A 72,089-nucleotide genomic window follows, 5' to 3' on the forward strand; every position below is an offset into this window, starting at 1 on the left:
GTGAATTGTTTAAGATTTTAAAAATTATTTGGTTAAATATAATATTAGAAAAATAAATATTGAAGTTATAAATATATTTTTTAATTTTAAATAAAATAAAATATATTAAATTATTTATACACCCATGACATTTTAATATTTTAATTGAAAAAATAAACGGCTTGTTTAGTTCGGTGGAATAGTTAATCTTTGAAATAAAATGTAATATAATTTAAATATTAAAAGTTTAGAGAATAATTATTTCTTTTATGTTTCTAATTATTTTATTCAACATGTAATAAGAGAGGAAAAGACATTCCCATGATAGAATTTGGGAATAAATATTCCTTATCAATTTCTTGTTATGGATTCATAAAATGTCTATATTATTATTTACTTTATAGTAATAACATAATTTCCTACATATTTAATTGTGACTAAGCTATAAAACTGTCCTATTCTTGGAAGTAGACATTCTACAAACCAAACACTGCCTAAAGATATTTTTATGAAGGATGAGTGAATTTAAAAAATAATTAAAAATTATTTAAATTCATTTTCTTAATACTAGAGACCAATTTGTAGATTTCTTTAAAAAGATATGATAAATAATATAAATACTTAGATCTTATTTGGAACTTTAAAAATATTATAAGAAAATTTAAAATTTTACTTTTTAATGTTTGATTATTGAAAAAAATAAAAAAAATATTAAATCAACAAAAAAATTATTTTTAAATGTCATTATTAATTTTTATTTTTTAATTATATTAAAATTGTTATTTATTTAAAATGATATTTAATTTTTAAAATATAAATGAAAAATAATTTATGTGTTATAAAATAATACAGGAATAAATAAACGTGGATAATCAGAAAGTAATGAAAACAAGCAAAATAAAAATAAATAAAAATAAATAAATAGTAAATAAAAGTGAGATCCGATTTACATGGTTCGGTTTATACCTACTCCACGAGCGGATAGGATCTGAAATCCACTATTTTAAGAGGAATTACAAAATATACCTGACTTTTGTACAAATATCTCACCTTCTTACCTTACAAAATATCTCACTTTCTCTTTTCTCTCCTACTTCTTTTTTCTCTATTTTCTGCATGCTCAATATTCTGCACTCTGTATTTTGCACTCTGCACTCTTCGTTTTTCTCACCTTATCTCAATCAAGTGATTCCCTTTATATAGTCGTGGGATGAGCAAGTTGGTTTGTCTGATAATAATAATAGATTCACATGCATGGGAAACATGAGGGGGATGGGGCAGGTGTGTTGAAAACATGGATGGTAACATCCACCATTCATTTCACAACACTCTCCCTTGGATGTCACCCATATATTAACTTATCTAGTTAAGATCTTTAAGATGTCTCATTTCGATAAGATGAACCAGTCTCTTGAATGTTGTAGTTGGTAAAGCCTTAGTGAATAAATTTGTTAGATTATCACTTGATTGATCTGTTGTACATCTATATCACTTTTCTTTTGGAGTTCATGCGTATAGAAAAAATTTTGGAGAGATATGCTTTGTCCTGTCACCCTTTATGTATCCTCCTCTCAATTGAGCTATACATGTTGTCTTAATACAAAACTGTTGGAATATCCTTGATTGACTAAAGGCTACAATTTTCTTGGATATGAGAAATCATTGATCTAAGCCACACGCATTCTCTACTAGCTTCATGAATAGCTAGTATTTCAGAATGATTGGAGGATGTTGCTGTAATCGTCTGCTTCATTGATTTCCAAGATATAGCAGTTTTTCCATAAATAAATACATATCCAGTTTGAGATTTAGCATTATGAGGATCGAATAGATATTCAGCATCTGCACATCCTACTAATTGAGATTTGGAATTAAACGAGTAAAATAGACCCAAATCAGATGTACCTCTCAAATAACGTAGAATGTATTTAATTCCATTCCAGTATCGCCGAGTAGGAGCAGAGCTATATCTTGCTAGTAGATTCACAACAAATGCAATGTCAAGTCTAGTACAATTTTTCAGATACATCAAAGAACCGATAGCACTTAAATATGGTACTTCAGGACCAAGTAATTCCTCCCCCTCATCACAAGGTCGAAATGGATCTTTCTTAACATCAAGTGATCGCACCATCATTGGAGATCCCAAAGGATGAACTTTATCCATATATAATTGTTTCAATACCCTTTCAATATATTTAGATTGATGAACAAAAATTCCACCATTTAAATGTTCAATCTGTAGGCCAAGACAATATTTTGTCTTTCCTAGATCTTTCATCTCAAATTCTACCATTAAAATAATTAGCAGCTTTAGTGAGCTCTTTAGGAGTTCTAAATAAATTCACATCATCAACATAAATAACAATTATAGCAAATCCGGATTCTAATCTTTTAATAAAAATGCATGGACAAATTAGATTGTTTATGAATCCTTCTTTCACTAGGTACTCAATTGATTGTACCACATGCGCCCAGATTGCTTTAATTCATATAAGGAACGTTGGAATTTGACTGAATATAAATTACTAGGTTGTGCTTTAGGCAACTCAAAACCTTCAGGGATTTTCATATAAATTTCACTATCCAACGATCCACATAGATATGTTGTTACTACGTCCATAAGACACATGCTCAGTCGTTCAGCGACTGCTAGCCCAATTAGGAATCTAAAAGTGATTCCATCCATTACAAGAAAATATTCCTCTTCATAATCAATTCTATGTTTCTGCGAGAAATCTTGTGCCACAAGCCTTACTTTATATTGAATAATTTCATTATTTTCATTTCGCTTGCATACAAATACCCATTTGTATCCAAGGGGTTGGACATCTTTTGGTGTCTGGACTATAGGTCCAAAAACTTTTTTTTTAAAAAAGAGAGTTTATTTCTGATATGATAGCCTCTTTCCATTTTGGCCAATCACTTCTATATCGACATTCATCCACAGATTTTGGTTTAGGATCCTCATTACTTATGATAATGTTAGTAGCAACTGCAAATACAAATGTATTATTGATAACAACTTTATTTCTATCCCAAATTTCTCCTGTGTAATGTATTGAGATCTCATTATTATTTCTAGGTACCTGTCCCTTTTCAAGGGATGTCTCTTCCGGAGTTTTCTCTTTAGGAGATTCCTCTTCAGGAGGAGATTTCTCTTCAGGAGATTCTATAATAGGGATTTCATTTTCAGAAGAAATGAGTTTGTGAATGTCGATTGGATTACTTACCTCTGTAACCTCTTCTAGAGTGTTTACAGATTTCAATTTTCTCCTTCTAAGAGTCTTATCTTTTGCACCAACAGGCCTTCCACGTTTAACTTGCGGCTTAGATTTATTAGTCGGCTGTTGTCCTTCAGGGACATCAATACGTGCTGGAGTATTTGTAGCAGGTATATGGGATTTTAGTATTGCCTTGGTATCTGCAAAAGAATCAGGTATTTGATTTGCAATCCCTTGCAAATATATAATCTTTTGAACTTCAAGTTCACATTGATTTGTACAAGAATCTAAATGAGATAAACTCATGGCATTCCATGTGATTTCATGTTATGTTTCAGACACTAATTTTGCTCTCCCTAATGTAGGGAATACCATTTCATCAAAATGACAATCTTGAAACTGTGCTTTAAACAAATCACCCGTTAAAGGTTCAAGATATCTAATAATAGAAGGAGAATCAAAACCAACATAGATAACAAGTTTACGTTGAGGACCCATTTTAGTTCTTTGAGGAGGGACAATAGGAACATATACTGTACAACCAAAAGTTCTTTGTGATGACCCAAAAATATATATATGATTAAAGCACAATAATAATAAAATAATAAAAATGGTCATTGATTTAATATCAATACAGAAGTGTTTTTTTGTAGGATCCTTGATTCCATGTTTGATGCCTAAGAAATACCTTGTCTAAGTGAAACAAGATAGACACTGTTTGTACACGAAAATAAGTATATATACATAAAATAGTGTTTTGACAGACATAATTTGTAGAAATACATAATAAGATGATAATAATATAGGTATCATATGTGGGCCCCACAAGACTATGTGGGGTCCACATGAGTCTCGGAGCCACAAGACACTGTTTATATACGTAAATAAATATATAAAATAATGTTTTGACTGATATAATTTGTAGAAATATATGATAAAATAATAATAATATAAGCATCTTATGCGGGGCCCACATGAGTCCCGAAGCCATGTAGAGGTTTACACGAGTTTCAAAGTTATGTAGGACGCATAAAATCGTATAAGGGTTATTTGAGTTACGTAGGATCCATGGGGCCCACATGAGTTTTCAAAATTCAAATTTAATTCTTATTCAAAAATAAATAATAAAATAAATAAATACTAAAAATAGTTTAAAAGTAAAAACAATGATAATAATAATGATAATAATGATTAAGAAAAATAATAAAATAATAAAATAATTAATTGACTAATTAATTAGGTAAATGATTAATTAAAAATTTATTTAATGGGAATGGTGGCAAGCACTCCCACATGGCCTCCATCCCCATCCCATACTCAACCCATACCTTGCCCATCCCTTGCCCATTCTTTAATTTTTAAAAATTATAATTTCACCCATCTCTCCATACTTTTATAAATTTCATTTCTTCTCCAAAATTTTCCTATAAATAGGGAGCTCTCAACCTTCATTTTTCACAACAATTTTCCAAAGAAGAGAAGGATTAGTGAGTGAAAGAATTTGTGGTGGATAGAGAATTTTTGAATAAGTTTTCAATCACCCACTCTTTCCAATCTCATTTCTTAGAGATAGTTACAGTGTTCGTAAGGAAGTAGGTAAGTAAATTTTGATTAAGTTAATTTTTTTTATTTAAAATTTATACCCAAGTTTATTTTATAAGTAAATTTCAATTATGTTAATTAGTTCCACAAAATTTCCATGAGTTTATTTTTACGCATATTTAATTATACCAGTTCTATCTTTAATATACTTGTACCTATTTTTTGGTTAAAAAATGTTCTAATCCCCTCAGGTAAATTTTCAGCATTTCTTTCTATTCAAAAATAAAATTATATATATTTTTAACACAAAAATTGTGTGGCATGAGTTTATTTCTACGATGCATTTTTTTTTTAAATATGAGTAAAGATGAGATTTTTATGATATTATTTTAAATTACATAAATTATAATAAGATGATTTTAAAACCTCTTATGGCAACGAAAGTTCAAAGTTACAGATGTTCGGTACCGCAACTTAAAGTTTATACGGATCAGAGTGCACCCACACTATTTATAGAGTGGTTATTTATATTAGTGGATTTCTCTTGAGTGCACACCTAATTTCGGACCAGGACTTAATAAGGAAAATCTCATTTAAAGTTTACGTACGTTGATTTAGTTTGGTCGACCAGCCAGCTAAGTCCAGTCTTCGGACCGCACAACCCAGTCATGGGGGTAAACATGACTTATGGCAAACAGGCCTAAAGGTGGTTTTTATAATATATGTTTATACATATTTAATTACGTGTATAAAGTTACTGATGATTTAAAGGAAAAGTGTAAGTTTACGTGAAAATGATCATTTTGGTGCTTAAATGACGATCTAAGAAAAATGTATAAGGAAAAGTATATGTATGTTTATCATTAAATGTTTATACAGTTTTAAAGTTAAAAGTTTAATTTAACAGTTATAGTATATAATTATAAAATTTTACTGTTGTAATTGATGACAAAAGTTTTATGCAGAAATTTTTAAATTTATATTCATTCTAAAAGAAAATTTGAAGTTATAGTATTAAATATTGTTTTACGAAATTTTTAAAAAGCTCATTTTGGTCACACACTAATAATAATCTTGTTTACTTACTGAGCGTCGTCTCACCCCAATCATATTTTATTTTAGATAACTTTGAAGGACATGTCGGAAATCAGGCTTAGCAAGCATGCGGGTGGGGATTAGAAAAATAAAGATTGATTAGAAATATTAGTATGGTTTCAGATATTTATGTTTGTGTAATTTTTCTTCTTTTAAAATAAATGATTGTAATATGGATAATTAGTACTCTGGTTTAATAATAATTGAGTTTATTTGCTTCCACTGTAAATCAATAGTAAAAAGTTAATATCCCAGACCCCTCGGGGTTGAGGTGTTACATTCTTAAATAAGAAATATTAGGTTGTTGTCTAGAGACTAATTGTATGGGTGAAAGATTATTGTAAGCAGTTGATCTTATACGAACTAAGCATGTAGCATGAAGAATAGCATGTCCCCAAACAGATATGGACAATTTGGTTATCATGATCATAGGCCTAGCAATAAGTTGAAGTCTCTTAATAAAAGATTCAGCTAAACCATTTTGTATATGGGTATGAGCAACAGGATGTTCAACATCTATTCCAAGTAACATGCAATAGTTATCAAAAGTTTGGGATGTAAACTCACCAGCATTATCCATACAAATTGATTTAATTGGATAATCAGGAAAATGAGCTCGTAATCTAATTAGTTGAGAAAGAAGTCTAGCAAAAGCAACATTTCGAGTACAAAGCAGAGAAACATGTGACCATATAGTAGATGCATCAATTAGAACCATAAAATATCTAAATGGTCCAGAATGTGGATGTATTGGTCCGCATATAGGTGACTCAAAATTTACTTTTGAAATAGATGGTTTGACAATTAATTTCCCTTGAGAGCAGACAGTACACATGAAATCTCTAGACAAAATAATCTTCTGGTTCTTTTATGGATGACAATATGAGTTTTCAATGATTCTTCACATCATTACATCTCCAGGATGTCCAAGACGATCATGCCAAAGTGTAAATAACTTTGGGTCATTGCACTTCTGATGCAAGACATTATATGATTCAACTGCTTAATCTTTGTATAATATAGTCCAGAAGATAAGGTTGACAACTTTTCTAAAATTTGTTTTTTCTCAAAAATAATGGAAGTAATGTAAAGAAATTCTTTACTGCCTTCATTTGTGGTTTCAATATGATACCCATTGAGTCTTAAATCTTTAAACTTTAACAGATTTCTTCTAGATCTATTAGAGTATAAAGTTTCATCGATTTGTAATAAAGTACCATTAAGTAACTTTATATTAGCTCTTCTAGAGCCTTCAATCAAATTTATAGACCCAGATATTGTATTAACGTTTGCTAATGATATTTTCAAATAATGGAAATATTTTCTATCTTGAAGAATTGTGTGTTGTAGCATTGTCAGCTAAACAAACTTCTTCCATAGACATCTTAGGCTCGTTCAAATTTTCACTACAACAAATATTTTAAAAACTCATTACTATAGTAATAGCAACAATTTATCAAAATACAATATTACTTACTATATATATGTCCTAAAATATTACATCATCCTTTTCATATGGATTTACAAGGAAATCAGCAACATCAAGATACACAGAGTTGGACTGTTCACTATCAAGGTCCATTGGAACAATATTATCGACAAAATTTGTTTCAATTTCTTTACTCTTTTCCTTTTCTTTTATGGATGCTTGGTATGAATCTACCAAGTGTTTGAGTGTATGCCAAGTACGAGACCAATGACCTTTTCCTCCTCATTTGAAACATTTAGTTTCATAGTGTTTGGGTCGCTGATTCTGATCATTTGCCCTCTTTTGGGGGTCATCCCTCTTATGGGGGTTTGTTACCTCACGTCGATGCTAGTAATTATTTTGACCACGACTGCAACCATACCCACGACCATTCCTGCAGCCTCGCCCTCGACCACTAGATGTGTTTACATTCACTTCAGGGAATGGGGTCGAACCAATTGGATGGGTTTGGTGATTTCTCATCAAAAGCTTGTTATTTTGTTCAGTGACAAGAAAACATGATATAAGTTTGGAAATTTTAGTAACTTTCCTTTCTCTATATTGTTGCTGCAGGAGCACATTAGTGGGATGGAAAGTAGTAAAAGTTTTTTCTAACATGTCTTCATCAGTAATATTTTCTCCGCATAACTTTAGCTTCGAGCTAATTTTATGTAGAGTTAAGTTATATTCGCTGATAGTTTTAAAATCTTACAACCTTAGGTGCAACCATTCATATCGAGCTTTTGGTAAAATCACTGTTTTTTATGGTCAAACTTATCCTTTAAATTTCTCCATAGGACGAGTGGTCTTTAACAGTGAGGTAATCCAGTTTTAATTCTTCTTCTAAATGATGTCGGATAAAGATCATGGCTTTAGCGCGATCTTGCTGAGATGCGGTATTTTCATCTAATATCGTATTTCTTAAGTTCATTGCATTCAAATGGATTTTTACATCAAGAATCCATGAGAGATAGTTGTTGCCTTTGATGTTAAGGGGAATAAACTCAACTTTGCTTAGCCTCGACATTTGAATAAATTAACAATAATAAAGCGATTTAGAAAAGTGAAACATACTAACTGAAATAAAAAAGAAATGGTAATATAATATTTTTTTTTTCAGGAGATTAAAAGTATACCGTCTTTAAGAGGTAAACAATTACTATCTCTTATGGAGATTAAATATATTGTCTCTTCAGGAGACTTATCTCTTCGGGAGATTAAATATATAACCTTTTCAGGAGGACTATTTTACCATCTCTTCTGGAGATTGGTAATATATATATATATATATAGACAATATAAAAATAAAATCAGTCATTGAGGCAGTATTAATAAATAAAAATAAAATCGTCCACTAAGGCGGTATATATATAAATATATTAGTTGGGTAGAGCTTCGTACTAATAAGGTGTTATAAAATAATACAAGAAAAAATAAACGTGGATAATCAGAATGTAATGAAGATAAAAAAAATAAAAAAATAAAAAATAATAATAAATAAAATGAGACCGGATTTACGTGGTTCGGTTTATACCTACTCCACGGGCGGATAGGATGTAAAATCCACAATTTTAAGAGAAATTACAAAATATACCTGACTTTTGTACAAATATTTCACCTTCTTACCTTACAAAATATCTCACTTTATCTTTTTTTTCCTACTTCTTTTTTCTCTATTTTCTACACACTCAATATTCTGCATTCTATATTTTGCACTTTGCACTCTTCGTTTTTCTCACCTTATTTCAATCAGGTGATTCCTTTTATATAATCGTGAGAGAAACACATGAGGTTGTTTGATAATAATAATGGATTGGGAAATATGAGGGAAATAGGGCAGGTATATGAAAGACATGAATGGTGACTTCGACCCTTCATTTCCCAACATTGTATATTTTTTTCTATGACAAAATTCTTTTTTTTTTCAATTACATAGGAACTCTAGCCACCTATGAACCCTTCGGACCCCCTAATGTTGTACCAAACCTACAGATCAGCGTCCTCCTCCTCCAAGTCTTGCTGATCAGGATAAAGTCCGAATACGAACACGACTTTTGTGTACGGTCTCCACTGACTCAGAGGAAACTCTCACCATCTACGGTCTCTGCTAACTCACAAATCGAATTCTCGGCATCCACAAAATTCTTGATCAAACAGGTTGTTGAAAAACCATATCTATTTCAGTTTTGCCTGAGAAGCATGTATCAAAAGCTCTGCACAACTGGGCCCCACCCTGAAACATGAAGATGAGCCAACGGCTTGACTCTGGGAGACTCCATCGCATGTAATCCCTTCCCTGAGAAGTCTCTCGCTTGCTCTCTCTGCCCCCTACTTCCAGCTTAAATTCGTTGGAATGTCTCACATCCTGCAACTCTCCTTCCCTATATTTGCTTATGAATTCTCAAGAAAGTCCACCAGAGCGAGTGTTCGCCTTCTTCAAATCCCATTCTCGTCCACGCAATCTGGTTCCCAGGAAGCAGAAGGAGACGAGGGGCCTGACAATGGGAAGTACGCTCTTTTCCCTTTCACATGTTGTTTGGTTTCTGAGAAAACTGAGGAAAAGAAGGAAATTTAAGCTGGAACCTTATGTTTGACGTTCGGTTAACTGAAGCGGTATATTTTGTTTCTGTGTTGTTTGTTGCAGTGGCCGGGGCCAAGAGCATGTGATTTTGGTGGAGAGATATAGCAACGGCGCTACAAAGAGGTCTTTCGCTTTTTTTTTTTTGCGGGTTGAATATTGAACGCTGTAAGTAGGCTTTGAGTTGTTTCTCTGGAATTATGGTTGTGCAAACAGGTACTTTTTAGAAGATGACTTGCAATTAGGTACTTTCCTCGAGGAAAAGGAATCTATAAATAATGGGTTCCAGGGCTTGCGTTTCTGTGACTCAGAATTGTCCTGGCTTCCTGATATCGTCAAAAATTTTCTTTTACCTGCGGGCTTCCCAGGTGATGGACATCAGTTTCTTCATTTTATTTTTATTTCTTGCATTCCTTCATTCAGAGCTTCTTATTTTTATCGTTGTTATTTTATATACTGATTCTATTGGTTGTCTGTTTTGTGACATAAAGGAAAATGCTTATCTTATAGTTGCTACTAAATGTATTTATGTCATGCATATAATGGATTGACTAGTGCAGGTGCATTTTAATATTAAAAATATATTTATTGGTGAATATATTTTGGGAAGTGAAATGAATCTTCAATTTATTAATTCATTGATACATGAATTTCATTGATTTATGAATTTTAAATATTAATTTCTTAATAATATGAACATACATCTCTCTCTCTCTCTCTCTCTCTCTCTCTGTTAGCCTTGGTATATTCCCAAGAGGGGGTGAATTGGGTATTTAAAATTTCTTCCTAGGTATGTTCAAATTAGCAGTAGTAATACTTAACATAGGATCTGTCTATATATTCATAAATCCAAATGCGCAGATAAATGTAAGGAGCGGAAATGAAATCATGCGCAACATTCACACTATAACATATACGTGCAGAAATATAAATTGTAGAAATATAAACAATTCACACATGATATGTTATTGGGGTTCGGTCAATACTGCCTACGTCCCTGCCTTGGCTCACTAGCATAAGGATTCCACTAATACTCACTTAATGGGTAGAGCAACACCGGTTACAATCAGGTCAATTTACGGGACTGACCTCAACCTACAATCGCACCTTACTAGGATGGTGCACCTAACTTTCCTAATTGGGTTTAAACCAATCCGGGACTATTCAACAAGGCTAGTCTCTCTCTTCAAGCCCAAGCCTAGAATACAACAAATATATGAAAATTTACGTGCAACCAAATGCTTCTTATACAAGCTGATATTTATCACTAAGCACAAGCACTAATCAATGCACCTCAAATAGATAGGAACTATAAGTTCAGTGCAATACATGTGCAATAACACTCAATCTAATATCAATGTTCAATCAAGCACAAGAGTGTATTAACAAACTAATCTTTGAAACTAAGTAAAGATAAATCTCAATCAAGGTTTAGGGTTTCAAAGATTCAAGCCAATGGAAATTTAGAATATCTCAAAAATAGTTTTTCTCAATATCAAAGTACAAAGAGATATTTAAATATGATTTTGTTAAAATATATTTGCACACATAAAATACAAGCCCTAATGAGTCTTGCAATGATAATGCAAAGACCCACTTAGCTCTAAGAATTTTCCCAACCAAAGATTTATCAAATAAATCCAAGGGGAAAACTCTTTTGCTTAATCCTCAAATAAAAATAATTATGCAATACACAAACGAGTGTTTTTAGCACAATAAAACGATGAAATAAACACTCACAAGGCTTTGATTTCTCAAAAGAAGGATAGTATATGAGTGTATGGGGTTTGTATGAAGGAATAGGGCCCTCAAAAATTCAGAGGAAATTTTACTAATTAAAATCCCTAATCACATACTAATTATTGCAAATGAGGGTATATATATAGCCTCTACCAAAAATATGACCGTTGGGACATAGAGGGGATAATAAATTTGTTTCAAACCATTTTACCCTTAATTAACCCGAGCTACTGTGGTTAAAAATTAAGCAATTCGAGAGTTTTGGGCGCCCGAACAGACACAACAGAAAAAGTCATTTTTGAATGTTCGGGTGCTTGAATAAGGGTTCGGTCTGCTGAACCGAAGGCGATTTCAAAAACCGCGGTTCAGTTGCCTGGTCCTGACTTCGGTTTGCCGAACTCATGTGTTTGGTAGCCCGAGGCAAATTTGAATGTGAAGTTCGGGTTGCCGAGTTGGTGGGAAAAGTCAGAATAGAGGTTCTGTTGCCCGAGGACGCTACAATCAAATTGGTTCGGTCGCCCGAAACCAAGTCAACCTTTTGACTTGTCAAGGGTTCGGTCGCCCGAGGTGTTTTGAACACCAGGGGTTCGGTCGCCCGAAACCTCACAATTTTACCCTCTAAGTCCTATTTTACTTCAATTAATTGCCTTGATAATATATATGATATTGGGGACCATTTTACGTGTAAGTGCAAGGACCTAGGGTCTTTTCTAAAATTTTAGGCATTTTAACTTAGCCTAAAAAACCCGGCATCGGTCGACCGAAGGGTGCTCCCTAAGGTCATTCTAAGGTCTTGAGCTTATAGTCCTATATGCATGATATGCAGATTATTACAAACCCATTTGAAATGAAATTATTATAGACCCGATAATATTACAACAAATAATAAATGTGTCAGAGTCTTCATATTTCTTCAAGTTGGTGCATGCTATGAATGTAATCCAACTTAATATGATTCTGCACACGAACTTGAAAGTCATCAAATACCAAGAGTATTTATCATTATCAAAATCTTGTATGACCTATAAGGTCAACTCTCTCTCTCTCTCTCTCTCTCTCTCTCTCTTCCAAGTATATTCCATATTAATTTTGCTCATGTATGGAAAAGTGTGTAGCCCATAAATAAATCCTTTAATAAAAAATCTCACTTGAAAACTTAAAGTTTTCTATATAATCTCAGTCCTAGATGGCTTGGCCATCAAGAAATGGTGTTTCTAGGGTCATAGGGTGGAGCTCGAACTTTTCCATTTGCGCAGAATTGGTGAGTCATCTGATTCTATTGAACCATTGTATTTTGGGAGAGTCAAGTTAAGAAGTGATCTATTGCATTGGTTTGTGGGCAAAGCTTATGCTGTAGAGCACTTGAGTATCCTTAAAGCGATCGAGATTTTTGTGTTGCAACCTACTTGGATTTATGCTTCTAGTTTAATATTTTTGTTATTTGTTTTTATTTATTGGCACATTTCCCAACAATTTTAAGGAGATCCATAGATGGACTCTATACTTGAAAGACCCAATGGAAATGTTGGAGAACTCAATGAGTTCTTTTGTTTTTAGGGAGTGCATTTTAAGAGGTGAAAATGGAAGGTACATTTTTACCTCAACACATAAATGTAGATGAATTTTCAAGCACTAACCCTATGTTTGGAGAGGGGTTGGATTTGGATTTGGATTTGTATTGGATTTGAATGAGATGTAATATAAAATATTATTGAAAATTTTCCAAATCCACCCAAATCCAAATCTAAGGGCCGAAATCCTTGCTCCCAAATGCAATGTAAGAAAAATTTGAACAACATGAAAATGATGAGTATTTTGTTGGTATTATCTTTTAAATTGCCTTGTGGATTGTTTTTATTATTATGATATGATTTTCTCTATAAAGGAAATTTAGAAAGGTTTGCAGAATAAGTATAATATTAAAGAGAGAGGCTGACTTGGGACAGAAACAGAAATCAGAAATAGTAAGAGAAAGAGAGAGAATTATGGGAGAGAATTAGAAAGAAGAAGAGAAGAAGAGGAGGAGAAGAAGAACAGAGAAGAATAGAGAATAAAAGTGGCTGACAGGTGAGAATTGAACAGCGCAGAGAAAGACTAAAGAGGGTTAGAGACTGAACAAAGAAGAAAAGAAGGGTTAGAAACTTTAGGACTAGCATAATCCTTGGGTTATGGCTTGGAGATATGCCGATATGTATAAGGAATTGGACATGATGAGGGTTGAAGGAATATGAGTGAGGTTCAAAGGAACATGTGAAGTCGATCCCCCAATCTAAACTTGTGGAAGAGGTGTGGCGGATGTTGGAGGTATTAGTCCCCTTGAAAGGTGTCTGAGAGACCATGAGATCAAGGTAGGGGGGTCTCTTTGGGTTGACAACATGTTGTTATCATGCCCCTTAGAACTAGGAGGTAAATTGGTAGGAGGGTTCAAGGTAGCCCCTTGTGGTTGTGAAACCAAGGTGGATACTTGAATGATTGTAGCTAGTAGCTGCTGCGTGATCAAGTAGCTGTTCTTCTAAAGAACACCAAACACCTTCTCTTGGGAGGATGGATCTGCTTCATTTGAGTCATGTAGGTAGCAAAATTCAGGGATTCTTTGTGCTTGGCAAGATAATCGCTGAACTCTACTTGATTCTTAATATCTTGAGTGGGCTGAGTAAGTGAGTATTGGAAACTTTTGGTTAAATGCCTATCTTCTTTTAGTCATAATCTTGCACAATCAAACTCCCTAGTAGAGTCGCCAAAATGTAGAGGGGTTCTTGAGTGGGAAGGAGAGCATTTGTTGCATACAGGTAACAAATGTTCCAAAGAGGACTTAGAGGAGAACTAGGCAAATTCCAAGAAGCTTAATCATGTATGGTGGCAAGTGGGTTAAAGAATTCCCTAAATTAGTGGGAATCTAAAGCAAAGGGGTCGAGAGGAGAGCTCAATTGCTTCATTGTCATAAAATCCCCATTGAAGAATGATTGGGGGTATTAATAGGGGAAGGGGAAAAGGGTGTGAGATGTCATCCTCCAATAAGAGAATGCCATGTCGCATCTCAAGTAATGAAGAGTTGACAAATAATTGGACAAATCAGGTCATTACACGTAGTTAGGGTAAGAGAAAATAAAAGGATGCACGTGTCACGAATGAGATGTGGCGGGGGCTTGATTAGCTCAGAAAAAGGCTAAAGGTTCAGTACCCCCTTTAGTGAACCCTAATTCAAGATCCATAAGCCTCTTGAAAATCCCATGATCTTCCATGTGTCTCTACGTTCAATCTTGACACACACTGCCAATTTTGACCCATAAGAATGCAAAAATAATATAATTAATAATTAATTTAAAATTGTGCAATGCATAAATTCCACAATTCTTCTATGTCAATTTGGTTGTTAATGATGCTTTTGTTTTTGGGGGGGTGGGGGGGAGGGGGGGAGCACAGGGTGGGGAACCTTTCTTTGTTTCTTTCTTTATTGGGTTTTTTTTAGTATTCCTACAGGAGGGATGTCAGGATTTGGAATTTAATGCCACCAATATGTCACAAACCAGAAGGCTTCTTAGGGTTTTGTCTCCTCATGTGTGCGATGTGTTGTCTTAGACACATGCTCACTTATTTCTCCTTTGTTATATGACTTGATTTTTGTGGAGCAAACTTTTTTGTTTGTCTGGAGAGTGTTGGTTGTCTCTGGGCATGTTGGAGGATTTTATGGCAATGTACAGTTTTTGCTCTCTTATGGGGGATTTGGCTGGATAAGAATGCTTTTGTTCTCCAGGATCAGTCTTCATCTTTCAATTTGATTTGGGATCTTATATTAATTTTAGCTTCACTTTGTATATTTTTTGCCACAATGATTTAGGAGTGTGGTTTCTTGAATATTCTGCAAGATTGGTTGGCTTTGCTAGTTTGATTTGGGCATTTTTGTTTCTCTGATTTTATCTTCATTTTTTTTTCCCTAGTTGTTTCAGTTTGGAGGATTTCTTATGCTCCTTGTACTTCCTTTCTTTTCTTAATATAGTTTCTTTTTCTATTAAAAAAAAAAAAAAGAATCTCCTGGGTAGTATGTTACTGCCATGAAATTATGTATGCTATTCAGTAAACATTTTATGGCTTATAGAGTGCCAAAAAAAGTTTATTTGTTACCTTCTAAAGGAATCACATGTATTGGGATTTTCTCTTGGTTGATATATTTGGACTGGAGGTAAGAATGTGAACATCAATTGTTGGGTGTTGCATTGAAACTCGAAGGTCAGAAGTTCGAATCATGGAATGAGTCTCACCAATAGCCTGGGGGTATGACTGCATATATTGTGCCCTTCCCAGACCCTCAATTGCGTGGGTGCCTTCTGCAATAGGTGTTATATTTATTATGAGATTATGTGCCATTACCAAATGGTAAAAGTGTTGCAATCAAACTAGAAGGTCACAGGTTCAAGTAGGGGTGAGCATAAATCGGCCAAAACCGAATTAACTCATTTAACCAAATAAATTCAGTTGGTTCGGTTCAGTTCAGTTAAAAATTTATTTGGTTCATTTCAGTTTTCATTTTCACTTAATTTTGGTTTTTGGTTTGGTTTAGGGCTTAATATGTTCGGTTATCCGAATTAACCAATTAGTATATATATATGTATATTATATATTAAAATTTTAACTTTCCCAAATCAGTTCTGAATCTTCTGACCCTGGAGCTTTCTACTCTTCCATCTCTTTGAGCCTTTGACAGTCGCCCACTCACCCTCATCCCTCCGCCTTCCCTTTGCTCTGGAAATCTCGTGGCGCTACCAACTCAGCAGCTTCTGTCACGGTGTCGCCCCTTTTTCTCTTCCCTTCAGTCTTTCCTTACTTTCGGTAGCTCATGTCACAGCTTGGATAGTTGGACTGCTTGTGAGCTTAGAGTTTTGGCATCATTAAAACTCTATGTTTTGACAGGTTAGGGTTCTGCTCCCATCACTGCTTATGATGTAAATGGGCTGATTGTTACTGATGAAATTGAGTACTGACAGTGGGTTGGGCTGGTGACTGATATGTAGATGCCTAAATGGGCTAGGCTCTATCAGATGAATAAAAGCTAAGAAGAATGCATTTTAAAAACCAGTTAATTGATTTAACTGAATTTCAGTTTGGTCAGTTTTGGGGTTCGGTTAATATAAATTTTGGTTCAGTTTAGTTAACAAGATTCTTTAATTATAATTTTTTGGTTAATTCAGTTAATTAACTGAATTAACTGTATTGACTGAATGTTCACCTCGTTCAAGTCACAAAAGCTACCTCTCCTATTGTGGAGGTATGGTTGCATATATCATGTTTTCACCAGACCCCTAATATGGCCTGGGAGCTTTGTGCACTGGATTTTGCGTTTTTGATCTATTTGAAGTTTTGAACTGCCCAATAAGTGGACTATGGATGGTTATTATTTTATCATTTACACCTCTTTTTTCTTATGAGATGAGCTAATGGATGAACTATGCAGTCATAAAATATTTTTTTCATTGATCTTCTACATCCTGTCGTTAATGATTCTGTTTTAGATAATGTTTATCTGATTACCTCTGTCATGTCTCATGCAGGATCTGTTTCAGATGATTACTTGGAATACATGCTGCTACAGTTCCCCACCAATGTTACTGCCTGGATCTGTCACACATTGGTGACATCAAGTCTCCTAAAGGCATGTTAATCTTACTCTTTCCTATATTTTTGTTGGGCTATTTGAAAACGGAACTAATAAACATAAACCTTCAATTGTTGATAATTGTGGCAATCATTTCGAGAATTATGTTATATATGAAAAATTCTTTCGCTGAAATTCATTAAATTAAGTTCGTTGATTATGCTGTGTGGATTTTTGTTTGGTGTATTTTGTATACAGTTTTTGAGGTAGTAGATAAGTCCAACACTACAATTTTTAGTGAAATTCCATCTACTTTGCTACTTGCTTTGTGTATTTGACATTTTCAACTAAGTTTTATTCCAGTTTTTGCTGGACTTTATTCATAATTGTGATACATATGCTCAATATTGCGGAGAAAACTGAAAAAGGGATGATAAATTTTTTAAATTGTGTGTTTTTTTTTTAATGTTTGGCTGTCATCGAAAGATTGAAATTTAAAAGCTTTCATCATCTGAATAAAATAATCATTTGAGCCTTGGTGGGTGAATTCTTAGTTTTGTTGGGTCCCAAATGATGGATATGGCAGCTCAGTTGGAGCATTATGGTAAAAGTCTATCACCTGTTTTTCTTCCCTTTTTTTTTGGCCTACTGATTGAATTTCATATTCATTATTGATATAAGTTATCACTCTCCTTGGCACAATGGTAAGGGTGCTACAAACCAGACCAGGTCAGAGTTTAAAATCATAAACACAGCCTCTCAATTAGAGGTAAAGCTGTATGCATCATGCCCCATTCTAGACCCTTGATGTGTCCTAGGGAACCTTGTGCACTTTGTGATATGTATGTGTGTGTGTGTGTGTGTGTGTGTGTGTGTGTTTGTGTGTATTTATTTATTCATTTTGTTTTTAAGAACTACTGATCATAGTGCCTTCTTAAACAAAAACAGAAGAAAACAAAAGTACCAGTGGAGTTTCGCTGCAAATTCCATGCACTTTTAGCAGTGCAAGTTTATCTATCTTGTTGGATGATTTTCTTTGGCATGTTGATGTTCTGAGTGTCATACGTGGGGTCTGACATTAAAATTATCTCTTGATGCTCTGTTTACTTCCGGCAGATGCTCCACTAATCTAAACCCACTAACAGCACAGGCTGTTGGTGTTGGCTCTTTCTCAGGATCTACTGCCGCTGCTTCAGCTGCTGCGATTAGGTGAGCTTTATTTTGATTTGTATATGAATTCCTTTTTTGTTTCCTTTTTTTATGGAAGTTTCATGTTCAGAAATTATCAAGATAGCTTTTCCCTGTTTAAGTTCCCTGACATATGGACAGAAAGGCAGCTATACATACAGATATGATGAGATATAGTGAGCGAGAGAGATGGCGAGTGTGTGTGTGTGTATTGCACTGAAGCATCAGTTTTAAAAAAAAGATTTAACTGTTTTTGCAGATGGGTGTTAAAGGATGGCATTGGAGCTGTTGGGCGCTTATTGATTGGTCTGGCAATCAACAAGAAAGTTGAAGGAAGGAAAGGCTTGTGTGCTGAAATTTATAGTAACTGCTGCTTTTTTCCCCCTTTTTCTCTCCAGGTGGGCGGTTTGGAAGCCTTTTTGATGATGATCCAAAACAATGGCGCATGTATGCAGACTTCATTGGCAGTGCAGGAAGGTCTCTGGAACAATAATTTTGTTTGAAATGAGTGCATTCACATTGAATTGGATCAATAAATCCATTCTATATGATACTCTATAATGCAGCATATTTGATCTCAGTACACAATTGTTTCCTACCTATTTTCTGCCGCTGGCATCTGTTGGAAATTTCGCCCAGGTATTCTAGTGATCTAGTCAAGTACATTTTCTTATACCTCCCATTTCCTAAGCTCCAGTATTTTTCTGTAAAATTATGCTTATTCTGTTGCAACACAGACACAGCAAGAAGAGTGTCTGTGAGACTCAAATGTTTGCGAGTATTTGACCATTCGTGCTTGTGATTGATACTTAACAGGCCGTAGCAAGAGGACTGAAAGATCCATCCTTCCGTGTGATTCAAAGCCATTTTGCAATTTCAGGAAATCTGGGAGAAGTGGCAGCAAAGGTATGATTTGTAATTCTTCATGGTTATAATTTTAATTAATATGCACTTTTCTTTTTCATTTTCTCCTTGATCAGTGAGAGCCTTTTCATTCTTTTCATAACAGTGTCGCAGGAGAATCTGCTGTTTGCAATTTTAGTCTGGCTAATACGGCATAGATTCCTGGTTGCTGGGTATAATTTAATTCTTGGAAGTGTTGGTCTCAACTTTGCCACTCCAAAAATAAAGGGCCTGCTCAGAAAATAAGGCTAATTTTCTAGAAAATTTTTCCATGTAAAATGGAAAAAGCATAGTTTATGTTCAAATGCATTATTTTCGCAAATGTGAAACTGAAAAAATCACATTTTTTAATTTTTTCTTACTTGTATTGAATGCTGAAAAAAAAAAAATATTCGATGTTTTCCAAGATTTTCTTTTATAATTGAGGTGCTGTTTTCCTTGCGTTTCCTATTTGTAAAACATGGATTCTAATGAGGCAGAACAATGCATCATGGCAATGAGCAGGGGCTTCTCTTGGTACTCTGTTTGATCTCTATCACCCTGGATCTCTTGCAGTCAATTTTGTCTCTTCAGTGACTTGCTCACTCTTCAACCTCTCTTCATTGCCTACCTTGTGCAATTTTCCTGGTTTGAACTTTTAACTTGATGTGATTTTGCTGCTGTTCCCCTGCTTTTTTTCTTTCTTCTTTTTTCTTATTTATTTATTATTTATTTTTTTCTGAGTTTCTTCGCTGTAATTTCACTGCAGTCATCCTGATATTTTTTCTATTTGTTCCTGTTCTTTTTGTTTTCTGAAAATTTTCTGGTTTCTTATTGAAATTTTGCTGCAATGATGCAATCATTCTCTGGTCTTTTTCTAATTTTATGCTGCTTTTTTATGCAGATTTTCTAGTTTTTTGCTGAAGCTTTTGTTGCAATTTTCTGGTCTTTTTTTTTTTTGCTGAAAGTTTCCTGATTTTTGCTGCAATTATTCTGGTCTTTTTTTTTGTCTGCTACTGTCTTGCTGCAATTTCCTGGTCCTTTTCTTGTCTTTTTATTGCATTTTTGCTGAAAATATTTGGGGTCTATTAGTTGTAAAATACTTTCGTTTTCCATTTTCAGATTTCTAAATAATTAAAAATGCTACCTTGTTTTTCAGTTTTCCAATATTTATTTAGGAAATCTAGAAAACAATAAAAAGTTGTTTCTCAACTTTTCTCATACAAATTTGGAAACTCGGAAAACATGGTGGCTTTTTTTGTAATTATTTGAAAATTTAAAGATGGAAAATAAAACTATTTGCCACAATTGGACATTTGTACATGGCCTCAGTTTTTCTATGTCATGGTTTTGATCTTTTTTCAATTTTTTATGCTGCATTTTTCAAAATTTTAAATATGGTGCTGAATTCTTTTTATGCAAGTAGAGCACCATTACTATTTGACTGCATTTTCCAATTGTCAAACACAAAAGGCTAGTTTTTTACATTTATGACAAATGAACAAGTTTTCCAATTTTTTCATTGAAAATGAAAAAAGGGATTGAGATATTCAACTTTTCATCCAACTTAAATCATGGAGATGAAAGTTGGAAGACAATAGGAAAAATATTCTGTAGCTGAACTTGCAATTTTTCATGGCCTCGCTTTGAATAGTGAGGTATAGAACAAATTAATGCATTGCACAATCGTTGTATATTATTTATACAGAATGATAAAGGGGTCCTGTTTTGAATGATGAGGAACATAACCTCAATTTATTACCAGCCGTTTGGGGCAGGAAATCATTACCCTTGTCTGGGTATGAATAATGATATGTCATTGTGTCAATACTTTTCTGTGGCACCTCATAAGTTGCTACATATGGGAATGGGCAATGCATGTGTAAACAGCCTTTTATACATGTGGTCAAGCTTTTCATAATAGTCTGTGCACTTTGTATGGAATATGGAGGGTATCTAATCTGTTTCTTGAAAAGGCATGGTCTCCTCACATTTATTTGAATTAACATTTCAGGAAGAAGTTTGGGAAGTAGCTGCTCAGCTGCTTGGCCTTGCTTTGGGTATACTGGTTTTGGTATGTGTAGTTTTTGGAGATGGTCTTTGTATGTTCTAATAACATCAAGCTGCAGGCAGCCAACCTAATTTTTATCTTATGTATGCAATTACTGCAGGCTACTCCTGGCCTTGTAACGTCATACCCAGTGTTGGCATTAACGTGGATAAGCATACGGCTTTTGCACCTTTGGTTACGTTATCAATCTCTTTCAGTCTTACAATTTAACACAGTAAGAATGTTGAACATATGTTTCCTTTTTCTTTAAAAGGGTAAAAGACACTGACCTCTCCTAGGTTTGGCAGGACCTCAGGACCTCCCTTGAGGTTTCGAAAGTGCCAGGATCCTTTCCTAAGATTTCAAAAATTCCACAAACCCCCCTTGGGGTTGCTAGAAAGATACAGACCTCCCCATATATTTGAAAAAATTAATAATATTTTTAGGGGTATAAGCGTCTCAAAAATCAATGTCAGAAGAGGTATGTGGAATTTTTAAAATCTCAGGGGAGGTCTATGGGATTTTTGAAACCTCAAGGGAACCTCAGGTGATGTTAGTGTCTTTTGCCCTTCTTTGAAAATATGAAATTTCATTTAAGTTGGAGTAGATCCTCATTGTGGGATGAGCTGGAGTTGTGCTTGTTAGGAATATACGAACAAATTCCCGAAACCTGTGAGAAACAAATAGAGAAAGAATAACGCCAAAGAAAAATTCAATCACACGTACAAGACAATATTTACGTGGTTCGGCAATTTTGCCTACGTCCACGGAGTTGCAGGGATTTCAATATTATCAGGAAGAAAGCACAGAGAGTGTGGCGATACAATTCTCTCGCTCTCGTTCTCTCTCGCGGATACAACCACTAAAACCCTAATCACCCGAAAGCACCCTTTTATATGTTGCGCCTCACGGCCCAAGCCTTCGCTCCATGGACTAAGCCTTAGGATAGAAATCTCTAATTAAATAGAGGTTGGGTCGTCATCCAAATCAAAACATAACTAGGTTCCACAAAAGCCCAACAGTGCTGCTGTTACATTTTCCCAGGAACGAAACTTAGTGAGGTGGGAAATCTGAGGGGAGCAGCAAATGACATTGGATTTTGGATTTTGGATTTCTTATGTGTAGGCTGACTTTTTATCCCTCAATTGACACGCAGATAAATCTCAAGCGTGCTCGCATACTAGTAAAATCACATGTAGTATACTCCACTGTTCCTGGTATACCTTACTCTTCTTGGTTCTTGGATCAGGTTAGTTTATGCTATGACCCTATTGATTTAAAAATGCTTGATTCAGGATGTGTTGATTGCAATAGGATAGAAGATATTTTGTCATGGGAAAATTTCATGAAGCCACGAATTGTGTTGGGCGTGTCTTTGGAGGAGATGGTTTTCAGTGACAAATCGCTTACTGCGGTATTTCCTTTGCCTTCTAGTTTTACAGCATTGTCATTCTTCAGAATATAAAGCATCCATCTAAGCTCTCAAGTATTTAGAGTTGGAGAAGTCGTATAAATGGAATAATTATAATCACATTTCGTATGGGATAAAAAGCACTCTTTGTAATGTCTTTTTGAGAATCTCCCTATATTATTTTCTTGAAATAGGTGAAGACACTTCTCAGATTATATGCAGAGGAGAAATATATTCTCATGGTGAATCAACAGAAAAGAGAATTTGAAGTCTTTGTTTCTTTCAAGGTATGCACTTAAAATGCTATATCTAAGTAGAACTTATTGGTGATTGATATGACTTGGTCAAAGTTGAAAGACGTCTTATTACAGGCAGGAGCTACAAGTCTATCGGTCTTGCGAAGTGTATGGCAAACCTATTGGCTACATGAGAATTGGGGTGGGCTAGATAATATCTTCAATCAACTTGAGCAAAGCCTACTGGCATTGGAAGATAGGTTTCGGAATTTTCTTCAACAGTTGGAGGGAGTTGGATGGGATACCAATCAAATTAATCTGAGGGTGCCCAAGGAAATTTCCATTGAGGAACAAAGTCACCTCTAATATTCTGTTTTCTGCACAAGGTGAAATGTTTTGCTTGCGGTTTTGATCCTGAACATTCCTTGTGCTCCAGAAACTATGTCTATCGAGCCAAGAAACTGGCATTGCCTGGACTGGTGGACAGTGCAGCACACTTGAAGGCTCCAGACCATTGTTTGAGAGAGGGGTCATTTTCCATGTGCCATTTTTATTTGAAAATGAATCAAAGCTTGGCGGGCGCCTCGACTGTTGAGAACATTTTTTAGAGTGAAATGTCGTCGTCTTGGGTTGGAATAAGGAGGGATTCCGGCAAGGATTGGCTTAACCTCATTCTATAAACCAAGCCCAATGGACGTTGCAGTGAACTGGAAGATATCTATTTAGATACTTCTCTCATGCTGATAGGGTTGGAGACCAGTGACCCTTTGTTTCTGGACACACACACGTTTATTAATAAAATAAATGCTTTTATTTTAAAAGTATTCCTTTGTGCTTTCCGAACATTTCACTTAGGTTATGTTTAATTCATTGGAATATTTATTCTGCTAGGAATATTTATTCTGCTAGAGAATAAGGTGAAAGTGTCATAAAACACTAGACTTAGATTAATAATTTATAAAAAAAAATAAAAATTACTCCTACTAAAGCTAATGTTTTTCCATCACTGAGGAATATTCTTCGTCTATTATATGATACTGACTTACATTAATTTTAAAATTGTCATTTTCTTCACAATGACAATACATTTTAAAATTTATTAAAATACTTGTACAATGATCTTTCTAATTTTAAGAATAAAATTTCTTTAAATATAACCTTAGTTATGATGTGCAAGATGTTATTGAGGAATTTGTTAACATTTATCAGTAGGATTGTTATGAGACGAGAAATTTTTCTTGTGACATGCTTAATGTCTTAATATTTTTTTGTTTTCAGACAGTCAGTTTCAGGTTGAGGGTAAAGGAGAGTTGTATTATGTAGCTAATAGCTAACGTAAAATTTGTCAAATTATTATGATATAAATCTTTATTGATTATTTGTTGGGGTGTTCCCTATGAATGATGTGTTGCAATTAGACCAACTAGGTGTAGCGAAAGGTGAGCGAGGGTGGGTTGGGTTGGGTTGTGACCTCTAGGGATAATAAAGGTTATAAGAGAATACATGAACGATATGGACATGGAGACAAAAATTACTCTAGCGAGATAGTTTTAGACTTTACCATGTCATGTGATTTTATTATAATGAATAATTATTTTAAGAAAATAGAAGAAAAGTAGACACAATAAAATTTTATTTTTTTCTTTAGTAGGAGGGTATAATTTATCTAAAAGCTTAACCGCACAATATAGAGTTTTAGTGTTAGATATATGTATTAAAAAATGGAAGATAAATGATAAAATAAATTAATGCAAGAGAAGTATGTGATAGAATTTAAAGGGCGAAAATATAATAAAATTCAAAAGTAAAATGATCAAATTATTTTACATTATAATATTTTTTTAATTTTTATTCTTTTGAATTAATTACAGCTATTTACTCCCCATCTTTTTATGTCAAAACTCCTCTCCTCACGCGGCAAAATTAAATTGAAACAAATCCCAACGGTGTAGAAATTCAAGTAGCGAAGTAGATACAGAGCCTTCCCCATTTCTATTACCATAAACCCTAACAATGCTCTCTCTGCATTTCCTGGTGCCGCCAACCATCTGCAATCTCTCTCCTCGCCTCAGCATCGCTTCTCCGAACCAACAGTTTCGATGCCCCACCTGCAGCGTCGATCGGCGAGTGCCGTCCCCTTCCGTACAGCTTCCCAAACGGCCTCGCCTCGAACCCACCTCTGAAGACTTGCTGGACAAACGAAGTGTCGCCAGCGCCGGAAATACGGCGGAGGAACAGATCCTTCCAGCTGGGCTCCGGCGGGAGTTGCTGCCGAAGCACGTAGCGGTGATCATGGACGGGAACAGGAGGTGGGCGAGGCTGAGAGGCTTGCCGGGCGCTTCGGGTCACGAGGCGGGCCTGAAGTCCCTGAGGTTGCTTGTGGAGCTCTGCTGCAAATGGGGGATTAGTATTCTTACTGTTTTCGCGTTCTCTAGTGACAATTGGACTCGACCGAAGGTCAATTTGGCTCTTGCTTTATTCCTCTTTCTTGCGCTGTCATTCTGTCAGTAGTATTGACACTGATATGCTTTTCATGCTGTGATCGATTTGGTTTGCGGCACAGTTGGAGGTTGACTTTTTGATGCGTTTGTTTGAAAGAGGATTGAAGAAGAATCTGGAGAGCTTTTTGAGGTATGCGTCTTGACGCTTGAGGGCATTTCATTTTGGATGCTGAATTTTCAAAATGAATTTTGTGGCTAGATGTTCAAAATTCTAGTTTTAAATGTTTTTTTTTTTAATGTTGCTAGGCATTCTATCTTTATGATTTATGGAAATGTTATATATGATTATCATAATCAATTCCATGAAAATGAAATAATTTTAGCATCGAAGATTTGTGTATTTCTCTCAATCCACAAGGCCCAAAGATTTGCATGAACAGTGCACTCCCATAAGGTCTCTCCCTTTTTCTTTTCTTCCTTTTTATAGAACCCTAATACTGCACCAAAAAGAATTCATCCACACTTGGGAGGCTACCCAAGTTTCACCAAGAATAGAGAACATAGTAGACCAAAGCTGTCAGACCACCCAGCAATGTAAAAAGAGATACACTGGTTCATTAGATTCCAAACACATCATACAGATAACTGGGCTTATAGCCTTGTAGGTTCTCCTTACCTGCAACATGTTATTTTTATTATTCCTATCAAGAATCAAAGTCCAAAATGAATATGTTGATTCATTGGGAGACTTTATCAAATGAGACCAAGAAAACAAAAATGAATCCCAATCCTTTTAGTTTCTTAAAATGAGGCTTGCAATTTGATAGAATATTTTTCTCATTATGTCATGCTCATAAAAGAGGTGCCATCTTTGGAAGGACCGCTTGAATAGATTTTTAAACTCTTTTATAGCCCAAAATATCACTAGACCTTTTTAAAGCGCACAAGTAATTCCCTTCTTCTTCTTTTTGCATGAAGGCAAAACAAGAATAAAATGAAGTATGGAAACTTGTATTAAAATTATACCAAATGATGTCATCTCATGTTTCTTTCTCTCACATGTGTGACCCATCACATAGATGTTGGGGTTACTCCTTGTTAATATAATTGATGTTGGATGCATGAATAACAAATGAGTTAAATGGTCACCATTGCCACGCTGAATGTCAAAAGTAAATACCCCCTTGACCAAAATCCTTACGACAATATACTGTGCAATCAAATAAGCCCTCCTTTAAAGTTTTTTGCATTTTCACTATACATGGTTTGAGATTTCCAAGAGCTTTGGATGGCTTTACCAGAGCATAGCAAGTATTTGATGTGGTGGTATATGAGCTAAAGTCATTCCTTTGTTGCGCTATGTTTTTTTTTTTTTCTCTTTTGAAGAATAGTGGCAACTGGCAAGAGGGATTCCTAAACACATCATTCGAAGGTTCATTATTATGTGACATGTATTTATATACACGTTTTGAGATTCATCAATCTTTCTTTTTCTCCAAATTTCAAAAGGAGAATTCATGAGGCGAGATCCCTTAGTCCTCTTTGGTCCATATGAATACTGGTGCCATGATACTTGCTCCCCTTTTTCACAATCAATAGTCACATAATGTTCTCTTTAGATTTTTTTTTAATAGCTTTTGAATATCCTTTCATCAAAGCTACACCTTGACATGATCAAGGTGCTCATCCCAATTTTCATGCTCAATAATGCCCCCTAACCATTCAATGATGACATAAGAAGCCAAAGTTCTTTTTTTTTCTAAAGAAAAACATGGAAGTTCCCAACAGAAAAAAAAGGATTCAGGTATCTATAGAATCAAGAAAACTTTAAATATTCTTAGAAAATTAGAAAAACTATCAAAACATTAAGGGGTGTTTGGTTCGCGGAATCTTTCACATTCTCGAGAATGTGATGCCCATAGCATCTCATTTCCACATTTGTTTGGGGCCATTGAGCACCGAAATCCTATGTGACAAGCATCTTAACATTCATAAGAATGAAAGATTCCTACAAAACATAGGCATCCCATTCCCACCCTCTCCAAGGGTAAGTTTCATGGGAAGCCCATTTCCATGGGAAGCCCCATTCCTGAAGACAAAGAGATTGAGAGCCACAGCCTTGTTGGGTATTTGCTTCTCAAGTAAATAATTATTATTGATTTTCATGAGGATAGCAGTCCAAGAAGCTTTGTCTTTCTAGATTAGAGAATAAGGGCAAAGGGGCTAACACTAGGCTCATGGATAAAATGAGAAAAGAAAGATATGCCCGGATATATTATATTTTAGTTCACTAGGAATGGGTAGTTTATGTAAGAATCATAACAATCAGTTATACTCTTAAAATTGGGAAAGTCTATGCACTCAAAATATCATTAAACCATTTCAAAACCCACACATGATTCTCTTCTTTTTTTGTATGAAGGCGAAACAAAAATAAAATGAAGTATTGAAAGTTGACACTCCAATTATATGAAGCAATGACATCGTGTGTTTGGTTATCTTAAATGTGCAATCTGTTAGAAAGACATCGGGGTAATTCCTTGTTAATATAATTGAATATGGATGTGCAAGGAACAAATAAGTCAAATGGCCATCATTGTCATTCTCAATGTCAAAAGTAAACTTCCCTTGACATAACTCCTTAAAGCAATGAATCATTGTTTGACCAAATAAGCCCTTCTTTATAAGTTCAGCTATTGCATGCTCTTGAGATTGCCAAGAGCTTTGGCTTGGTTTGCCAGGATGAAGCAAGCATTTGACTTGTTGGTATACCAGGCAAAGTCATTTCTTTGATGCAACCAGCATCTTTTACTTTGCAAAATGGCAGCAACAGGGATGTCCAAACATATCATTCAAAAGTTCATGATTATGTGATATGCTTTTTATATCCACCTTCCAAGATTCATCGATCTTTTTTTCCCTCCAAGTTTCAAAAGGATGATTCATGAGGCAAGATGCTGCATTCCTCTTTTTTCCATTGGAATACTTATGCCATGCTACTTGCCCCTTTTATGACAGCCAATAATCACAATGATCTCTTTTAGATTTTTTAATGGTTATTGCATACACTTGCTTCAATGCCATGCCTTGTACATGATCAAGGTGCCATTCTTGATTTAAGAAATCAAATTATCATGCTCAATAGTGTCCCGTACACTGCCAATGATGACGTAAGAAATCAAACTTCTTTTTCTAGTATAACCAAAGGGTGACTAGTAGAAAACAAAATAACAATTTTGAATGGAATAAAAAAAGAGACATTGAATATTTTTAGAAAATTATAAAAAATCATCAAATCACTAAAGCTAGCTAGTATTTTGAAAACCTTTCCAAACCAAAGTTTCTATGTTCATTTCAATTCACTTGGAATGGGGCAAGCATGTGAGATACAAAGTAATTAATTATACTCTTGACATTGGGCAAGTCTATTCACTAGGAATGGGACTTTTTAGATATTTAAGACAAATTTTGTTAACAATGATATGCTTTGATTGATTCACATTAATAAAGCACTATAACATATGAGCCACTCATAATTTCTCATTAGGTTCTTAACTTAGGTGGCTCTATGCAAGTGGTTGTTGGTCCCCTAGGAAACCCAAAAGGGGGGGTGAATTGGGTCTTTTTTTCTAATTTTTATGACCCTTACTCCTTTTATCAAACACTTGGTGAGTAATAGTCTAGTATGTATATTCTAGTGAATGCGTTGTGGAAGCTTATATAAGAATAAGTTTATGTTCGCTCACAACTCATCCAGTATGCTTCAATAAGCCAAGATAATGTATGAAATATGCACAAACACAATTGAGCAATTAATTTGATCAAATAATAAGTAATGTAAGAGAGGAAGGGGAGAAATGCTCAAACTCTTTTATAGTGGTTCGGTCTCCTTCACGAGCACCTATGTCCACTCTCTCAACCGAACCGAAGTCAAGGTTCCACTAGCAAACTTCTTGCCTTTCAATTGGGGCAAAAGCACAATTACAAGGCCTAGCCTTTCACCGGGACTAGAATACAAAACAAGCCTTTCACCGAGGCTCAAACAACACTTACAATGATGAGAAATTACAAATGATATGTGACTCAGTATCGCTAAGTAGATTGATGCCACAACTCAAGCTTACAATTCAAACTCTTTCAAAGAAATGAGACTTGGAACTTGAAGAGAGTTAAAACTAATGAAAATAACTTTTACAAGAAAGTGCTCTCCTAAGCAAGAACAAAACACTCTATCACTTAGAAATATGGAGGATGAGAGACCACTTTTGTAGCAATTTCTCTTATGCTTCTTCCTTGAAATTGGACTTCTTTTATAGCTAAAATTGTCCACTATATGTTGGAGAGGTTTTAGCTCCATGTGATTAAAGTTTGAGCTAAACAAGCAATGATATGACAAGAAATCTAATTTTTAGGTGAGATGATATATTTTATAAAATCACAAACAGTCAGTAAATACCAAATACAATTCTATAAAAATTTGTATTGACTTATCAACAAGTCTAGTCTCCAAAGAAAAAAGAATCACGCCAATCGGAGTAGCCGTTGAAGAGGTAAAATTCAAACACTATAGATATGTTGAGCTTCTTTTATGATTGAGGTTAGAATATGTTGGTTGATTTGTATAATTCATAACAAATCAAAGATTTATTAAAATTAAGTGTGCCATATCGTTCTGGAATCCCCATAACGTCTACTTTCTAATGAAAAACAATCACGCCAATTGGAGTAGCTATTGAAGAGAAAAAATTCAAACACTACAGATATGTTGAGTTGCTTTCATGATAGGGGATAGAATTTGTTGGCTGATTTGTACAATTCATAACAAATCGAATATTTATTCAAATTAAGTGTGCAATATTGTTATGGAATTTCCATAACGTCTACTTTCATATAAAAAAAGAAAGAAATATTTTCCAAGATTCTATAGTAAGATATGTCTAATTTATTGCAGAATACTCATTTCTGGTTCTGACTTTATGGTAGTGCAGAATGATCATATTGTATTAATTATTAATCCTACATTATAGTTTCAAAACGCCTGTATAAAATTTTTCTGGAGAGAATGATGAATCTAGTTTTATATGAAATAATATTATAATTTTTGGACTCATGTAGAATAAAATAGAATTAGATTCACAAATAGTATAGAATTATAGTCTGATTTTTCCTTAAGATATAGGGTGCACTTTTACAAAAACACCCATTTTAGCTCTAGATATATAAGAGTCAAATTAAATATTCTTGAAAAGATTTTTAAATATATAGGGCCTTGACAGCTTTCAAGAAAAATAGTCATTTTACTATATGATACTCAAGTTGGTACATATGCTTTTTGGTTAGATATTAACATACTTAGTCCTAAATACCAAAAATGATTTTCATATATGAACATAAAAGAAAATAACTATCACATAATGATTCATGGAGTACAAATTCATATAACATATGCACAAAATAACTATCACATAATAATTCATGGAGCACAAATTCATATAACACATGCACTAATTTTTATTTGTTTTGTCATCATCAAAATCAATATAAATCCTAATGGGCTAACAATCTCTCCCTTTTTAGTAATGACAAAACAATGATGCTTTATATTTTTTCTCTTTTTCTTGACATTATTAAAAAGAAGATAAAATAAGGAATTTAGAGAAAATTTGACATAATATCCCCTTAAAATTGCATTTCTAATGTACATGAGAGAAATATTATATATATAGTGAGAAGATTTGCATTTTGAACCTCCCCCCTCAAAATATGCAAATATATAAGCTCTCTCTAAATATAAGCTCCCCCTTAATGTAATTTCCCCCTTAATGTAATCTCCCCTTTATATATAAAGAATCATGATATGCAAAGAAGGAATTATGAATTTTAATTTGGGCAAATCTACCGAGAACTTAACTGTAAAATTGCTAAGTTATAAGTCCATAAGTCCAACCTCTTTTCTAATGAAGTTAAAATTCTCTTCATTGAGAGATTTAGTGAAACTATAAGCTAACTGATCTTTGGTCCTAATAAATTATAATATAATATCACCTTTTTGAAGATGATCTCGCAAGAAATGATGACGAATGTCAATATGTTTAGTTCTTGTGTATTGAATGGGATTCTTGGGAAGATTGATGGCACTAGTATTGTCACACTTAATTGGAACCTTTTTAAACTTAAGACCACTGTCCGCCAAAGCGTGTTTCATCCATAATACTTGAGCACAACAACTACTGATTGCTACATACTCCGCTTCGGCCATTGACAAGGCAACCGAATTTTGCTTCTTGCTAGCCTGTGAAACAAGAGATTTTCCAAGAAGGTGACATAACTAGCACTCTTTCTATCCAATTTGCAAAGACTCAAATTCATGATTTTCAAATTCTTTACCATGGTTACTTCTAATTTTCAAAATCATATAGCCTCTTTCATTTTGAGCTCTTTTACAAAAATGTTTAAATTGTGAACAAGCCTCATTTTTATGTGTCAAAATAACACCATGTGAACGTTGAAAAATTGTCAACAATCACAAATGCATAGTATTTTCCACCAAGTGAAACTACTTTTGAAGGGCCAAATAAGTCCAAACGAACAGGTTGCAAAGGTATAGACGTTGAAACCATATTCTTGGATTGAAAAGATATTTTCTTTTGTTTTCCAAATTGGCAAAGGTCACACACTTTATCCTTAGAAAACTTGATTTTGTAAAAATCACTTATGATGTTTTTCCTAGAAAATTTTGATAATGATATCACGCTACAATGACCAAGCCTTCTATGCCATAACCATGAATCCTCATTCAAGGCACTCAAGCACTTAACATTTTGAAACGTCATCATCTCTAAGAGGAACAAAAACTAAATTATTGTTTTGATAAAAAACTTTACACACATTGTTTTGAAAATCTACTTTATAACCTTTATCACAAAATGGACTAATGCTAAGTAAATTGTGCTTCAAACCATCAATATGTAACACATTATCTATAGAGAGTGTTAGAAATACCAACTTCTCCAATGCCTATGATATTTTCCTTGGCATTGTTGCTGAAGGTTACATGCCCTCTTTGTTGATTGAGTGAAACATGTTGTAGTCACCCGTCATGTGCTTTGAGCATCCACCATCCAAAAATCACTTGTTGCCCTTCTTAGTGCTCTTAAGGCAATGTACCTGCAAAATTAAAGTCAAGTTTTGTTCTTTGGTAACTAGACTTTCTTGGGTCCTAGAATATTAGCATATGTTCCTTTTGGAACCCAAATAGTAGCAATATTACACTTTCCATTGAATTTATAATTTTTAGGCAACAAAACTCTCTTTGATCTTAAAGTGAATTTTTTTTTTTAGAGAATAATCATTTTCGTAGTGTCCTTTTACTCCACAATTATAACATGTTTCAAGAGGGCTATGCTCATGAGAACCTTTAACAAAATAGTTTTATAAAACTTTTGGCCTTGGCCAACCTTACAGCCTATCCCGGTTTTATCAAAATAATATCATTGTGTTGCCAAAATTTTATCTAAGTTTTCTTTTCCTTGGGCGAACTTGGCTAATGCAATTGTAAGTTCAACCACCTTTTTTGTCAATGCCTTGTATGATTCATTTTTAGAACATGAAGCATTTTGTGTTTTCAAAGAACCATTTTCTTTAATCAAATAATCTTTTTAGCAAGCTTTCACATTTTTTTTGTTTGTAAAATTTCATTTTCTAGAGTAATATTGGAAAGCTTTCTTTTTGTTTCTTTACAAATTGCTTGTGAATTCTTAAATTTGATTTCTAGACCATCACATGCATTTGATAATTCTACACAAGATAAACATGAGGAAGTAGATAGTACCTCATTATCTTGGAATGTCATAAGGCATAGATTGACCTTGTGCTCATTGCTTGATTCATCTTTTGAGCTACTATCTTCACTCACTTTAGTTCCCTTAACTTGGTTTGTGCCTTCATATGTGGCTTCCAAGTTATCCCATAATTCTTTAGTCGAGTTACAAGAGGATATTTTATTAAAATCATTTGCATCTAAAGCACAATAAAGGATGTTCATTGCTTTAGTATTTACTTGGAGTAGTTTGAGATCATTATCATCCCACTCATTTTCCAACTTGGGTACACTAGTATTTTCTTCTTCTTTCATGGGAATTTGTGGTCTCTTTTTTATGACATTTCATATATCATAAAAGTTTGCTTGAATGAAAATTCTCATCTGAGTTTTCCAAAAGCTGTAATTCGAGTCATTGAACAATGGTGGTCTAGTGGCAGATTGTCCCTCGTGCAAGGTCATGCTAATTGTGGTTTCCATGGATGTGTGATCTTTCCTTAGAGACTTGCTAAGGTCAATATTTAGAGCTTAGCTCTGATACCAATTGTTGGTCCTTTAGGAAACCCAAGAGGGGTGAATTGGGCCTTTTTCTAATTTTTATGACCCTTTCTCGTTTTGTTAAACTCTTGGTGAGTAATAGTTTAGTATATATATTCTAGTGAATGCATTGTGGAAACTTAGATAAGAATAAGTTTTTGTTCACTCACAACTTACCCTATATGTTTCAATAACCCAAGATAATGTATGAAATATGCACAAACACAATTGATCAATTAATTCAATCAAATAATAAGTAATGTAAGAGAGAAGGGAGTGAAATGCTCAAACTCTTTTATAATGGTTCGGTCTCCTTCACAAGCACCTATGTCCACTCTCTCGATCAAATCCAAGTTGAGGTTCTACTAGCAAACTTCTTGCCTTTCAACCGAGACAAGAGCTCAATTATAAGAACTAGCCTTTCATTGGGGCTAGAATAAAAACGAGCCTTTCACGGGCGCTCAAATAACACTTACAATGATGTGAAATTGCAAATGATATATGGTTTAGTATCTCTAAGTAGATTGATGCCACAACTCTAGCTTACAACTCAAACTCTCTCAAAGAAATAAGACTTGGAACTTGAAGAGAGCTAAAACTAATGAAAATAACTTTTACAAGAAAGTGTTTTCTTAAGCAAGAACAAAACACTCTATCACTTAGAAATATGGAGGAGAATGGGAGACGACTTTCGTAGCAATTTCTCTTATGCTTCTTCCTTGAATTTGGACTTCTTACTTGAAATTGGATGTTGGAGAGGTATGTAATTAAAGTTGGAGCTAAACAATCAATGATATGATAAGAATTCTGATTTTTGGGTGAGAAGATATATTTTATAAAATCACAAACGGCTATAAAAATTCGTATTGACTTATCAACAAGTTTAGTATTTTTTTTTTTTAAGTAACGCCAATTTGAGTAGCCGTTGAAGAGATAAAATTCAAACACTACAGATATGTTGAGCTGTTTTTATGACAGAGGTCATAATCTGTTGGTTGATTTGTACAATTGGGTTGCTTTCATGACAGAGGATAGAATCTGTTGGCTGATTTGTACAATTCATAACAAATCGAATATTTATTCAAATTAAGTGTGTAAAAAAAGAAAGAAATATTTTCAAAGATTTTATAGTAAGATATGTCTAATTTATTGCAGAATACTCATTTCTGGTCCTGACTTTATAGCAGTGTAGAATGACCATATTGTATTAATTATTAATCCTACATTATAGCTTCAAAATGTCTGTATATAATTTTTCTGGAGAGAATGATGAGTCTAGTTTTATATGAAATAATATTATAATTTTCAGACTCATGTAGAATAAAATATAGAATTAGATTCACAAATAGTATAAAATAGTCTGATTTTTTCTTAAGATATGGGGTGCACTTTTACAAAAACACCCATTTTAGCTCTAGATATTTAAGAGTCAAATTGAATGTTCTTGAAAATATTTTTAAATATAAAGGGCCTTGTCACATTTGGAGCTTTCAAGAAAAATAGTGATTACTATATGATATTGAAGTTGGTACATTTGCTTTCTAGTTAGGTATTAACATACTTAGCCTTAAATACCAAAAATGAATTATATATATAAACATAAAAGAAAATAACTATCACATAATGATTCATGAAGCAGAAATTCATATAACACATGCACAAAATAACTATCACATAATAATTCACAGAGCACAAATTCATATAACACATGTACTAATTCTTATTTTTTTTTTCATCATTAAAATCAACATAAAACCTAATGAGCTAACAGTCGTGACATTATGGTAAAAAGCATTAGAATATTCTTTGAATCCCGCTTTCCTCTACTGCCATGGATAGGGTTCCAATTTTATAAATTTTCCACATAATTTTCCAATATTCTCAAGATAGATTTATAGCGGAGATTGAATACACATCCTGAAAGACCTAAATATGTTCCCAAGCACAAACATGTATGAGGGAAAAATGTAAGATAAGTAATTAATGTTTGGCTTCTACAAACAATGCCTTTGGGATCCATGGTGTTTGGCCTACTATGTTTTGTTCATTAACCATTATAAAATACAATTCAATTTTTTTCTTTTTATTTTTATTATAAAAGCCCAAAATAATATTGACTCAGGACAATCTCAATGAGAGAGGTTGATAATTTGATCATTTTGCTGGGAATGTTGAATCCTTTTTCTACTCAAGTGTGAGATGACTCGAGGATTTGGATAGTTGATGCCTCTGCCTTTTTCCTCAATCTTTCTGCTCTTTTGTCATGGAAAAAAATCATCGAGTCCTTTGTTCTTTGCCTTTGAATAACTTCATTTAGAAAGCAAAAGTTCCTTTCAAAATCAGGGATTTGATGTGGACTATTGCCCTCTATTGGCTTAATGCCAATGATTTGTTGCAGTTAAGGAGACCTTCTAAGCCTATCAGTCCAAATATCTGTTTTATGTGTTTTGAGTCAAGTGAAATTATAGACCACTTGCTTCTTCATTGCTGGGTGGCTAAGCAGCTTTGGATCCTTTTATTTTTGGTTTGTGATGAGAGTGTGATGCTTCCTTGGATTGTTGAAGTTTCTTGTGGGAGGCAATACAAAGGTTTTGGGAGGAGCAAGGAAGGGCCGGCTTATGGAGATACACTGCCTACACCCTTTTCAAGGAACTCAAGGATTTTTAATGGAAAAAAAGTCCCTCAAAAGTCCCTCAAATTTTCTATTGAGTAGAGTTTTTTTCCTTGCTTCCTTTTAGGCTCACTTTTTTGGTCTTTTTTTTTTTGGGGAATGTTATTGTCTGATCTCTAGAGGGATTGGAGGGCAGCTTTATTGTAGTTGTTTATTTTCTCTTTAGGTGGATTTCTTATCCTCCATCCCTTGTAAATTCTTCTCCTTACTGTTAATAAATTTATTTTCTATAAAAAAAAAAATGATGCAGGACAGGCTCAAATAGACAGAAAAGAAATAAAAAGCGAGCATTAAGGAAGAGAAAGAGAAGAATATGAAAAGGGTGGAAGAACGAAAGAGGGGGAGAGAGAGGATGATAAAAAAATATGCAGTACAGTCACAGACACAGGAAAGAGAGAAGAAAAAGAAAAAGGGCAGAAGAAGAAGAAGGAAGATGGAGAGAGAGAGAGAGAGAGAGGATGATAAATATCTTCATATGCTGCACAAACTACTTATACTGTTATACATCTAAAATTATAAGTATGAAAATAATTACAAAATAACCCCAAAGTATCGAAAATATTCAAAACAACTCTAAATTAATTGAAAGTCCTAAGATATCTAGATTTACTTAAAACAATGTCCCTAATTTTAAAATCTTTAACTGAAACATGATTTTCTAAAATTAACCGCAAGTCATCCGCCTCCATCATACTCACCTTGTTGAAGATAATTTTATCCCAAAGTTTTACAATGACACAAGAAGAGTGGAGAATATACATCCATGATCCACTAAATGCAAGTATCACCAACAAATTATTGATATTCGCCTCAAGATTCTGAATCCCAATTAAGTCGATAGGTGGAGAATTGTCACACTTTGGAAAATGATTCAAGGCTTGGGGCCTAAACATTACAAAGTTATCACAAGATTCAACAATTTCATCCTCAAAAAATATCTTGCTTTGAATTGGATTCCCAATTTTAAGATTGAATTTGGCTGTCTGCTCCTTGGAATCTTCTACAACTCGAACACTTTTTTCCATTGCATTTGCTTGTTCTTGAAGGAAAGCATCAAGTGCTGTACTATCCACACAATAAATGGAACTCCATTTCCCCATTGATAATCTATGAAAACAATAAATTCAGGTTCAACTGCTACTCTTCTTATAATGTGATCACATGTGTTGTCCATAACAACAATAATTTCTGCCTCATCTTTGGTGGGCTGTTTTGAGATTGGAAACTAATACTGTCCAAAATATGAATCATAGTAACCAAAAAAACGCAGACATCCTAGAGAACCACAAATTGGTACGAGTGTTCCCAAATGTGGTACATTTTCGTTCCAAAATGCTAAATTTATCAATCCAAAGTTTTAATTCAATATTTTTCCCAATCATATTGTTTTATTAGTTAAACTAGGTAACCATCGCATCATAATTCTCTTTTCAGTTATTATTAGTCTATTTTGCAAAAGAAAAACTCTTCTAGATTTAGAAACATCTCAACTTCCTCTCCAAAATATACAGGCACCATTGCATATTTTTCACCAATATATCCTACAGAAATATACCTGTAACGTTCCACATTTCAGAGCATGTGCCATGCTGCGATCCTGTACCTGTTCCACATTCTAGGTAACATTGATATGAACTCTTTTTGTCTCTTGAGATGGAAGAAGATCTTGTCATAACAGTTGGGGAAAATTTTCTGATATTAGTAAACATTTTATTCTAAATCACGAGAATGTTTGAGTTTTACCTCATTGTTTTCAGGAGTATTGTATTCCACCCCACCACCAAGCCATGTATGTCTGAGGCGTATAAGATGCAAATCTTGTCCTTTTTGTTTTGTTTCTGGTATCTCATTGTATTCAAAATAAAGATCAAGGTAAAACAGCCAATATATGCTTCCTCATTTTTATCCATTGAAGCATGCAATATCTTTTAGACAAAACATAGGAGTTCAGGTAACATTTTCCAAATTCATATCTTGCAAAATATTAAAATGTTGGCTTCCTAGTTGTAGGTTCACCAATTTCTCAACAATAGTTCTGCATATCTTGCATAAATTCCAAAAAAATTCAAAATTAAAGTGACTTAGGGTGCTGACAGCGCTGAGTTTTCTTCTATATTTTGGATAACAAATTCCATTTAAAACTAAACAAAAGCACAATAGATGGAGGGTAGGAAATTCTCCACAATTTAGCTGACTACGATAACATTGCCCTCCAATCCCTTTGATCACACAGCAACAACCCTCCCACCCCCCTCCAACAAAAGAAAAAATATTATATATATATATATATATGCCCCACTGTTCTGTAATCTCCCTCTTCCTTTCTACTCCTTCTACCTTATTCTTGTTTCTCTATTTCTCTTCGTTCTCTCTCTCTCTCTCTCTTTCTCTCTCTCTCCCTCTGTTTCTTCTTTATGCAGAAATTTCAGTAAAAAATGAAAATCAGTTATGAACAATTATCAGTTCTCCGCTTTTTTCGGTTCTTTTCCCCTAAGGTTGTGATCAAGAAGATTCTTCGTATTTTTCACTCTTTCAAGATCTTCATGTGATTGTCAAGGTGGGGAGTTTCAACATGCATGCATGCATGTAGCACTAGGAACATATTCCCAAATTTCATCCTTTCTGCAATTTCTGTGACTCAATGAGGTCCCATGCGCCACCTAAAGATTTCCAGCTGTCGATCCCTTTAGTTTCCCACCTTGCCGGAGTTATTTTGACACATTGCCTCCAATAGACACATCACATCCTGATCTGCTATCAGCAGGAATACTGTTCCCAGAGGCCCCTCGCTGGTAGCACATGCACCTCACATGCCAGCCATGTGCGAAGAGCGTACAGAATCTCCTGCAGCTTCCAGGTTTTATAATTTTCATTTCTGAGATTTGAATTTTGAAATTCATCCAAAAATAAATAAATTCCTCTTCTTGTTTCTTTCTTTTACTTCTACTTCTAAAGGTTTCTTTTCTTTTTATTTTCTTTCATTTTCCTTTATTCTATTCTCTCTTTTTTGGTTTTGTTTCTGATCACCAACCAAATAGACCTCGTTGAACTTCCTTTCTTTCTTTTCTCCTAAAGACCGAAACAAATCCAAAGAGTCTTGTTTCTTTAGTCCTAAAATCATGATGAAGCAATAAAGATTTCAAGGGCTGAGGAATCTTGTTTTTTCAATATTCTTGGATTTGAATCTTGAATTTAGATTTGAAGAATTCTTGCAATCCCTCGTTGTTTAAATATTCTTTGATTGATTTTTTGTTAGTAGCATCAAATTTCTTGCATTAAAGGTACTTACAATAATATTTTTCAAGCGGTTGTCATTACCTTTTTAGTTTCAGTCACCGGTGAGATCTTCTTCTCTCTTGTTATTTCTTTTCTTATTACTATTATTAATAATTTTTCCAATAGTTGGTTAGTAGTGGAGATTTTGTGTTTATGATTTGTAGGTTTAGTATATGCATTTTTGTGTTTTTCATGTGTAGGTTTTAGAATATACAAAATTTTTCAATAAGTACTATTGCATTTTTTTTTTTTTTCAATTTTAGTCAACCTTGGATTCATACCCAAAATGATATGCTTTAAAATTTTTTTAAATGCATTTTATTCTGTGTGTGGTTTCTACTAGTTGTAGGGTGTGATTTTGAAAATTGTCTATGTGAATTAAGTTTGCTAAAACAAAAAAAAAATGCAAATGTGTACTGCACCTGTGTAACACAATTCTTTGTATACACAGCCTGTAGCGCCCTGAACTCGGTGGGGCTCGAAGTGCTATTCTCTATATATCTTTGATACCATCATTATAACGACCCGAACCCGAAGTGGGGTACCGGGTATACTTGTCCATAACTCAATTTAAAATCATGTAGTGGAAACTATTTAAATCCACAAAATAACTATACCAGAGCTCTAATCCTTCTCATTTACATAGGTGTCTCCCAAAAGCAATATTACAACCCATGGTATACAAAAAACATCACTATATACATATCCATGTCATATAATAGCACTTACACTAAGCTATGGTATCTAAGCCCCACCCCGAAGCTTGCTAAGCTCGACTCCCTGTATTTCCTGAAATGTGATAAGATTATTGGAGTGAGACACTTCTCAGTAAGACGGAATAGATTATTACCAGTGTGTGGCAAATGAGTTTTTATGTAAGCAAAGTATAACCATTAATTTAACTTTAAATTAAATAGAATTTAAAATTGTACTCACACCTATATAATTTGAAAATACATACTTTCTTCTCTAAACATGGCTTAACTCAATAAACTTCTCTGTTAACATAATTCTACATATATGCATAAAAGAACCTTCCTGACTGGACAATCATATAACATCATGTATTAACTCCACATGATTGGGTTGTGCGGTTCGAAGACTGGACCTAGCAATCTAGCTGGCCGACCACTGCTAGGTCAACATAACATGCTCTGAAGTACGATTTGCCTACCTCAACCTGGTCCGGACTCCAAGGGGGTATCTTGCTCTTCTCAAGCCATATCGACTATCTAATTACTAATACTCTCAAAATAGTGTGGTTGCACCGACAATTTCACTAGCTACGGTACTGAGCTTCCTTTACAGATTTGGTCCATCAGGATTTTTTATACCATATAATGCAATTTATGTAATAAAATCAATAACATGATTTCATTTATACAATTTGGTATAAAATTGTCATATTCACAAATCAGTATAAAACCTGTCATATTCATAAATCGGTATAAAACCATCATATCATAACTCAGTATAAAATTGTCATATCATAATCTCGGTATAAGCCCGTCATATCATAACTCGGTATAAAATCATATCTTTCACTTTACCATACCATAAAAACCAACAAATTAAATTATGCAATAATAGTTCTTTTCATGCCACACGATTTGAGTGATAATTTATAACATAATTAACTGTCAAGGAAAAATATATTTTGCTGAAAACAAAGGTATGATCATTTTCATAATTTTATTTAACTTGTAATTTAGGTTTTACAGGAAAAAGGAGATGATTACCCTACTCACTTTAGTTTTTCCCAAAAAACATATATAATAAACAACATTTTCATTTTCATATGCCTGATTCATTCAGAAAATCATATATGACATTTCTGTATACAAATACTCCAGTTTAATTGGTTCATATTTCAAAATAATTGACATAATTTATTTCCCTTACCTTATCCCTGGAGTGGTGCCTACGATGCCCAAACGACGAATCCACTTCGGTTAAAAGGTTGAGGATCAAAGCTATGACCCAAAAAAGGTATTTGTTCTTTAATTTGGCTAAGGATTGGAGAGAAATTGAAGAGAGAGAGAGAAAAAAAAAATTTACCAAAAGAAATGAGCTGAAGTCCTATTTATAGGCTACTGCTTCAGACAAAACCGTCGACGGTTTCCCTGAAACCGTCGATGGTTTGGTCTTTAACCAAACCATTTTTACTGCGTTTTTATGTAACGGCCCTTGGTAATTTGAAATCGTCGACGGTTTTGCTGAGCTCCACCAAACCGTCGATGGTTTTGGTTTACACCAAACCAAATTCCCCTTTATTATTATTTTCAGGGTCTCTACACAGTCGGTCCCAAGCTCAGTTAAAGGAGCATGGTTGTGTGTCACGGTCCGCCTTTTTCACACCGTTGTGAAGGGCCGTGCGGCGCTAGCTAAAGCACTCTTGCTTAACTAGCCAGCCTTTTGTTTACCAACATTCAACCACGAAGCACTTTCATTAACATTCAATTAGATAGCAGCGGAAATAATAATCAATTCATGAAAGCCGTGGCAACCAAGCAGTAAATATTGAAACAAACGTAATTCATTAACAAATCCTCCGTTGACATGTTGTACTTAGCGAGGGAGGCAAGTAGGCTAAGCACGTTGACAATTGCTAGTGAGTTTTACAATGATTGATGAACACTCACCCTCCCCTAAAGAGCTTTCTAGGCCATTCTCACTCTAGCACTAGGAAACATCAAAGTGACCGAGGAGTCATACTGCCTTATTTGGCTTACAATGAAATAAATACTAGAAAATAACCCTACACTAGTATTTACATGATGGAAACCCATCCCAAACACACGAGATAAGCGGTCATAGGCAAGCATAATGCCCTGAACAAGCTTAGCCCGTGACATTCTCCCCCACTTATGCGGTCGACGGCCTCGTAGACTTTTGGCGATAGGTACACTTCAACTTTGTCCACGAATGGCTTCAAATCTTCCACTGAAATCCAGCTGATTTCTTTGTCATTAAGGCATTTCCACTCCACTAGGAACTTCTGCCGCTTCTTCCTTGAGGATATGAACTTTCTGCCTGCAAGGATCTCTTCAACATCATGTCTTTCAGGTTGCACTGTCTTCAACTCTGCGCTGTTTGTCTGACTTCTGCTCAGGTTGTTGGTGTTGGCGTTGAATGGCTTGAGGCAATTGACATGAAATTGCGGTTTTCTCTCCTGATCTGCCCACTTCTTCATCTGCTTAGAAGCTTTCTCCAGATAGGCTTGGGCAAACTCTGCATTCTTTCTCCCTTCGCTGGTGAAGATGTACGCCCTGGGACTCTTTCGTCTGTACGGCTCGCCCACTGTGTGAGGTAACAGCGGCAGCTGGCCTGTAACAAGCTCAAAAGGGCTCTTTTTGGTTGTTGAGCGCCTTTGGGCGTTGCCACAGAACGGAGCCACATCAAGTAGTTGCACGCCATTCTTCTGGTTGTCGTTGACAAAATGGCACAAGTACTCGTCTAGTAGCTCTCTGAATCTCTTCATCGGTTCGTCTGTTTGTCGATGATAACTCGAAGAGATGTCAAGGTGTGACCTGAATATCCTGAAAAACTCTATCAAGAAGTTGTCAGTGAGCATTAAATCTTGGTCACAAAGAATAACTTGGGGAAAACCCCAAAGTTTCACAATAGTCACAGGGAACAATTGTGTCGTCCCCTCTGTCGAACAGTGCTTTGGTGCGGCCATGAAAGTACCATACTTCTTCCGCTCCCCCTTGTCTTGTTGGCAAGTGAGACAAGTTTTGGTATAATTAACCACATCATCCCGCGTGTGCGGCCAATAATACCTTCCCAGTAGTCCTGTCATTGGAGTCATTCTCCGCGAATACCCCTCAACGAACTTCCTGCAGTAACTAGTAAGGCCAAGAAAGGAACGCAACTCCTTCACTGTTGTGGGGATCTTCCGTTCTTGAATCCTCCTTACCTTCTCCATACCCCTCTGGATACGACCTTGTTCAACGGCTTGACCAAGGAATTTGTTGCTCCACCGAGCGAAAGAGAAATTCTCCTTCTTCAAATTCAGACTGTTTCCCTTCAGCCTGTCGAACACCTTCCGTAGATGCTCTTCATGTTTCCTCTGAAACAACACCGATACTCCCAACGGTGTTTTGGAAGGGCGAACACATCCCGCTTCCACTTCATCAAGTTGCTTCCCCAACTCTACTATCTCTCTAGGCGCAATCCAACATGGCCTTTTAGCAGGTGGTTTCACTCCTGATAACAACTCGATCTCTTGCTCCACAGTCCGTCGTGAAGGCAAATTTTGAGGCAGCTTATCCGGCAACACCTCCTTATCCTCATCCAACACCGCTTGGATGGTCGTAGGCTCTAGCTCTTGGCCTACTTCTTTGTCTACCACCACCGTGGCTAGACGTGTCTGCTCACCCTGACCCAATCCTTCATTGAGTTGTATGGCTGAAAGGGACTTCCCTTCGTCTCCTTTCGTTGCAACGACTTGCACCATGCACGAGTGATCTCCCATCAGACACAGGGAACCAGCCGAAGGCATCAGCACTGCCCTTGTCCCCATTAGGAACTCCATTCCTAGAATGACTGGATAGTCATCCAATGGCACCGCTGTGAAATTCGCATGACCTTCCCACTGTCCAAGCTTTATAGCCACTTGCTTGGCTACTCCCAGAGTAGGCTGGGCTACAGAGTTAACTGCTTTCACACGTCCTGTATCCTTCTCTAAGGATAAGTTGAGTCTTCCTGCTTCCAACTGCGAAACAAAATTATGAGTAGCCCCCGTATCCACCATAGCGCGAGTACTCTTCCCATTTATCCTCAAGTCCACAAACATTAACCCTTTTGCTCGTGTAACTTTCGGTGTTTTTGCCTGCTTTTCCAATGCGTTCACCAACCGCACTAAACCCACCCTCGGGGCTTCATCACCCCATCGTCTTCCACTGCCTGTTCTACAATGGAAGCCTGTAAGGCATTAAGTGATGCTTTGTGAGGGCACTCAAAAACTCTATGAGGACCTCGACACAAGAAACACACAATTTTACTCTTCCCCTTTCCATTGGGTGTGTTGAACCCTCGAGACGACGAAGCTTCTTGTAAGGTTGATGAATTAGGGTCGGCTCCCCCACTCTTGGGTTTGCCATTCTTGAAAGACTTTCCACCGTTTCCCTCTCCGCCAAACCGTTTGGACGAAGTGGTCTCATCACCGGCGTAGTCTGTCAAGCGTTCTGCAGCCGCTTGTGCAGTTGACAAGTCTTGAACCCTTTGTCTATGAAGTTCAGTTCTTGCCCACGGTTTCATCCCCTCTAGAAAATAGAACAACTTGTCCTTCTCCGACATATCCCGAATATCCAACATTAAAGCAGAAAATTGTTTCACATATTCACTGATTGACCCCGTATGCTTGAGATCTCTCAGTTTTCTCCTTGCATTATACTCAACGTTCTCAGGAAAGAATTGGGCCTTGAGCTCTCTCCTCAAGTCCGCCCAACTATCAATCACACAGCTTCCATTTTCAATTTCTCTGTACTTGGTACGCCACCACAGTTTGGCATCACCAACCAAGTACATGGTCGCAGTATCCACCTTTGCCTGTTCTGAGGCCATCCTCACAACGCGAAAGTACTGCTCCACATCAAACAAGAAGTTCTCTAACTCCTTGGCATCTCGGGCACCCCCATACGTCCTGGGTTCTGGCACCTTGGTTTTGCTAACTCCCGGAGTGTTGGAGTTCCCCATAGCAAGAACCATCACATTTACCTTTGCATCCAGATCTGCCATCCGGGCTTGCAAAGTTTCCACAGTGTGGCGAAAGTCCTCTGACATGTCGCCTATCAAACCTGCTTGATGTTTTTGTGATCCCCTCACTTCATCAACAAGTTCTCTCATCTGGGCCACCTCCGCGGCCATAGTGTTGGTTGACTCTTCAACCTGTGCTTCCAGCACGCTGATCCTCTCAGCATTGTTTGGTGCCATGGTCACTTACCAAAGCTTCCCAAATCCAACAACGAAGGCAATCGAATTCACGTAGCAACTCAACCTTGGGCTCTCACCAAGTGTCACCGACTTGGGCTCTGATACCAAATGTCACGGTCCGCCTTTTTCACACCGTTGTGAAGGGCCGTGCGGCGCTAGCTAAAGCACTCTTGCTTAACTAGCCAGCCTTTTGTTTACCAACATTCAACCACGAAGCACTTTCATTAACATTCAATCAGATAGCAGCGGAAATAATAATCAATTCATGAAAGCCGTGGCAACCAAGCAGTAAATATTGAAACAAACGTAATTCATTAACAAATCCTCCGTTGACATGTTGTACTTAGCGAGGGAGGCAAGTAGGCTAAGCACGTTGACAATTGCTAGTGAGTTTTACAATGATTGATGAACACTCACCCTCCCCTAAAGAGCTTTCTAGGCCATTCTCACTCTAGCACTAGGAAACATCAAAGTGACCGAGGAGTCATACTGCCTTATTTGGCTTACAATGAAATAAATACTAGAAAATAACCCTACACTAGTATTTACATGATGGAAACCCATCCCAAACACACGAGATAAGCGGTCATAGGCAAGCATAATGCCCTGAACAAGCTTAGCCCGTGACATTGTGTTACGTAGCTGACAACTAATGTAAAACTTTGTCAAATCTTATTATCATGAATTCTTACCAAATTCACCTAGGTCAAAAGAATAGACCAGGTTAGTATAAAAGGGATAGAGTTAATAACTTAGCACAAGAAATTAAGATAAGATTAACAACTTGGAATATATGGACTCTTATGGGAAAAAAGTACGGAAATAGTGGAAATAATGTTTAGAAGGAAAGTTCTGCCTTCAAGAGATGAAATGGGTAGGAGAGAAAGCTAGAGATTGAAAAACCAAGATTTAAACTTTGGTACATTGGTAAAACGAAAGATAAAAACGGTGTGGGTATTATTGTAAATAAAGACCTAAAAGATAATGTAGTAGATGTTTAAAGAATAGGGAATAAGATCAATAAAATCAAGATAGTTTTAGGCCTGGAGATAGTGAATGTCATTAGTGCGTATGCTCCCCAAATAGGCCTAGCATAAAATCTAAAAAGACAATTTTGGGAAGATATGGATAGTATTTTACAAGGGATGCCAATGTCTGAAAAGACATTCATCAGAGCTGATTTGAACGGTCACATTGGCGAGGATAATATAGGATACGAGAAGATGCATGGAGGCCATGGATATGGAGATAAAAATGAGGTCGGTGACACTGATACAATCTTAGATTTTGCCATATCTTAAAATTTGGTTATATTGAATACTTGCTTTATAAAAAGATAAGAACACTTAATAACTTTCTTGAGTGAGTATAATAAAAGCCAAACAGATTTCTTCTTAACTAAAAACGGGGATCGTCTATTTTGTAAGGATTGTAAAGTTTTTCCAAGTGAAAGTTTGGCTACACAACATAGAGTCTTAGTATTAGAAATACATATTTAAAAAATGGAAGAGGAGTAGCATAAATAAACACAAGAGGACTAGATGGTGGAAGTTGAAGGGAGATAATATAGTAAAATTCAAAGATAAAATGAACAATGAGTGTGATTGGGTAGTAGGGGATAAGGTTGATGCAAATATTGTTTGGAATAAAATGGCAAATTCTATCATAAGGATGACAAAAGAGGTTTTAAGTGAGTCCAAAGGAAAATACTCGGGTAGTAAAGAAAGTTGGTTGTGGCATCAAGAAGTCCAAGAAGTTGTTAAGACAAAAATAAATTGGTATAAAATATGGAAAAATTGTAGGAATATAGAAAATCTTGAAAAATATAAAGAAGAGAGCAAAAATGTAAAAAGGACTATCAATGAAGCTAAACATGGAGCTTATGATACTTTATGTACTAAACTAGATAAAAAGAAGTAGAAAAAGTCATTTATAGACTTGTTAGAGCTAGAGAAAGAAAATGCAAGATGTAAAATGTATAAAGGACAAGAATGATAATATCTTAATTAGAAACGAAGGCATAAAAGAAAGGTGGCGGAGATACTTTAATAAGTTGTTTAATGAAAACCAAAATGAAATATTGAACTTGGAAATGACAAATGAGGAGAATACTAAAAATAGGAGATTTATTTGCAAAATTAAAGTCCTTGAAGTTAAGATGGCTTTAAAAAAGGTGAAAAGTGGGAAATCTATAGGACCAGATTAAATAGCAATTGGCGTTTGGAAATGTTTAAGGCATAAAGGAATTATTTGGTTAACTAATCTATTCAACACTATTATAAAACCAAGAAAATTGCAGAAGAATGGAGGAAAAGTATGTTAGTACCTTTGTACAAAAACAAAGGCTTTATTTAAAACTTTAATAAGATTACGAGTCATGCGATGAAATTATAGGAAAGGGTAATTGAACATAGAATAAAATTAGAAATGAAGATTTCAAAAAATCAATTTGATTTTATGCCTGAGTGATCAACAACAGAAGTTATTTATCTTTTAAGAAGTTTAATGGAAAAGTTTAGGGAAAGGAAGAAAGACTTGCATATGGTTTTTATTGACCTAGAGAAAACTTATAATAACCTAGGGAAGGTCTTTGGTGGGTATTAGAAAAGAAGGGAGTTTGTTGTATATATACAGAGGTCATTAAGGATATGTATGATAGAGTAGTGACTAGCGTTAGAATTACAGTAGGAGATTCAAGAGAGTTTCCGATCATGGTAGGTGTACATCAAGGTTCTACTTTGAGTTTGGAAATGTTTATGGCATAAAGGAATTATTTGGTTAACTAATCTATTCAACACTATTATAAAACCAAGAAAATTCCAGAAGAATGGAGGAAAAGTATGTTAGTACCTTTGTACAAAAGCAAAGAATTTATTTAAAACTGTAATAAGATTATGAGTCATGCGATGAAATTATAGGAAAGGGTAATTGAACATAGAATAAGATTAGAAATGAAAATTTCAAAAAATCAATTTGATTTTATGCCCGAGTGATTAACAACAGAAGCTATTTATCTTTTAATAAGTTTAATGGAAAAGTTTAGGAAAAAGAAGAAAGGCTTGCATGTGGTTTTTATTGACCTAGAGAAAACTTATAATAGAGTACCTAGGGAAGGTCTTTGGTGGGTATTAGAAAAGAAGGGAGTTTGCTGTATATATACAGATGTCATTAAGGATATGTATGATAGAGTAGTGACTAGCTGTAGAACTATAGTAGAAGATTCAAGAGAGTTTCTAATCACGATAGGTGTACATCAAGGTTCTACTTTGAGTCCTTATCTTTTTACCTTAGTAATTGATGAACTAATTAGGAATATCCAAAATGAGATCCCTTGGTGTATGTTGTTTGCAGATGATATCGTATTAATTGATGATAGTTGGAGTGGAGTGGAATTTAAGCTAGAACTTTGGAGAGTCACATTATAGTCTAAAGAATTTAGGATAAGTAGGAATAAGACATAATATATGAAATGTAATTTCAGTAATGCAAGGAGTAGCAACAGAGAGAAAATTAAACTGTATAATTAAGAGATTAATAGCATTGATTGATTTAGTTGTCTTGGATCTATTATGCAAGGTGAAGGGAAAATTGAAGAAGATTTAGTACATAGAATTGAGACAGGTTGGGTAAATTGGAGGAGTGCGTTAAGTGTGTTGTGTGATAGTAGAATACCCCTAAAATTAAAAGGAAACTTTTATAGGACGGCTGTAAGGCCAGTTAAGCTTTATAGTTCAGAATGTTGGGCAACTAAGAATAACATGTACAAAAAATGAAAGTTGTTGAGATGCGTATGTTAAGGTGGATGAGTGGTTTAATATAAAAAGATAAAGTAAGAAATGAGCATATATGCAACAATTTAGGCATAGCATCAGTTGGAAACAAGAAAAGGGAAGGGTGGCTTAGATGGTTTGGGCATTTGAAGCACAGGCTTAGTAGAGCACCTGTGAAAAGGAGTGAGTTAGTTATTGTTTCTGTCATGAAAAGAAGTAGGGGTAGGCTTAAAATAACTTGGAATGAGGTAGTGAGGAAGGATTTAATAGCCCTTAGTCTAATAGAGGAAAACATTTTGCATCGAGAGAATTGGAGGAAAAGGATTCATGTGGCCAACCCCACATAGTGGGACTTAAGGCTTGTTTTTGTTGTTGTATATATATATATATATATATATATATATATATATATATATATATATATATATATCCTAAATGAATTTGCCCAGAAACAAGCAAGAAAATTAACTCTATCCACAACAATGGAGAAGTTATATAAACCTTGAAGATCCTTGCATTCCTTTCAAACCAGAGTCCAAAAAGATGGCATACATTGACACAAGTCCATAAGCCCTCTTTTTTTTCCCAAAATCCTGAAATATCACTCGTAAGAAATCATATGCATTTTGCAGTTCCACTTACACTTCAACAAGATAGGGGAAAAGAGCATTCTAGAGCTGTATTGTCACCCTACAACGAAGAATAGGTGCCCATTAGTCCTATTGGGCTACACAAACTAAGTATTTACACCCAACATTATAACTGATAAAAAATAATCTCAAAGTATCTAAATAATTCAAAATAACCCTAAATTAGTTGAATCTTCTAAATATATATATAATTATTTAAAACAAAATCTCTAATTTATGAATCTTCATGCTAAATATGATCAACTAGAATTAACTGCAAGTGACCATCAAATATATACCTTCTTTTTTTTGGGAGGGGGGGGGGGGGGGAAGAGTGAGCCATGACCCAATTGTGAGGGTGTTACATTCAAATCACAGAGACATTCCATGCATGGAGATAAGATTGCATATATTTTGCCCTCTCCTGACCCCAGATAGTGTGGGAACCTTGTGCACTGGGTGTTATATTTTTTGATACTTAAATTGATTTGTTGAAAACCAAATAAGATACTATATTTAATTGCATTTAAGGAATTGGCTTATATTACATCATGACTGAACCTATAATACTCAAAACATGAAAGGCCATAAGTAGGGAAATTCAGATTGTCATCATAAAAGTCCCAAGTGTTCTAATATGGTATGCATGTATCATGATCATGTGCTATCACTGGTCATTTATTAGAACTTTTTTTGCCCTTTTAGATTGTCTTAGGCTGTTACCTGCTCATTAGTCAAAGTGGCTTTCTCAATGTCCATTTTGTGGACATTGGAAGCCCCAAATCCCCAACTATACACATCCACAAAAACCCAAACACATACAGATGAGTAAAAATGGAAATGGAAGTAATTACCAGTACTTCTTGCATCACAAGGGTTTGATATTTTGTAGAAATTTGATACTTCTTCAATGCTGCTTGTCCTAACAAGATCAAATACTTTGCCCAACTAAGATGGCTTCATGATCAAATCTTCATCTGCCATGACTAATACGGTGGCCTTATCGTCTTTGATGGGTTGAAGAGAGAGAAGGGAGGGACAGAGATGTGTATGGAGAAGGGTTTTGGTCCAATTGGCTGCTCAGACATTTCCCTGTGCTACTGTGATTGAACAAACTGATGGCATGTGCTGTCTCCAAATGTGCACATGGCACAGGAGCACTAGCACTACAAACAGGCACTCTAAATTAAAAACAAATAATTAAATAAACAAATAATGACTGAACAGGAGCTTGAGGCATGAATGTAATTCAGTTTGGAATCTCAAAAGAATGGAGTGCGTACTGTAACATTTGAATGATATGTTGGGGGAAATTGCTGGATCAGATTTTGTGACAAACAGAGTGATTTTTGTGGGTGTAGCTAACTGGTAGATATTTCAAATTGTCTTATATAGTGTCTTTAGTCATCATTCACAAATTGGAAACCTTGTTTAGGAACTATAAATTTAAGAATGCAACATTTATGCCTCTTCTCATCTCAAATGATTGGGGCATGCAAAAAATAAAAAAATAAAAAATAAAAACATAAAAAAATAAAAAATAAAAATAAAGTGACCATATGTATAATCTTTGCTGAGGCTGAGGAGCTTGCGCTCTCAGCTTCATTGTTACAACAGAACCCCAAATAACTGCTGGCTTTAATCTCATTAAGTAATCTCTGCATCTGTGCTTACGTAGTGTTAAGGTGTCAATTTTCATTGTGATAGACACAATTTCAATTTCCTTTTGATGAACAATTTATTGATATTCAGTAATTTGATTGGAGTGGTACTTGCATCTAAGCCTCCAAACCAGTATGTGTTGTCAAGGACTAACCAAATAGCACTGGTTGAGCAGTACAGAACCCACCACGAATCATGCCCCCAAAGTACATTCCAACCCAAGGAGTATTTAGGTTATGTCATTTTTATCATTTAAACATTTTCTGTTATGTTTTCTTAATGTCATTTTTCTTGTCATTTATATGTTTCCATCACTTGCTACTATTCTATCTTTTCTTGGAACTGATTAGTTTTTATCTCGATCTTCACATAGTAGTTCTGAGCGCTAGAAATAAGATGCAGTTATATTAATGTAAAACCTGAAATTATATCTTTTTTGTTAAAATAATACTGCAAAGGATGCTGTTTCTATTATTTTGACTTTTCTGCCCTCTGCCAATTTTACTGATCTTTTCTACTCCACATGAGGGTTTCTTCGTTATTTAATTGGTAGTAGCTTCGAGGAATGTGAAGAAACACATATAAACTGGTTGATTGGTTAGTTGCTGTATGCCAGAGAAGGCGTCCGGGTTTCTGTAATTGGGGATTCCTCTAAATTCCCAAAGTCCCTTCAGCGGCTGATAACTGATACAGAGGAGGCCACAAAGAACAATTCACAGTGTCAATTGATTCTGGCTATCAGCTATAGTGGGAAATATGACATTGTGCAAGCTTGCCAAAGCATTGCTGGGAAAGTGAGAGCTGGTCTTATTGAGCCCAAAGAAATCAATGAGTCCCTCATTGAACGGGAGCTAGAAACTAGTTGTACCAAGTTCCCCACTGCTGATCTGCTCATACGGACCAGTGGTGAGCTTAGAGTCAGCAATTTCTTCTTGTGGCAATTGGCCTACGCTGAATTATTCTTCACAAAATCCTTCTGGCCTGATTTTGGAGAAGCTGAGTTTTTAGAGGCTTTAAATTCCTTTCAGAGAAGGCAAAGACGCTATGGTGGACCAGAGTTTTAAGTATTTACAGATGCTCACCAAGATTGTTTCACTTGTAAGAGGAGAAAATTTCCAAGACTCTGGAGCAGTTGGAAGCAACTAACAGGTATTAATTTCTATTGGGCACTTGAATTTAGAAATTTAGTTGCTTTTGCATTAGTTGAAGTGAGTTCTGACACATGGAGGAGTTCCCCCTGCAACTTTCTTGGATTTCTCTGTTGAAATACTAATGATATAAGCCAGACATTATCTGCATCTGCATTTAAACATGCTAAGGATTTCTGGGGTTCAAGTTTATTTGGCACCCTGCAGTGCAGAATTAGGGAACGAGTTTGTACAAAACTGGACAAAATAAATAAATAAATTTGGGGTGGGACAATTATTGCATATTTAAAAGATGCATCTGCTCTTCTCTAGAATTTTGAGAAAAACTTTCGAAATTAGGCATATCATGCTCTTCAAATAATTCGAGAATTTCGTTACCAAAAAGCATTTGCAGAAATCACATCCGTGCAATGGGCTGAAGCTGGAACAAGTGCTGTCTTGACTGGATTGTAGCAAATAATATCTGGAGGTAGATGTGCAAGCAGAACAACGAGATAAGTGCATCATCTATTTTTCTACATCGCCCTGTGGCTTGTCAGCAAAGCTGGGTTTCTCCATTCCATTTTCTGTGGAGATGCTCATTTTGATGCGTTGGGGCTTTTGGCAAAAGGATTGGAGGATGTTTGTGCCATGCTTGCCATTGTTCATATATTTGTGCTAGGTCTGCAGAAGAGATGAATCTAATTTTATTGAACTGTTGATTTTTTCTTTAATAATTGTTTTCTCTGCTTGTATTTTTGGCCTACTAGCCCTTTTTTGTTACTTATTCTATCTTAATGTAATTTCATTTTTTATCAATGAAGAAAACTATATTGTCAACATTTGCATGAACAGTGTCATTATTTGGAGAAAATTTCCTGTGGAAGGTAGAGGTAGATCTAGTTCAAGCTGCTGCCATTTTCTACACTTATGTTTTTTTTTTTATCTGTAAACTTATGAAATATGTTGATAAAAAAGGATTGTATAAAGAGAAGATTAACCCCAGCATTAGGGTTTCTTTCCAAGGCAATAATAAAGGATCTCTGACATGAAGATTACTCTATTTGAACCTTATGCAAACCTCAGTGAAAAACTGTTTACACCATGCAAGGATCAAAATTTTCTAAGGTTGTGTTTGGGGCATACATTTTAGGTTTTGTTTTTGAATGAATTTGATGAAACTTAATATAATAATTTTATAATTCAAGCTCTCGAGCAAATAATAATAAAACAGGTTCAAGGTATTTGACATTGTGGGTTGATAACTAACTTTAGGGGGACCCAAACACTCCTCTCACTAATATGTAATTAAGAGCCCAAGGACACCAAATCCATTACTAGACAAAAGGTTTGTCCTCATTCAATGAAAGATTCCAATTGGGTCAGGCCAAAAGGGCTTGTCTAGCCCAAAAAGCCAAACAAAAAAATAAAATAAAAAATAAAAAAGTAAAAAGTCAAACTTAACAGCCACTTTCAAAATTTACACTGATAAATATGCATGTATGTAAAAGATAATCATAATGACCTATTATTACAGTATTTTTCGGGTTTGATTTTATTTTCCGCAAGTCCCAAGTTGGAATTACGGTATTTCTTCGTCATAAGTGAGGGATTTTTTAATAAAGATAAGAGGTGCAGTCCTTTTTTTTTTTACAAAAAAAAAAAAAAAAAAAAATCAAAACTACCAAAACTATATTTCATTATTTTTATACTATTTAAAAATATTTTAACATATTATTTTTATTATTATTAGTAAGAGTCAGAGTAAATATTCAGATAAAAGATAATAAGCCCTCTTGAATATTGGCAAAAATATAAGAAGCTAAGATTTTAAACACTCATAATATTTGGATTTTCAGACATTTATATATATATATATATATATAAATATATATTTTAAAATTTGTCTTTTTGAGGTTGGCCTATAAAATCATATAATAAAATCATCCACTTGTGAGTCGATGGAATAATAAGCTTGTTTTGGAAGGCGTGTTGAGCCTGCAAGAAAGCAAAGGGAAATTAGATTGGTGCCCAAAGGGTCTGCTTTATTAGATTGACATCCTCCATTAGAGGTTGGCCCATCACCATCATTGAATTTTAAGCCAACCATTTCCAACTATTCCATTATAAAATACATATATTTATTTTTTATATGTGGTCCATTCACATTCCCTTATTATAAAGATAGGATAAAGTCCGACCCCATCTCCCCAAACGGTTGCTTTCTTTTCTTTCGTTTTGCCTTTCCAATTTGGAAAACCATGGGCAATTCCATTTTTATCTTTTATTTTATTTTTTTGATAACTCAGACTCCAGCCACCATCGCGTTACTTTGGATATTATAGTGTGTGTGGCACCAAACCCAAAAAGTAAAAGTTGTTTGCCCGTTAACGCATCCGTAGTAATTCAACGGCATAATGTCTCAAGAAGAAATCGGACCCGTAACTTTGGGGTTACCAAAGTTATAAGTTGTCCTTACCATTTGAGTTGATCCCACTAGGCTCCATTTTTATTTTTTTGGGTTTGAACTTTTTGATATATTAACCAAACAATGAGGACAAATAGAGAGAGAGAAAAAAAAAAAAGAAAAAGAAAAAAAGAGTCAAGCTCGTTTTTTTTTTTAAAAAAAATTTTCCCTCTTGCATAATTTTTTAAGTTTTGTTGCTCCAACTCTCATAATATTAGGGTAAGGTGGGGTATGAAATTAAAAATGGATTATGCTACAAACCTCCAATAAATTTTAAGAAAAAAGTCTGAGGATTATATATAATAAAATTTCTTGCCATCATAATTCACTTATTGGTATGAGTTTGTGATATTTAGTGATTTTTCGATGAGTAAGAATAGTAAAATAAGTTTATCGACCGGGTTTGAGTAAGATGGGACTCCAACACGTAAAATTTGGGTTGACCTATTTATGGATGGATGACTGAGCAAAAGGTCAAATTCATACTATCAGTTAATGGTTATAAACTATGCCATTAATAAATATATAATAAATTTATCTACATGTTTCTTTACAATTGTAATATCTATGAGTTGAATTTTTTTTTTAAACATCTATAATATGCAAATAAGCAAATATTACCATATTGATATCACCAATACATTCTGACTTTTATTTTCCAACTACTATAAAATATATAAAAAAAATTCCACCGCTCAAGTTTGAACGTTGTTAAAAAAGATTAAAGGGGTTACATTTTAAATGGGTTATTAGATGATACTCGACTAACCCATTTAACTTGCTAAGCTATTGGGTTATATTTGGGTTGAAATAGGTTACTTTTACTTAAACCCGAATTTAGTTTAAATGAATAAGTCACCCTTAATAGTAAGGAATGTGAATAGTATAAGAAATAGTAACAATAATTCAATTTTTCAATTTTCTAAGACGTATTGACTATGATTATATTTTGAAGAGACTTCTATTTCTCAATGTTATATAATAGTTAAAGTTTGATTAATCTAACAATTATTAGGCCAAAATTGTTATATATGTATCTATTTAATAAGAAATTGGGTGATTCTATGTTCTTATGAAGAAAATGTCTTCATCCTCATAAAAAACTAATGTTGCATTTAGAAGTATGAATTTGAGACCTTGGACTTGAATTTTGGTAGATTTGGACAAATTTCAATACAATTTTGTAGTACATCTTATCCAAATTGAATACAAATCCAAACCCAAAGATTATCCAAACATAGGATAAATATTTTTTCCTTACAAATTATACTTTTTATATTGTAACAAATTAATATACCGAATTGGCCCATTATAAAAAAGAAGTTTATGAAAGGGCATCTTCCCCTAATTTTGCTCCATTAATTTTCTTTTATTTTGAAATTTTAAAAGAGCAAAAAGGGAGGACGAAATGGCTAGTTTAGTACTCTTCCCTCTCTCCTGCAATACTCTTGAAATTATTTCATTATTTGATCAAAAGCAAGGACATCTAACAACCTAAGCTGTAACGCCCCGATCCTCTACGTGGGCCCAGAGTACTACTAATCCATTTATTTACGTGATAATCCACATTCTAATATCATGTACGCAACAGAAAACATAAATATAATCTCCACCAATATAATATCAGAGTTTACTATTTCTATCTATAATCTAAAATAACCATTCATCACCTGTATTCTCATATATACACATATCTCCAAAAACAATCAATATTCCCAAACACCAGTATATTTCACAACTATCCATATCTCAGAAGACTTAAAACATAAAACATAAAACATAACTTACATACAATTCAAAATATCAGTTAAGTATATACCATTTCTTTTCTATATCCCAAAAATGCTACAAACACCTTGAACTTTCTAAGCTCGATTTCGTGGAGGTCCTAAAAAAGATAAGTTCATATTCAGGTGAGACACATCTTAGTAAGGGAAGAAATAATATATTAAAACAGTGTGTGGCCAACATGAGGTTTGTAAATAACATAAGTATACATTTTCATCATTTGCAAATAATTAGCATAATTTTTGAATTCATTTCCTGTTCCTAATTAAACACATGCAAGACATTGTACCTACGAGATTACATAAGGATAGGGGTGATTACCCGCTCATTCAAGTAGCACCCCTTTGCTTTAATTGTAACAACTAAAATTTTTAAATTAAATTTAAATAATAAAGAAAGGAAAATTTGAAAAACGGAAAAGAAGGGAAGCTGCAAGGCTTCGTCGACGAACATAGGGTTTCGTCAACGAAGGCTTTAAAGATTTCGCCGACGAACACATGGCTTCGTCGACGAGAAAATACCGAGAAGGGTTCTGAGGTAGCCTGAATTTCGTCGACGAATACAGGGTCTCGTCGACGAAATTTATGAAGAACTCGTCGACGAAGATCGAGCTCGTTGACGAATTCTGCCACCTATAAATATGAAAAATCCAATTTTAATGTCATTTTAAGCTTCCTCTCTCTCTCCTCTCTCTCCTCTTCGGCTCTCTCACTCTCTCTCTTCGATTTTGGGTTAGTTTTACGCCGAATCGAAGATTTGAGGCTACCACGACGCTCCTGGCGAAGTTCCCTACAAGTTTGCCAGAGCGGATCGTCGGAAAAATGGAGTTGGAAATGATCCCAAAGTTGAGGTACGACTTTTTAAACCAAATTAGACTTTATGGTAGTTATAGAAATTGACGTACACATGAAAATACTGAGGATTAATACTGAGAGTTTTGAGTTTCAGGGTATTCAGTAGGAAATCCTATGGGGGCCAAGATAGGAAATTGTAGGGGCTTTTTCAGTAGCCAGGTAAGGGAGTAAACTAAAGCAGTTCTTTTCCATGCAAAATATTATTGATTATAAGTAAATTTATTTTCAGAAAAGCATATGATATACCTATATATTATAGATGAAATGTATGTTTGGGAAATACTGTTATTATAATGAAACATATATGTATGTATGTGATGTTAGAAAAGCACGATTTTAAAATATGAAGTATGACTTTTAATAGAGCATGTGTGGGATGAATATTATTTTACGTGAAATGAGAAAAGATAAGATAGGAATACTTTTACGAGTAAAACACATTTTCGGGTATTATGAAACGATGAGTTATATTGTGAAGGTTTGACGATCGTATGATGAACGATGTATTTTCAGAATATATACACCTAAAATAATTTTGGCGCAAGGCCGTATTTTATGTCATCGGCGCGAGGCTGTATTTTATGTGGCATGAGGCCGTATTTTATGTTATCGGCACAAGGTCGTATTTATGTTATTGGCGCGATGTCATATTTACTATGATTTTGGAATGAGGCCATTTGTATGATTTCGGCGCGAGGCCGTATCTATGTTTTCGGCACGAGGCCATAATGATGTTATGTATGATCATGTATTATATGTTATCACAACCAGGATGTTAGTTTAGTTTAGACCAGGAGCTCGGTACCGTAGCTATGGGTTGATTTTGGCACGAGGCCTTATTAGTGCTACCGTCCCACGAGGGGATGAGAGATGGATAGTCGATGAGGCTTTCAGTAGAGTGTAGACGTCCACCTGGCAGTTCGGACTCGGGGTGCGGTGGGCCCATCGTACTTACAGACATATTTGATTCTACAGTGGTCGGCCAGCCATTGTCGGGTCTCGCCTTCGGGCTGCACAACCCGTCATGGGGGATAATACATGACATTAGCTAACTATTCATCCTGGGTTGATTTTTAGTAGTGCGAGTTATAACAGATGTTTATGTATGTTATGATTTATTAACGAATATGAAAATACATGATTATCTAGTACGATATTATAATTTATTTCTAGAGTTATGAGATATATTATATATGTATAAGCACTTTAAATATTCATGTTGCCACATTGCTGTATTTAGTTTACTTTCCCTTACTGAGAAGTGTCTCACCCCCAACATTATTAAATTTTTCAGGAGCCCCTGAGAGACTGCCGCCGTTGAGATTAGTGAGATTATCCCGTGAGGAAGGTAAGATTTTGTACTAGGGTTAGAATTATTTTGTGTTTGACCCTAGAGATATTTTGATGCATATGAGAATGTATAGTAGTACAGTATCATAATGTTATAAAAGCTCTAGTATTATGTTTTATGGATGGATGTATGGATTTTATGTTTACTGTTGCATAGGTTTTCCGCTATGTATGATAGGAGTCCCCTTTACTCATGGGTTCGGGTCGACCATTGTATTTATTATGTTGCATTTTATTGACAGACGTCACATTTGATATCAGAGCCTAGGATACTAGGTTTTGTAGACTTTAGAGTGCAGCAGTAATAATACCAGAGTATAGGAAAAAGGGAATTTGAGGTCTGGTTTTGTAGTCTAGATACAGGACTTCCGTGGTGGTTTGTATGATTTTCCTGGGGTGACGATTTCAGGAAAGTCATGGTAAACTATCGTCAGGTTGAGTATCTAGGTTACAAGATTGAACCTTGAATTGAGGTTAAGAGAGATGAGTTAATTAGGAGGATATATTATATGAGTTGAGTGATACACGTAGAGAAAGAGGTTTTGAGTTAAGTTACTTGTTTTTCAGGATAGACCTTGATGGCAATAGTGCCCACGCCAGTGGGAGTGAGGGTGCTGGACCCTCAGGCGCTGCGGGGTAGTGATTCAGATGCAATCTTACGCAACGTAGCACAGTAGGTTATGACAGAAATTGCTAGGAGTTCGAGAGAACAAGGTGGTCCATCTGTAGGCCATGGTAGCACGATTGAGAAATTTATTAAGATGAGTCCTCCAGCTTTCTTAGGAGGAACAGATCCTGCAGTTGCTGAGAACTGGGTGTAGGAGATGGAGAAGATATTTGTAGTGCTGCAGTGTTTAGAGGAGCAGAAGGTGCATTTTGCCACCTATAGACTCACTGAGGAGGCCGAGAGATGGTGGTCGGCAGTGAGATTGTTAGAGCAGCAGAGGACTATACTTGTGGAGATAACATGGGAGCGGTTCAAGGAGATTTTCTTTGAGAGGTATTTTCCAGCCTCTTCCAGGGAGGCTAAGATTTCAGAGTTCTTGAATCTGAAATAGGGACAGCTGTCGGTACAGCAGTACGCAGCGAGGTTTATTGAGTTATCCCGCTTTGCCCCGTACATTATTCCAGATGAGGCGAAGAAGGTACGACAGTTTAAAAGAGGCCTGAGGAGAGAAATATACAAGCAGGTATCGATACTAAAGTTGCAGGACTTTGCTGAGCTAGTGAACCAAGCCACTGTAGCAGAGATTGGTGATCGGTTGGAGGCTAAGGAGCAAAGACAGAAGAAGAGATCCATACCTTCTGGTTCCCAGCAGGGGGGTGGACGTGGTACATGGAAGAGTGGCTATTATAGAGGCCAGAGGCAGGAGACCGGGAATCACGATTTTCAGGGTGCACAGCCATCTCCAGCTTGCCCATCTTGCAGGAAGAGACACTTGGGGGAGTGTCGTGCCAAGCAAGGTGTCTTCTACAGGTGCGGGGAGTCGGGGCATATGATGAGGGAGTGTCCGACACAGACTGGTATGGCTCCTGCTCCTAGACCTGTACGAGGAGGTTACCAGGCACCACGAGGAGGCCAGCAGAGGAATACGGCCCCAGCAAGAGTTTTTGCTTTGATGCCGGGTGACGCTGAGGCGGCCGATGACGTGGTGACAGGTACTGTTAGTATATTTTCATTTCAAGTTATTGCACTTTTCGATTCTGGTGCCACACATTCGTTTGTGTCCTTGGGATGTGCTAAATTATGTGGAGTGGAAACGCAACCATTAGATGTCAAGTTATTAGTGGCTACACCGACCGGGTCAGCAGTGAGATGTAGTAGGATACTTTGTGGCTGCCCAGTTGATGTTTAGGGGAAGATTTTATCTGCTGATTTGGTGGTGCTGGATATGCATGAGTTTGACATTATTTTTGGCATGGATTGGCTAGCGGCTAATTCTACTATTATAGACTGTCGTGTCAGGGAAGTGATATTCAGACCTCCATGGAAATCAGAATTTAAATTTACAGGGTCATGAGTGCAATCCGTACCTCAGATGGTCTCAGCAGTTCAGGCGAGGAGACTGCTCCAGAGTGGCTGTCTAGGATTTGTTACTTTTGTGAAGGAAATGTCAGAGAATGAATTAAAGCTTATCAATATGCCTGTAGTGAGAGAATTTACAGACGTGTTCCCAGATGAGTTACCAGGTTTGCCGCCTGATCATGAAGTAGATTTTTCCATTGATCTACTTCCAGGTACAACGCCGATTTCTAAAGCACTGTACCGAATGACACCGGCAGAGTTGGCCGAGCTGAAGGATCAGTTGCAGGATTTACTTGATAAAGGCTTCATACGGCCTAGTGTATCTCCATGGGGAGCCCCAGTGCTATTTGTGAAGAAGAAAGACGGGACTATGAGGATGTGTATAGACTACAGAGAGATTAATAAAGTGACTATCAAGAACAAGTATCCTCTACCCCATATAGATGACTTGTTTGATCAACTCCAGGGTGCACAGGTGTATTCGAAGATTGATCTCAGGTCGGGTTACCATCAGGTGAAGGTGAGAGCAGACGATGTATCGAAGACGACTTTCAGGACTAGGTATGGGCATTACGAGTTTCTTGTTATGCCATTTCGTCTGACGAATGCTCCAGCGGTATTTATGGACTTGATGACCCGAGTCTTCCACCAATACCTAGACCAGTTCGTAGTTTTTTTTATTGATGATGTGTTGGTCTATTCGAGGAGCTATGAGGAGCACGAGACACATTTGAGGCAGGTTTTATAGATGCTTAGGGAAAAGGAGTTGTATGCCAAGTTCAGTAAATGTGATTTTTGGCTTGAGAAAGTGGTGTTTTTGGGGCATGTCATCTCAGGAGACGGAATTTCTGTAGATCCCAGTAAGATTAAGGCGGTGGTGAACTGGGCTAGATCGAGGAACGTCCAGGAGATCAGGAGTTTCTTGGGGTTAGCCGGTTATTATCGTCGTTTTGTCGAGGGGTTCTTAGCCCTATCAGGGCCTCTAACATGACTTACCAGGAAGAATACCAGATTTGAGTGGGACGACAGCTGTGAGCAGAGCTTTCAGGAGTTGAAGCATAAATTAGTCATAGCGCTGGTATTGATCATCCTATCTGGGGGTGAGGGTTATACCATATACAGTGATGCGTCTTTGAAGGGACTTGGCTGTCTGTTGATGCAGCATGGCAGGGTAGTGGTGTATGCGTCTAGATTGTTGAAAGAGTACGAAAAGAACTACCCTATCCATGATCTTGAGTTGGCCGCAGTAGTACACGCACTAAAAATTTGGAGGCATTATCTATACGGCGAGCAGTGCGAGATTTTCTCTAACCACAAGAGTTTGAAATATTTCTTCACCTAGAAGGAGTTGAATATGAGACAGAGAAGGTGGTTAGGGTTGATTAAGGATTTTGACTGTACTATCAGTTATCACCCAGGGAAAGCAAATATGGTAGCTGATGCACTGAGCAGGAAGTTTGGAGTATCAGCGTTAGCAGTTATGGAGATCCAGCATCCGATCATGATGGACTTGGAGAGACTTGGCATTGAGTTGATGGAGAGTAATACCCCAGTATGTATTGCTAGTCTAGTAGTACAACCTACTCTGTAGGAAAGAATTAAAGTCGCTTAGAAGGAAGATCCAGAGTTAGCAGAGGTGATAGATAGAGTACAGAGTGGGCAGGGGGAGGAGTTCAGTATGGCAGACGACGGAGCTTTGCGGTTCCGTTCCAAACTATGTGTTCTTGCTGACGTTGACATCAGGAAGACTATTCTAGATGAGGCTCACAGATCCTTATATACAGTTCACCCTGGCAGTACAAAAATGTACAGGGATCTGCAATAGTTTTATTGGTGGAGTGGAATGAAGAAGGAGATTGCCGAGTATGTAGCCCAGTGTTTGACGTGCTAGCAGGTAAAGGTTGAGCACCAGAGGCCAGCAGGGCAGTTGCAGCCGTTATTTATCCCAGGGTGGAAGTGGGATCATATATCCATGGACTTCGTGTCAGGACTGTTGACGGCGTTGCATAGCTAGAATGCCATCTAGGTGATTGTGGATCGATTGACGAAGATCGCCCACTTTATACTTATCAAGATCAGCTATTCCCTCGGCTGTTTAGCAGAGATTTAAATTCAGAAGATAGTTCGTACTTATGGGGTGCTGGTATCCATTATGTTAGATCGAGACCCACGATTCACGTCACAATTTTGGAGGAGCTTGCAGGAGGCTCTAGGGTCTCAGTTATTATTCAGTATGACATTCCATCCTCAGTCAGATGGGCAGATTGAGAGGATGATACATATATTAGAGGATATGCTCAGAGCATGTGTTTTAGATTTTGGGGGTAGCTGGACTCAATTAATGCCACTGGTAGAGTTCGCATATAATAACAGTTACCAGTCCAGTATTGGCATGGCACCATTTGAGGCACTATACGGTAGGAGATGTTGATCTCCTTTATTTTGGGATGAGATAGGTGAGCGATGAGTTATGGGACTAGAACTAGTGCAGCAGGCATACGACAAGTTTCGGCTTCTCAGGGACAGGATTGGTGCAGTACAGAGCCGACAGAAGAGTTATGCTGACAATCGCCGCAGGAACTTGGAGTTTGACGTGGGTGATCACGTATTTTTGAAGATAGCTTCTTTGAAAAGAGTTATGAGATTTGGTAGGAAGGGTAAACTTAGCCCTAGGTTCATTGGTCCATTTGAGATTTTAGAGAAAGTGGGACCGGTGGCCTACAGGCTCGCTTTACCACCTTCATTATCCAGAATTCACGACGTATTCCACGTATCGATGTTGAGGAAATATGTTCCAGATCCTTCTTATATTATCAGTTATGATGAGTTGGAGCTTAGCGATTCACTGGGGTATGAGGAGGTACTAGTACATATTCTGGATAGGAAAGTACAGGAGTTACGTAACAAAAAGATTCCTCAGGTAAAAGTTTTGTGGAGGAATCATGCGGTAGAAAAGGCTTCTTATGAGTCCGAGGAGCAGATGACACAGAGGTATCCAGAATTATTTCAGTAAGTTTAAATATGATTAGAAAATGTAAGTAAGTATGTAGTTTTCTTGACAGGTACATGTACGGTTTTAGTAGTGTAGTATTTTAGTTTTGGGAGGAGTTTTCTTTTGATATGTGTAATCTCCCAAGACATGAGTTGCAACCACGGTATTCCTCCGCCATAAGTGAGGGTGAGTAATAAAACAAGTAAACCATTTTTCTTAATAAGGGATGATAAACTATGTGAATAATAAATTTCGAGGACAAAATTTTTATAAAGAGGGGAGGATGTAAAAACCCGAATTTTTAAATAAAATTTAAATAATAAAGAAAGGAAAATTTGAAAAAGGGAAAAGAAGGGAAGCTGCCATCGTCGACGAACACAGGGTTTTGTCGATGAAGGCTTTAAAGATTTCGTCGACGAACACAGGGCTTCGTCGACGAGAAAATACCGAGAAGAGTTTTGAGGCAGCCTGAATTTCGTCGACGAATACAAGGTTTCGTCGACGAAATTTATGAAGAGCTCGTCGATGAAGATCAGGCTCATCGACGAATTTTGTAGGAAATTCTACGAGGGCCAGGCTAGGAAATTTTAGGGGCTTTCTCAGTAGCCAGGTAAGGGAGTAAACTAAAGCAGTTCTTTTCCATGCAAAATATTATTGATTATGAGTAAATTTATTTTCATAAAAGCATATGATATACCTATATATTATAGATGAAATGTACGTTTGGGAAATACTGTTATTATGATGAAATGTATATGTATGTATGTGATGTTAGAAAAGCACGATTTTAAAATATGAAGTATGACTTTTAATAGAGCATGTGTGGCATGAATATTATTTTATGTGAAATTAGAAAAGATAAGATAGGAATACTTTTACGAGTAAAACACATTTTCAAGTATTATGAAATGATGAGTTATATTGTGAAGGTTTTGATGATCGTATGATGAACGATGTATTTTCAGAATGTATATACCTGAAACAATTTTGGCGCGAGGCCGTATTTTATATTATCGGCGCGAGGACGTATTTTATGTTATTGGCACTAGGCCGTATTTATGTTATTGGCATAAGGCTATATTTACTATGATTTTGGCACGAGGCCATTTGTATGATTTCGGCGCGAGGCCGTATCTATGTTTTCGGCACGAGGCCGTAATGATGTTATGTATGATCATGTATTATATGTTATCATAACCAGGATGTTAGTTTAGTTTAGACCAGGAGCTCAGTACCGTAGCTATGGGTTGATTTTTGCACGAGGCCTTATTAGTGCTACCGTCCCATGAGGGGATGGGAGATGGATAATCGATGAGGCTTTCAGTAGAGTGTAGACGTCCACCTGGCAGTCCGGACCCGGGGTGCGGCGGGTCCATCGTACTTACAGACATATTTAATTTGGCAGTGGTCGGCCAGCCATTGTCGGGTCCCGCCTTCGGGCTACACAACCCGTCATGGGGGGTAATACATGACATTAGCTAGCTATTCATCCTGGGTTGATTTTCAGTATTACGAGTTATAACAGATGTTTATGTATGTTATGATTTATTAACGAATATGAAAATACATGATTATCTAGTATGATGTTATGATTATTTCTAGAGTTATGAGATATATTATATATGTATAAGCACTTTAAATATTCATGTTGCCACACAACTGTATTTAGTTTACTTTCCCTTACTGAGAAGTGTCTCACCCCCAACATTATTAAAATTTTCAGGAGCCCCTGAGAGACTGGGGGGTCAAGGCCGCCGTTGAGATTAGTGAGATTACCCTGTGAGGACGGTAAGATTTTGTACTAGGGTTAGAATTATATTGTGTTTGACCCTAGAGATATTTTGATGCATATGAGGATGTATAGTAGTACAATATCATAATGTTATAAAAGCTCTAGTATTATGTTTTATGGATGGATGTATGGATTTTATGTTTACTGTTGCGTAGGTTTTCCGCTGTGTATGATAGGAGTCCCTGTTACCCACGGGTTTGGGTCGACCATTGTATTTATTATGTTGCATTTTATTGTCAGACGTTACACTAATACTTTAGGTAACCCAAAGGTCATAACTGAAACATATCATAGCACTCACCTTACTTAGTAAGCCCCTAGGTAGTTATGTAATCTCGTACTCACAAAATACATACAAAGGTTTACCAGCGAAGGCCTCGAGAATAAAGAAATCTACCCGCCCATACAAACAGTTTCCCCCTACCCTAGCACGTTATGCAACCTAGTGCCACATCTGATACTTACCAAGGGACTCGCCTTTCTCAGCAAGCCCTCAGGCGAAGAGTTTGCCCCGCCAAACGTAACACATTCTACTAGCATACATACTGATAATACTATAATACATTATTCTACCTGTCGTTATCTTGTAATCCTTAACTTTTCATGTCCTTAGCTTGACCATTTCATAGAATTTCACTTTACATGGCTCATTCCATTTCACATTGTTCACATTTCATATTTCCTTATCACTCTCATTGTCTTTTAATTACAACAGTTCCCTTTTGGCTGTCATTAACATAATCTACAACTCCCTTTTGGCTGTCATGAGCATAATCCACAGCATCCTTTTGGCTGTCATAAACGTAATCCACAGCTCCCTTTTGGCTGTTGTAAACATGATTTACATTAACAAACACATGTAGCATATTCCATATAATATTTCATTTTAGTGCATTTCCTGCATAACATGCATCTTATACATATAACATAGTCTCATACAAGGTTCAATTTACTCATGCCACACTATTTAGCAGTAAAATTTATATTAATATATATATATATATATATATATATATATATGTATTCACATAAAATAAGCCAACCTGCATTTAACATTCATAGACTTAAAATATATCTTTCTTATCTTACATAATTATCTTGAAAATATCTTTCACTTTCATCAGTTCATTTTTGTATATATGTATATAATAAACAGCCCCAAGCTCGGAAAACATAATTTGAATGGTTGGCATTTTAAATCCATACTGAAACATATACATGTATATATAACACAATTCATTTTCCATTAAATTTATAAAAATTATGGTTTAATACATATTTTTCCTCTTACCTAGTTTCTTGAATTATGCCAATAGAGACTTAGAAAAGATACATGCGGCACTCACTCGAGCCTTGAAATAAAAATCCTAATTCCATTAAATCAACCCTAAATAAAATACTATTTTAATATTTTTTAGGCTTATAAATTTCAAATAAATAATTATACCCTCAAATATAACTAATTTACTTAATTCTCTAAATCTCACTCTCGCTTTGGAGTGGGGCCTACAAAACCCACATTGGAAATTTACTCTAGCCAAAATGACGATGATCGCCATGAGGACCCCGTGGTGGTGCCCGATCGTCGATTTAATGACAGATTTAAGGAGAAATTGAGAAAATAGGAAAAAGTTGCCTTACCCCAAGAATGGTGCCTACGCTGCTCCCACGACAAATCCGCTCTAGTAGAAATATCGGTGGCGGAGTTAGGAACCCAACAGTACCTTCTTTTTTCTAATCAACCAAATATCCGCTGAGGAAATTGAGATGAGAGAGGAGGAGTGGCGGAGAGAGGCGACGAGAGAGCTGCGCCCAACTCTCTATTCTGCAACAAGTTTTCTTCTTCAAGCTTCAGGAAGTTTCTTTAATATATATATAATAATATATTATTATATTATATTATATTATATAATTAATAATAATTATTTAATTGTAATTATAATTTATTTTTACTTTATTTATTTATTTTTATTATTTTTTATTTTATTTTATTTTTTTTGGATCACTACATTTCTTTTGTTTCACAAATTGGTATAAAGTAGAGATCGTTGCCTTATAAATTTAGTTTGTATAATTGTAGATTCTTTTCATGAAAAAAATAGTGGATGCAAATGCATTTCGCATCCATTATTTTGTATTGTATAACATATGACAAATTTTTGAAGTCCATTATAGAATGTTATGTCCATGTAGAATAGAGAATTGGTATATGTATTTGTATTGGTTTAGTTGTCAAATTTGTGTGTCATTTTTTTAAAATTTTTTAAAATTTATTTATTTATTTATTATTATTATTATTATTATTATTATTATTATTATTATTATTATTATTATTATGTAGTATGGTTAAAACTTCTATTCACGGGCAACTATATTTCAAACACACAAAATGCTCACATGCTTTGACAAAGAAAATGTCATGCCTCAAACCTATAGGGTTTAAGATGCGATTTTCTATAATAATTGCATAGGTTACATAAGAAATAGAAATATTGAAAATAAATGAAACCTCATAAACTTTTATACCAGAGTGCTAAATAATCATAGGAGTATCTCCAACATCAAAATTAACATTCTTAAAAATTCCAAAACATAAAAGTATCTCCAACTGGTACTATATTAGTATACATTCTAAACTGTTTTCTCTAATCCCACCCATGTGTTTGCTATGTTTGGTTCTCAAAAAGCTCCTCAAAGCTATCTGTAAGGTAGGAGAACAAAGGGGTGAGACGACGCTCAGTAAATAAGAAAGATTATATCAATGTGTAACTATGATGAGCTTTACTGTACCATCATTTTGTAACAGTTAACATATAATATTGTAATTTCAAAACTGCATTTGTAAAACTGTAAGTGTTAGTTGTAAACTGTAACTGTAATACTTATATATATACTTTCTCAGATACTTGTTCTGTAAAACATCTCTTCTGTAAATTGTGGGTCATGTTTACCCCTATGACAAAGCTGTACGGTTCGAAGACTCGACTTAACCGGTGGCCAACCAAATTAAGTCAAACTATAATTGTAAGTGAGATTTTCCCTATTAAATCTTAGTCCGGAACTACGTGTGCACTCTGGAGAAATACACTGCTCTAAAAACCTTTTCTGTATAACAGCATGGGTGCACTCTGATCTCTATAACTGTAAACTGTAAGTTACGGTATCGAGCATCTATTACTTTGCAATCTCTAAGTCATAAGGATTTTTAAAACATACTAATATATATAAATCATGCAATAAAAATAGCATCATAAAAATATCCTCATTGCTCATTGTTTTATAAAACATGTAATATATTTTAATAAAAATAAGCTCATGTCACACGGTTTTTGTGCTGAAAATATATATTTTTTCAATAGAACAACATAATGTTGTAAATTACTCGAAAGTTAAAATATTTTCTTTAAAAATAAACTCGGGTATATTTTATAAAAATTTGACATAATCAAACCCACTTACCTTGATCTCCTCTCAAATTGAAAACTTTCTAGTTGTTGTGATATAGATGTTAGCGTGCATGTTTCCTTTTAAGTGGCACACATAACACATCTTGTTTTATTTGAAAAATTCTATTATCTAAATTATTATAATTATTATTTTATTCACAAATCAAATATGGGAGATGAGATTTTATAGTAACTACTTAATATACTAATACTAAGTCTCCTAAGACTAAGTCTTTGGTTTGAAATTCAAATGGAAGATTTTGAATCTAATTTGAAATTCAAATGAGAGATTTTGAAAACTCACAATCCCTTGATGGTAGGAAATGCGAGAGGAAATCTCTCAGTCATGAGGTCTTGACTAGTCTATAAATAGGGTCTGTGATTAACCATTAAGTCACACATTGGCTTATGGTGATATAGAACTGGTAAAAAACCCTACTCCTTCTACTCTTTTGAAACACAGTGAGAGTAAAGAGAATTCCCATATCTCTTTCTCTATTTCTCAAAGTTCTCTTTCTTATTTCAGATCCCTTTCTTGAAGACATGAGCATGACAGCTTTGGTGTATTCCCAAGAGGGGTGTGAATTGGGTATCAAAAATTTATTCCTAGGTTTAGCTAATTCAACAACAGCATTACACAAACCTAGGGTCTTTCTATTTTATTATAAACCCAATCAACACATGTACTACATATAATGAATCAAGCATACAACATACATGTGCTGAAAATAAATGTGCGGAAAATAAATTTTCTAAAATATAAAGAACACGCACGATATGTTATCGGGGTTTGTCCAACTGTGCCTATGTCACCGCCTCTACCTCGTAAGCCCGAGGATTCCACTAATAGCTCACTTAACGGGTGGAGCGGCACCTAATACAACCAGGTCAATTAGCAAGACTGACCTCAACCTACACCTTACCAGGATGGTGCACCTAACTTTCCTAATTGGGTCTAAGCCAATCTGGGACTATTTCACAGGGCTAGTCTCTCTCTTTAGGCCTGCGCCTGGAATACAACAAATGTGTATAAACTTTATACATAGAAATACGCTTCTTGCACAAGCAGGTATGTGTACCAGTACACACAATATAATCAATGCATCTTAATGATGTAAGAACTATAAGCTCGGTGCTTTATGTGTGCAATCAACACTCAGAATAATGACTTTATCTAATCAAGCGCAAGAGTGTATATCAAACAAGCTATCCTTTGAAAACCAGATAAACTAAATCTCAATGTCAGATTGGGGTTTCAAAGATGTTAGCAATAATATTCAAACAAACTCAAAAATATTTTCTTCAATGTAGCAAGCACAAGAGTTGTTTGAAAACAAGCTTTGAAAATGATTTTTGCACACAAAAATAGAAGCATAGGTTACTTGCAATGACAATGCAAGAACCACAACCTTCCAAGTCTTCCCACACAAGATTTATCAAGTTAAATCAGTAGAAGAACTTGATGCTTCTACTCTCAACAAAATCAAACAATTAATATAATTTAATGAGAGTATTTAGCAAGTATGAATGAAGCACAAGCATACAAAATATACTCACAACACTTGCAAGATCAAGAAGGATGATGTGTATGAGTGTTTTGGAGTAGTATAGGCTAAAATAGGGTTTTGGATTTTGAGAGAAATTTTCCCTAATCAAATTTGCTAATCCTTACTAATTAAGACAAATGAATGAGTATATATAGGCAAGGAGGAATTTTTGACTGTTGGGGACATAGTAGGTATAATTAAATTTTTTAAAGGACCATTAAGAATATTAACCCTTTTTACCCCATTTAAAAATTTGATAAAAAATATTTAAACCCTCAAGGTTCGGGGTGCTCGAACAGACACAGTCAAAAATTCATCTTTTAGAGGTTTGGGTGCCTAAAGGGTGAGTCGGTCGGTTGAAACAAAGTCAGTAGCAATTTGTTTGATAGTTCGGGTGCCTAGCTCACAGTTTGGTTAACCGAACTAGGCAATTCGGTCGCCCAAGCCCTCTTTTGAATGTAAACAGTCGGTTGCCCGGATGAAAAGTGCTCTGACAAGCTTTTGGGTGCTCGAGGAAGATACGTTCAAAATAGGTTCGGGTGCCCGCGCCTCTTTACACGACATAGGTTTGGTCGCCCGAACCCACTCAGTATTTTCTATTAAGTTCATTTTTAGCCTGAATTGATTCCCCTGATATAGTAAGTGATATTGGGGACTTTCTTATGTGCAAGTACTTAGACCTCGAGTCTTTTCTAAGGCTTTTTAAGTACGCCAAAAAACCTGGCATCAGTCAACCGAAGGGTATTCCATAAGGTCTTTACGGTCTTTGAGCTTTAGTTCCTACATGCATGCCATGCATTAATTATTACAGACCGTTCCTATATTACTATTACAGACCCATATAATATAAATTACAATAAGAAATAATCTTCTGGGTCTTTATATTTTGCTTTCATGTGCCATTGCTTGATATGCTATAATGAACCAGCACATACACTTGAAAGCCATCAAATACCTGAGTATTTGTCATTATCA

The 72,089-nt window shown here is 35.5% G+C and overlaps 2 protein-coding genes across 4 annotated transcripts; both read left to right on the plus strand.

The window, feature by feature from the left end:
• The first annotated feature begins 9,486 nt into the window (after positions 1–9,486).
• LOC131167282 (protein root UVB sensitive 5) lies at positions 9,487–23,804 on the plus strand. Of its 2 annotated transcripts, none has more exons than XM_058126028.1 (15): positions 9,487–9,816; positions 9,953–10,012; positions 10,103–10,254; positions 17,173–17,273; positions 18,367–18,425; positions 18,664–18,710; positions 18,803–18,881; positions 18,986–19,043; positions 19,221–19,310; positions 21,301–21,360; positions 21,458–21,571; positions 22,493–22,553; positions 22,632–22,750; positions 22,942–23,034; positions 23,119–23,804. In XM_058126028.1, the coding sequence occupies exons 1-15, from the start codon at positions 9,662–9,664 to the stop codon at positions 23,347–23,349; spliced, it is 1,479 nt and encodes a 492-aa protein (XP_057982011.1). In that variant the 5' UTR covers positions 9,487–9,661; the 3' UTR covers positions 23,350–23,804. The 2 variants fall into 2 exon arrangements, with proteins under 2 accessions (XP_057982011.1, XP_057982010.1); XM_058126027.1 differs by having other exon boundaries at positions 9,488–9,816; positions 18,971–19,043.
• Positions 23,805–24,886: 1,082 nt separating this feature from the next.
• On the plus strand, positions 24,887–53,694 carry LOC131167283 (cis-prenyltransferase 4, chloroplastic-like). Of its 2 annotated transcripts, none has more exons than XM_058126029.1 (4): positions 24,887–25,440; positions 25,547–25,614; positions 52,342–52,874; positions 53,259–53,694. In XM_058126029.1, exons 1-3 carry the CDS (start codon positions 24,997–24,999, stop codon positions 52,787–52,789), a joined length of 960 nt encoding a protein of 319 aa, XP_057982012.1. In that variant the 5' UTR covers positions 24,887–24,996; the 3' UTR covers positions 52,790–52,874; positions 53,259–53,694. The 2 variants fall into 2 exon arrangements, with proteins under 2 accessions (XP_057982012.1, XP_057982013.1); XM_058126030.1 differs by having other exon boundaries at positions 24,904–25,440; positions 53,268–53,694.
• Positions 53,695–72,089: the final 18,395 nt, after the last annotated feature.

The sequence above is a fragment of the Malania oleifera genome, chromosome 11 (assembly GCF_029873635.1).
Source record: "Malania oleifera isolate guangnan ecotype guangnan chromosome 11, ASM2987363v1, whole genome shotgun sequence".
NCBI lineage: Eukaryota > Viridiplantae > Streptophyta > Magnoliopsida > Santalales > Ximeniaceae > Malania > Malania oleifera.

Excerpts from the sequence above, each read along its gene's own strand:
- LOC131167283 (XM_058126029.1), top strand. The coding sequence starts at position 24,997 with ATGCTCTCTCTGCATTTCCTGGTGCCGCCAACCATCTGCAATCTCTCT. Across the intron at positions 25,441-25,546 it reads ACAATTGGACTCGACCGAAG|TTGGAGGTTGACTTTTTGAT; the intron begins GTCAATTTGGCT and ends TTTGCGGCACAG. Across the intron at positions 25,615-52,341 it reads AATCTGGAGAGCTTTTTGAG|AGAAGGCGTCCGGGTTTCTG; the intron begins GTATGCGTCTTG and ends GCTGTATGCCAG.
- LOC131167282 (XM_058126027.1), top strand. The coding sequence starts at position 9,662 with ATGTCTCACATCCTGCAACTCTCCTTCCCTATATTTGCTTATGAATTC. Across the intron at positions 10,013-10,102 it reads AGCAACGGCGCTACAAAGAG|GTACTTTTTAGAAGATGACT; the intron begins GTCTTTCGCTTT and ends TTGTGCAAACAG. Across the intron at positions 21,361-21,457 it reads CTTTGGGTATACTGGTTTTG|GCTACTCCTGGCCTTGTAAC; the intron begins GTATGTGTAGTT and ends CAATTACTGCAG.